This window comes from Callospermophilus lateralis, chromosome 8, assembly GCF_048772815.1.
Source record: "Callospermophilus lateralis isolate mCalLat2 chromosome 8, mCalLat2.hap1, whole genome shotgun sequence".
Lineage (NCBI taxonomy): Eukaryota > Metazoa > Chordata > Mammalia > Rodentia > Sciuridae > Callospermophilus > Callospermophilus lateralis.
In genome coordinates this window covers 138,533,225-138,594,172 of record NC_135312.1, presented here as the reverse complement: position 1 = coordinate 138,594,172, position 60,948 = coordinate 138,533,225, and the positions used below count along the sequence as shown (strand labels likewise).

At 53.3% G+C, this 60,948-nt stretch overlaps 1 protein-coding gene across 2 annotated transcripts; it reads right to left on the bottom strand.

Moving 5' to 3' along the window:
* Positions 1–443: 443 nt before the first annotated feature.
* Ndnf (neuron derived neurotrophic factor) lies at positions 444–46,047 on the bottom strand. 2 transcript variants are annotated; one of them, XM_077110190.1, is made up of 4 exons: positions 45,609–46,047; positions 21,360–21,548; positions 3,468–3,592; positions 444–2,448 (listed from the first exon to the last, which is right to left on the bottom strand). In XM_077110190.1, the coding sequence occupies exons 1-4, from the start codon at positions 45,716–45,718 to the stop codon at positions 1,055–1,057; spliced, it is 1,818 nt and encodes a 605-aa protein (XP_076966305.1). In that variant the 5' UTR covers positions 45,719–46,047; the 3' UTR covers positions 444–1,054. The 2 variants fall into 2 exon arrangements, with proteins under 2 accessions (XP_076966305.1, XP_076966306.1); XM_077110191.1 differs by lacking the exon at positions 45,609–46,047 and having other exon boundaries at positions 21,395–21,537.
* Positions 46,048–60,948: the final 14,901 nt, after the last annotated feature.

Sequence of the window (60,948 nt, the reverse complement as noted above, 5' to 3'; positions counted from 1 at the left end):
CAAAAACCAGAGATAAGGGCAGCAAACCATCCTTGTTATAAAACAGCAGCTTCGCACACACACGTGTTCTGCTCTAAGTCCTAGTTGCTGTTCGCTAAGTCGCATCAGCTAAAGGTCAAATGGATTGTTTTGCTAAGACTCGAGCAGATGGAAGGTGCTGGGGACATCCTGGTCCTGCACTTTGAAATGCGATGTGCTCTGGGTGGTGGGAACGTCTGCGACTGCTCGCCAGGTGACGGGGTTTGGTGCTCCTTTGCCGACTGCCATTCAATGTGGAAACACACACGTTCATAGCTGTTCTAGGGCCAGTGCAACCACAGAGACACAGCATCCCCTTTTGATCATTGAAAAGGGGACGATTTTGATGCCCAAACTACAGAAAGGCTCAGTTTTAGAGTCAGATTAGAAATTGGATACATCAGAGTCACTGCTTGGGAAAAATGGACAGTACATAATCTAATATCTTTAATTTTATGTACATGAATATAATGTGTGTCGACTTTATACATGAGATACATACAGAATTTAAACCTTTTACTCAACAAATAAGAATTTACAATAGTAATATGTAAATTACTAGAGGGCTGTCCACTTAAGACTTAGATTAGATCTGTCCTTTAACAGCAAAAGAATTTAATAGTTAACAATCATAGAAACACTGACATTTAAAACAAGACTTTATAAAATAATTTATGTGTGTGTGTATATATATATATATAGAGATCTCCTAGCGTCTATACAGAGGGATGCCTTTGTGGATGTGTGCAATGAATGGCGTACTCTAGACTTCTAGGTAATAAAATAATTTAGAAGCAGTTCATGCAGTGGACAGAGCTGGGGCGGCAGTTTCTCCCAGGCGGGCTGTGTCTTGGACGTCCAGTGATGTCGGGCTTACACAAGGTGACCTGGGGCCCTGGAGCAGGTCTCTGCTGCTGTGTGGACACCAGCACCCGGCTCTCCTGCCTTGGGTGGCACAAGCACAGGTGACGACTTCTCTTGGCTGTGGGAGCTGTCAATCAACAGGTAAAGTGACTTGGGGTCCCTCCCGCGGGACCTAGCAGAGCTTCCTGGTCTTGACGACTTTACCCTGGTACTTCACGGAGTGCCCGCCGTGTCCGATAACGTAAACGTCCAGCAGGTAGGACCTGCCGGGCCGCAGACCTCCGACGGTCTCTGTGGTCACGGCCTTCTGCAGGTTCTGACTGTGGAAGTACTTGCAGAGGACCTTCTCCGACTTGGGCCTGGCGTCCGGTCCCAGGCACTGGTTCTGCTCTCTCTTCTTCTGGTCTTCGCTGTAGCTGTCGTCCACCTCTTTCCTGTAGATGCAGAACTTGTTCCTCTCCTGCGTGCCCAGCCAGGCCACTGTGGCCGAGGAGCAGGTGCGGAGCCTGTCGAAGGCTTTGATCCGCGTGTCTTCGGGCAGAGCGGGGAAGGACTGCTTGCCGGGCCTTGTGGTCGCCAGGATCTTCAGCACGGAAGCCCCTTTCTTGTTTCCCTTCAGGCGGACGAGGTACTTGGCTTTAGGTTTTCCTCTCAGCTGGAACTGCCGGATGCCCTCCACATTCTGGGACAGAAGCAGCTTCCCGTCTCTTCTCACCTGGACCTGGACAGCGTCCAGGCAAGAGTGGATGAAGAAGGTCACTTTCTGGTGGGAAGAGACAGGCGCAAAGCGGAGAAACTTGGCCCCCTTCCTCTTGACAAACACGTCTGTCACCTTGCCGTCCTTGAGCTCCAGGGTCTTCTGCTTGGCCTCCCCCTTGGTCCTGGCAAAGGTGCCCACATAGGCGGTGCTCATGTTGGTGTTGGTGTTGACCACAAAGACGTCGAAGTAGTGCTGCGTGTCTGGCTTCAGGTCGGAGACGGTGAAGATATTCTTGCTGCCTATGCAGACTTTCTGAATGTCCACCTTGGGCCTGGGGTGCACGGGACGGCCCAATTTGGGAGAAGCCTTTGCCAGGAAGCTGCGTTCTTTGCCCAGGTGGTCAGGAGGAAACCCAAAATGGGCAAAGTCGAAGGGGCTAAAGTCGAGACCAGGTTTGGGGACCATCATGAAGGCATCGTCCGCCCCCAGCTTGGCTTCTGCTGCACAGAGACTCTTGAAATTGTGCTCTTTGTTGATGACCACGCAGTACTGGATGGGCTGATTCAGCAAGGAGGCTGTGGGGCTCGGCTTCCAGGCCAGCGTGACCGTGGTGCGCCCCAGGGAGGTCACGTCCACTCGGGGGTCGTAAGGCAGCTCCGGGTATGGCTGGTCCGACTCTGGGGTTGTGGTGGCGTACACTTTGAAGTGCGTGTCTTTCTCCGTGGAGAGGAGCTCCAGCTGGTACAGACCCGCGGGGGAGCTGGAGGAGGCGAACGACTCCACGGCGTTGCCCTTGTAGGAGAACAGCTCCGTGCCTTCCTCGTGGGTCATCTGCTGCCTCTGCTGCGCAAGGGGCTCGGGGTCACCTGCAAGACAGGAGCAAAGCAGGGGCCACAGGTCACGTGGCCTGTCGGCCCTGGACTGTGCACACGGTTCTCACCTTGCTCTCCACGACAGAGAGCGCACACTCCTCACAGAGCACTGAGACGGTGCAGCAGGTGACACAGGGAGGCCGCCTCTTCACCGCCGGGGTCCACCTCCACGCGTCCTTCTCCTAGTGCCTACGTGCAGTGGGGTGACTGTCTCCTATTTTCTCCAGAGGTTAGTAAATTTCTTCTCATGCACAAATGGATCTAGACGAACCACTAGTTTTGGAATCCTGTTTTCCTCCTTCACCATGATGTCATAAAAAATAACATGGCTGCTTGATTTGTGACCATTAGGAACGACCACCTTATCAAGTCTTTGGCTTGTATGGATTTATTTCTTCAGGACAAAATTAGTCAGGTATAGATTACCTATAATTTTTTGGGTTACCTATGATTTTTAGGTCCCAAGCTTCAAACTTGTTAGAGACAGTTAATCCTGACCATCAGTCAGCTTGCCCAAAGGCCAGTGCACGTGGGTGTGGGCCAGCTCGCTGATCTCACTGTCATCACAGGAGTGGACAACCCAGTTAAGCCAGAAAATCAAGTACCTGTCAGAGCAGCTGAGGCTCAATGTCCAGATGTGTCGGGAGTACCAAAGCCACCTGAGGTGGCCACCCTTCGACAGTGCTGGCACGTGCCAGGGCCTGATGAAGCCTGACAACCAGCACAGGAAGGAACCTTGGCCATCTCACCGCAGACTGAAAGCCAGACGTGTAAAATCTCACACTCCCCAACTCTGTGAAGGACTGCCCAGGGCAGTTAAGTCATGGCATCTGAGGGAGAAACCAAGCCAGGGTAGCTTTCAAAGCCCCCGGGGGTCCTACTGTCCAGGCAGACTGCAGATAGCCACAGGGGCCAGCAGAGCATGCCGGCAGCTTCTCCCGGCTCCTTCCTCCTCTCCCTCCTCTCCCTCTCCGTCTGCAGCTTCTCGGGACCCAGGCTGCCCTGCTGCTCACCTGAGCTCTCCCCGCTGCCGTCCTCGGGCAGCTCCTGCAGTCCCAGCCTCCACTCCAGGGGCGCATCGCAGGGCGTCACCGTGACCGAGAGTGGAGTATTGTCCTCTTCAACCACAAAGAAGTACCTGGGGAAGGGCAGACCAGACGTACCATCAGCAAGTACAGGAGACCTAAGGCAAAGACAGCGAGCCAGAGGAGCCTCAGCTCACCCTCGACTGCGTCTCAGGGGCTTAGCTGGGAGGCCACCAACAAGGGGGTGACACCAAGCCCCAGTGTGGCAGACCTGCCCTGAGACGCTCGCTCCTGGCTCTACTGTCCACACCTCTGTGGACAAGGCACCACATTTCAGAGACAGTTTTGAAAATGAAGGTCCCTGTCTGACAGTGGAAGGACGCACCTCTAGCTTTTCTTGATCACAGAAATTTCCTGTTCAATTGAACACACTGATGATTTTAAACACAATTTTAAAGTCACGAGGCAAAGTCTTCCCCAGAGGGTTGTTTGCAGGCTTTTAAAGGGGAATAAAGATCACAAGTTGCCCAGCTGCAAATGCTGCCTGTCCTGCTGCAGTGAGCCCTAAGGAGCTGCTCCCTGGGTCCAAGTGGGGTTTTCCTCCTGTGCCCGGCGGCGGGGGTGCTGAGGACCTCTCACCTCCCTGCTCTCTCTGCACTCACCGCCCACCTGCTGTCCAACACCTCAGCCCCTCGCCACTGGTTCCCCCTGCCCTCTGGACCCTCACCTCTGCAAGGCGCCAGGCGCTGTCTGCACACCCCGCTGGCTCCCTTGCCTGCCTGACCTCACCCAGACCAGCTTTCCCTCCTGTGTGTTAACAGACGTGACCTGTCCACCTGAACCTGAACCCAAGGAACAGCCACATTCTTACCATGCTCTCTAAGACACTGAGGGAGTGCCAGACCTCAGGCACCCACTCCAGGCCTCAGGCACCCACTCCAGGCCTCAGGCACCCACTCCACACCTCAGGCACCCACTCCACACCTCAGACACCCACTCCACACCTCAGGCACCCACTCCACACCTCAGACACCCACTCCACACCTCAGACACCCACTCCAGACCTCAGACACCCACTCCACACCTCAGGCACCCACTCCAGGCCTCAGACACCCACTCCACACCTCAGGCACCCACTCCACACCTCAGGCACCCACTCCAGACCTCAGACACCCACTCCAGGCCTCAGGCACCCACTCCACACCTCAGACACACACTCCACGCCTCAGACACCCACTCCACACCTCAGACACCCACTCCACACCTCAGACACCCACTCCACACCTCAGACACCCACTCCACACCTCAGACACACACTCCACGCCTCAGACACCCACTCCACGCCTCAGGCACCCACTCCACACCTCAGACACCCACTCCAGGCCTGAGGCACCCAATCCACACCTCAGACACCCACTCCACACCTCAGACACCCACTCCACACCTCATACACCCACTCCACACCTCAGGCACCCACTCCACACCTCAGACACCCACTCCACACCTCAGACACCCACTCCACGCCTCAGACACCCACTCCACACCTAAGGCACCCACTCCACACCTCAGGCACCCACTCCAGACCTCAGACACCCACTCCACACCTCAGACACCCACTCCACACCTCAGACACCCACTCCAGACCTCAGACACCCACACCACACCTCAGACACCCACTCCACACCTCAGACACCCACTCCACACCTCAGGCACCCACTCCAGACCTCAGACACCCACTCGACACCTCAGACACCCACTCCACACCTCAGGCACCCACTCCACACCTCAGACACCCACTCCACACCTCAGACACCCACTCCACAACTCAGACACCCACTCCACACCTCAGACACCCACTCCACACCTCAGACACCCACTCCAGGCCTCAGGCACCCACTCCACACCTCAGACACCCACTCCACACCTCAGACACCCACTCCACACCTCAGACACCCACTCCACACCTCAGACACCCACTCCAGACCTCAGACACCCACTCCAGGCCTCAGACACCCACTCCACACCTCAGACACCCACTCCAGACCTCAGACACCCACTCCACACCTCAGACACCCACTCCACACCTCAGACACCCACTCCACACCTCAGACACCCACTCCACACCTCAGACACCCACTCCACGCCTCAGACACCCACTCCACACCTCAGACACCCACTCCAGGCCTCAGGCACCCACTCCACACCTCAGACACCCACTCCACACCTCAGACACCCACTCCACACCTCAGACACCCACTCCAGGCCTCAGACACCCACTCCACACCTCAGACACCCACTCCACACCTCAGACACCCACTCCACACCTCAGGCACCCACTCCACACCTCAGACACCCACTCCAGGCCTCAGGCACCCACTCCACACCTCAGACACCCACTCCACACCTCAGACACCCACTCCACACCTCAGGCACCCACTCCACACCTCAGACACCCACTCCAGGCCTCAGACACCAACTCCACGCCTCAGACACCCACTCCACACCTCAGACACCCACTCCACACCTCAGACACCCACTCCACACCTCAGACACCCACTCCACACCTCAGGCACCCACTCCACACCTCAGACACCCACTCCAGGCCTCAGGCACCCACTCCACACCTCAGACACCCACTCCACACCTCAGACACCCACTCCAGACCTCAGACACCCACTCCAGACCTCAGACACCCACTCCACACCTCAGACACCCACTCCACACCTCAGACACCCACTCCAGACCTCAGACACCCACTCCAGACCTCAGACACCCACTCCACACCTCAGACACCCACTCCACGCCTCAGGCACCCACTCCACACCTCAGGCACCCACTCCACACCTCAGACACCCACTCCAGGCCTCAGGCACCCACTCCACACCTCAGACACCCACTCCAGACCTCAGACACCCACTCCAGACCTCAGGCACCAACTCCACGCCTCAGACACCCACTCCACACCTCAGACACCCACTCCACACCTCAGACACCCACTCCACACCTCAGGCACCCACTCCACACCTCAGACACCCACTCCAGGCCTCAGGCACCCACTCCACGCCTCAGACACCCACTCCACGCCTCAGACACCCACTCCACACCTCAGGCACCCACTCCACACCTCAGACACCCACTCCACACCTCAGACACCCACTCCACACCTCAGACACCCACTCCACACCTCAGACACCCACTCCACGCCTCAGACACCCACTCCAGGCCTCAGACACCCACTCCAGGCCTCAGACACCCACTCCACACCTCAGGCACCCACTTCACACCTCAGACACCCACTCCACACCTCAGACACCCACTCCACACCTCAGGCACCCACTCCACACCTCAGACACCCACTCCACACCTCAGGCACCCACTCCAGACCTCAGACACCCACTCCACACCTCAGACACCCACTCCAGGCCTCAGGCACCCACTCCAGGCCTCAGGCACCCACTCCACACCTCAGACACCCACTCCACACCTCAGACACCCACTCCACACCTCAGACACCCACTCCACACCTCAGGCACCCACTCCAGACCTCAGACACCCACTCCACACCTCAGACACCCACTCCAGGCCTCAGGCACCCACTCCAGGCCTCAGGCACCCACTCCACACCTCAGGCACCCACTCCAGACCTCAGACACCCACTCCAGACCTCAGGCACCCACTCCACGCCTCAGACACCCACTCCACACCTCAGACACCCACTCCACACCTCAGACACCCACTCCACGCCTCAGACACCCACTCCAGGCCTCAGGCACCCACTCCAGGCCTCAGGCACCCACTCCAGGCCTCAGGCACCCACTCCAGACCTCAGACACCCACTCCAGACCTCAGACACCCACTCCACACCTCAGACACCCACTCCACGCCTCAGACACCCACTCCACACCTCAGGCACCCACTCCAGACCTCAGGCACCCACTCCACGCCTCAGGCACCCACTCCACACCTCAGGCACCCACTCCACGCCTCAGACACCCACTCCAGGCCTCAGACACCCACTCCACACCTCAGACACCCACTCCACACCTCAGACACCCACTCCAGGCCTCAGACACCCACTCCACGCCTCAGACACCCACTCCACGCCTCAGACACCCACTCCACGCCTCAGACACCCACTCCACACCTCAGACACCCACTCCACACCTCAGGCACCCACTCCAGACCTCAGACACCCACTCCACACCTCAGACACCCACTCCAGGCCTCAGGCACCCACTCCAGGCCTCAGGCACCCACTCCACACCTCAGACACCCACTCCACGCCTCAGACACCCACTCCAGGCCTCAGACACCCACTCCACACCTCAGACACCCACTCCACACCTCAGACACCCACTCCACACCTCAGGCACCCACTCCACACCTCAGACACCCACTCCACACCTCAGGCACCCACTCCACGCCTCAGACACCCACTCCACGCCTCAGACACCCACTCCACGCCTCAGACACCCACTCCACACCTCAGACACCCACTCCACACCTCAGGCACCCACTCCACACCTCAGGCACCCACTCCACACCTCAGACACCCACTCCACACCTCAGGCACCCACTCCACACCTCAGACACCCACTCCACACCTCAGGCACCCACTCCACACCTCAGACACCCACTCCACACCTCAGACACCCACTCCACGCCTCAGACACCCACTCCACACCTCAGGCACCCACTCCACACCTCAGGCACCCACTCCACACCTCAGGCACCCACTCCAGACCTCAGGCACCCACTCCAGACCTCAGACACCCACTCCACGCCTCAGACACCCACTCCACGCCTCAGACACCCACTCCACGCCTCAGGCACCCACTCCAGACCTCAGGCACCCACTCCAGACCTCAGACACCCACTCCACACCTCAGGCACCCACTCCACACCTCAGGCACCCACTCCACGCCTCAGACACCCACTCCACACCTCAGACACCCACTCCAGACCTCAGACACCCACTCCAGACCTCAGACACCCACTCCAGACCTCAGACACCCACTCCAGACCTCAGGCACCCACTCCAGACCTCAGGCACCCACTCCACACCTCAGGCACCCACTCCACAACTCAGACACCCACTCCACACCTCAGGCACCCACTCCAGACCTCAGACACCCACTCCACACCTCAGACACCCACTCCACGCCTCAGGCACCCACTCCACACCTCAGGCACCCACTCCAGACCTCAGACACCCACTCCACACCTCAGACACCCACTCCACACCTCAGGCACCCACTCCACGCCTCAGACACCCACTCCACACCTCAGACACCCACTCCAGACCTCAGACACCCACTCCACACCTCAGACACCCACTCCACACCTCAGACACCCACTCCAGGCCTCAGACACCCACTCCACACCTCAGACACCCACTCCAGACCTCAGACACCCACTCCACACCTCAGACACCCACTCCACACCTCAGGCACCCACTCCACGCCTCAGACACCCACTCCACACCTCAGACACCCACTCCAGACCTCAGACACCCACTCCACACCTCAGACACCCACTCCACAACTCAGACACCCACTCCACGCCTCAGACACCCACTCCACACCTCAGACACCCACTCCAGACCTCAGACACCCACTCCACACCTCAGGCACCCACTCCACACCTCAGGCACCCACTCCACGCCTCAGACACCCACTCCACGCCTCAGACACCCACTCCACACCTCAGACACCCACTCCACACCTCAGACACCCACTCCACACCTCAGGCACCCACTCCACGCCTCAGACACCCACTCCACACCTCAGACACCCACTCCAGACCTCAGACACCCACTCCACACCTCAGACACCCACTCCACACCTCAGGCACCCACTCCACGCCTCAGACACCCACTCCACGCCTCAGACACCCACTCCAGACCTCAGACACCCACTCCACACCTCAGACACCCACTCCACACCTCAGGCACCCACTCCACGCCTCAGACACCCACTCCACACCTCAGACACCCACTCCAGACCTCAGACACCCACTCCAGACCTCAGACACCCACTCCACACCTCAGACACCCACTCCACACCTCAGGCACCCACTCCACGCCTCAGACAGCCACTCCACGCCTCAGGCACCCACTCCAGACCTCAGACACCCACTCCACACCTCAGGCACCCACTCCACGCCTCAGACACCCACTCCACGCCTCAGACACCCACTCCAGACCTCAGACACCCACTCCACACCTCAGACACCCACTCCACACCTCAGGCACCCACTCCACGCCTCAGACACCCACTCCACACCTCAGGCACCCACTCCAGACCTCAGACACCCACTCCACACCTCAGACACCCACTCCACACCTCAGGCACCCACTCCACGCCTCAGACACCCACTCCACACCTCAGACACCCACTCCAGACCTCAGACACCCACTCCACACCTCAGACACCCACTCCACAACTCAGACACCCACTCCACACCTCAGGCACCCACTCCAGACCTCAGACACCCACTCCACACCTCAGACACCCACTCCACAACTCAGACACCCACTCCACACCTCAGGCACCCACTCCAGACCTCAGACACCCACTCCAGACCTCAGACACCCACTCCAGACCTCAGACACCCACTCCACACCTCAGACACCCACTCCACACCTCAGGCACCCACTCCACGCCTCAGGCACCCACTCCAGGCCTCAGGCACCCACTCCACGCCTCAGACACCCACTCCACGCCTCAGACACCAACTCCACGCCTCAGACACCAACTCCACGCCTCAGACACCCACTCCACACCTCAGACACCCACTCCACACCTCAGGCACCCACTCCACACCTCAGGCACCCACTCCACGCCTCAGACACCCACTCCACACCTCAGACACCCACTCCACACCTCAGACACCCACTCCACGCCTCAGGCACCCACTCCACGCCTCAGACACCCACTCCACACCTCAGACACCCACTCCACGCCTCAGACACCCACTCCAGGCCTCAGACACCCACTCCACACCTCAGACACCCACTCCAGGCCTCAGACACCCACTCCACACCTCAGACACCAACTCCACGCCTCAGACACCCACTCCACACCTCAGACACCCACTCCACACCTCAGGCACCCACTCCACACCTCAGGCACCCACTCCACGCCTCAGGCACCAACTCCACGCCTCAGACACCCACTCCACACCTCAGACACCCACTCCACACCTCAGACACCCACTCCAGGCCTCAGGCACCCACTCCACACCTCAGGCACCCACTCCACGCCTCAGGCACCAACTCCACGCCTCAGGCACCAACTCCACGCCTCAGACACCCACTCCACACCTCAGACACCCACTCCACACCTCAGACACCCACTCCACACCTCAGGCACCAACTCCACGCCTCAGACACCCACTCCACACCTCAGACACCCACTCCACACCTCAGACACCCACTCCACACCTCAGGCACCCACTCCAGGCCTCAGGCACCCACTCCACACCTCAGACACCCACTCCACACCTCAGGCACCCACTCCACGCCTCAGACACCCACTCCACACCTCAGACACCCACTCCAGGCCTCAGGCACCCACTCCAGGCCTCAGACACCCACTCCACACCTCAGACACCCACTCCACACCTCAGACACCCACTCCACACCTCAGACACCCACTCCACACCTCAGGCACCCACTCCACACCTCAGGCACCCACTCCACGCCTCAGACACCCACTCCACACCTCAGGCACCCACTCCACGCCTCAGGCACCCACTCCAGGCCTCAGGCACCCACTCCAGGCCTCAGACACCCACTCCACACCTCAGACACCCACTCCACACCTCAGACACCCACTCCACACCTCAGACACCCACTCCACGCCTCAGACACCAACTCCACGCCTCAGACACCCACTCCACACCTCAGACACCCACTCCACACCTCAGGCACCCACTCCACGCCTCAGACACCCACTCCACACCTCAGACACCCACTCCACACCTCAGACACCCACTCCACACCTCAGGCACCCACTCCACGCCTCAGACACCCACTCCACACCTCAGACACCCACTCCACGCCTCAGACACCCACTCCAGGCCTCAGACACCCACTCCACACCTCAGACACCCACTCCAGGCCTCAGACACCCACTCCACACCTCAGACACCAACTCCACGCCTCAGACACCCACTCCACACCTCAGACACCCACTCCACACCTCAGGCACCCACTCCACACCTCAGGCACCCACTCCACGCCTCAGGCACCAACTCCACGCCTCAGACACCCACTCCACACCTCAGACACCCACTCCACACCTCAGACACCCACTCCACACCTCAGACACCCACTCCAGGCCTCAGGCACCCACTCCACGCCTCAGGCACCCACTCCACGCCTCAGGCACCAACTCCACGCCTCAGGCACCAACTCCACGCCTCAGACACCCACTCCACACCTCAGACACCCACTCCACACCTCAGACACCCACTCCACACCTCAGACACCCACTCCACACCTCAGGCACCAACTCCACGCCTCAGACACCCACTCCACACCTCAGACACCCACTCCACACCTCAGACACCCACTCCACACCTCAGGCACCCACTCCAGGCCTCAGGCACCCACTCCACACCTCAGACACCCACTCCACACCTCAGGCACCCACTCCACGCCTCAGACACCCACTCCACACCTCAGACACCCACTCCAGGCCTCAGGCACCCACTCCAGGCCTCAGACACCCACTCCACACCTCAGACACCCACTCCACACCTCAGACACCCACTCCACACCTCAGACACCCACTCCACACCTCAGACACCCACTCCACACCTCAGGCACCCACTCCACACCTCAGACACCCACTCCACACCTCAGACACCCACTCCACACCTCAGGCACCCACTCCACGCCTCAGACACCCACTCCACACCTCAGACACCCACTCCACACCTCAGGCACCCACTCCAGGCCTCAGACACCCACTCCACACCTCAGACACCCACTCCACACCTCAGACACCCACTCCACACCTCAGACACCCACTCCACACCTCAGACACCCTCTCCAGGCCTCAGACACCCACTCCACACCTCAGACACCCACTCCACACCTCAGGCACCCACTCCACACCTCAGGCACCCACTCCACGCCTCAGGCACCCACTCCAGGCCTCAGGCACCCACTCCAGGCCTCAGACACCCACTCCACACCTCAGACACCCACTCCACACCTCAGACACCCACTCCACACCTCAGACACCCACTCCACACCTCAGACACCCACTCCACACCTCAGGCACCCACTCCACGCCTCAGACACCCACTCCACACCTCAGACACCCACTCCACACCTCAGGCACCCACTCCAGGCCTCAGACACCCACTCCACACCTCAGACACCCACTCCACACCTCAGACACCCACTCCACACCTCAGACACCCACTAGAGGCCTCAGACACCCACTCCACACCTCAGACACCCACTCCACACCTCAGGCACCCACTCCACACCTCAGGCACCCACTCCAGGCCTCAGGCACCCACTCCAGGCCTCAGGCACCCACTCCACGCCTCAGACACCCACTCCACACCTCAGACACCCACTCCACACCTCAGACACCCACTCCACACCTCAGACACCCACTCCACACCTCAGACACCCACTCCACACCTCAGGCACCCACTCCACACCTCAGACACCCACTCCACGCCTCAGACACCCACTCCACGCCTCAGACACCCACTCCAGGCCTCAGACACCCACTCCACACCTCAGGCACCCACTCCACGCCTCAGGCACCCACTCCACGCCTCAGGCACCCACTCCAGGCCTCAGGCACCCACTCCAGGCCTCAGGCACCCACTCCACACCTCAGACACCCACTCCACACCTCAGACACCCACTCCACACCTCAGACACCCACTCCACACCTCAGGCACCCACTCCACACCTCAGACACCCACTCCACACCTCAGACACCCACTCCACACCTCAGACACCCACTCCACACCTCAGACACCCACTCCAGGCCTCAGGCACCAACTCCACGCCTCAGACACCCACTCCACACCTCAGACACCCACTCCACAACTCAGACACCCACTCCACACCTCAGACACCCACTCCACACCTCAGACACCCACTCCACACCTCAGACACCCACTCCACACCTCAGGCACCCACTCCACGCCTCAGACACCCACTCCACGCCTCAGACACCCACTCCAGACCTCAGACACCCACTCCACACCTCAGACACCCACTCCACACCTCAGGCACCCACTCCACGCCTCAGACACCCACTCCACACCTCAGACACCCACTCCACAACTCAGACACCCACTCCACACCTCAGACACCCACTCCACACCTCAGACACCCACTCCAGACCTCAGACACCCACTCCACACCTCAGACACCCACTCCACACCTCAGGCACCCACTCCACGCCTCAGACACCCACTCCACGCCTCAGACACCCACTCCAGACCTCAGACACCCACTCCACACCTCAGACACCCACTCCACACCTCAGGCACCCACTCCACGCCTCAGACACCCACTCCACACCTCAGACACCCACTCCAGACCTCAGACACCCACTCCACACCTCAGACACCCACTCCACACCTCAGGCACCCACTCCACGCCTCAGACACCCACTCCACACCTCAGACACCCACTCCAGACCTCAGACACCCACTCCACACCTCAGACACCCACTCCACACCTCAGGCACCCACTCCACGCCTCAGACACCCACTCCACACCTCAGGCACCCACTCCAGACCTCAGACACCCACTCCACACCTCAGACACCCACTCCACACCTCAGGCACCCACTCCACGCCTCAGACACCCACTCCACACCTCAGACACCCACTCCAGACCTCAGACACCCACTCCACACCTCAGACACCCACTCCACACCTCAGGCACCCACTCCACGCCTCAGGCACCCACTCCACACCTCAGGCACCCACTCCAGACCTCAGACACCCACTCCAGACCTCAGACACCCACTCCACACCTCAGGCACCCACTCCACGCCTCAGGCACCCACTCCACACCTCAGACACCCACTCCAGACCTCAGACACCCACTCCACACCTCAGACACCCACTCCACACCTCAGACACCCACTCCACACCTCAGGCACCCACTCCAGACCTCAGACACCCACTCCAGACCTCAGACACCCACTCCACAACTCAGACACCCACTCCACACCTCAGGCACCCACTCCAGACCTCAGGCACCCACTCCAGACCTCAGACACCCACTCCAGACCTCAGACACCCACTCCACACCTCAGACACCCACTCCACACCTCAGGCACCCACTCCACGCCTCAGGCACCCACTCCAGGCCTCAGGCACCCACTCCACGCCTCAGACACCCACTCCACGCCTCAGACACCAACTCCACGCCTCAGACACCAACTCCACGCCTCAGACACCCACTCCACACCTCAGACACCCACTCCACACCTCAGGCACCCACTCCACACCTCAGGCACCCACTCCACGCCTCAGACACCCACTCCACACCTCAGACACCCACTCCACACCTCAGACACCCACTCCACACCTCAGGCACCCACTCCACGCCTCAGACACCCACTCCACGCCTCAGACACCCACTCCACGCCTCAGACACCCACTCCAGGCCTCAGACACCCACTCCACACCTCAGACACCCACTCCAGGCCTCAGACACCCACTCCACGCCTCAGACACCAACTCCACGCCTCAGACACCCACTCCACACCTCAGACACCCACTCCACACCTCAGGCACCCACTCCACACCTCAGGCACCCACTCCACACCTCAGGCACCCACTCCACGCCTCAGACACCCACTCCACACCTCAGACACCCACTCCAGGCCTCAGGCACCCACTCCACGCCTCAGACACCCACTCCACACCTCAGACACCCACTCCACACCTCAGACACCCACTCCACACCTCAGACACCCACTCCACACCTCAGACACCCACTCCACACCTCAGGCACCCACTCCACACCTCAGACACCCACTCCACACCTCAGGCACCCACTCCACGCCTCAGGCACCCACTCCAGGCCTCAGGCACCCACTCCACGCCTCAGACACCCACTCCACGCCTCAGACACCCACTCCACGCCTCAGACACCAACTCCACGCCTCAGACACCCACTCCACACCTCAGACACCCACTCCACACCTCAGGCACCCACTCCACACCTCAGGCACCCACTCCACGCCTCAGACACCCACTCCACACCTCAGACACCCACTCCACACCTCAGACACCCACTCCACACCTCAGGCACCCACTCCAGGCCTCAGACACCCACTCCACACCTCAGACACCCACTCCAGGCCTCAGACACCCACTCCACACCTCAGACACCCACTCCACGCCTCAGACACCCACTCCAGGCCTCAGACACCCACTCCACACCTCAGACACCCACTCCAGGCCTCAGACACCCACTCCACACCTCAGACACCAACTCCACGCCTCAGACACCCACTCCACACCTCAGACACCCACTCCACGCCTCAGGCACCCACTCCACACCTCAGGCACCCACTCCACGCCTCAGGCACCAACTCCACGCCTCAGACACCCACTCCACACCTCAGACACCCACTCCACACCTCAGACACCCACTCCAGGCCTCAGGCACCCACTCCACACCTCAGGCACCCACTCCACGCCTCAGGCACCAACTCCACGCCTCAGGCACCAACTCCACGCCTCAGACACCCACTCCACACCTCAGACACCCACTCCACACCTCAGACACCCACTCCACACCTCAGGCACCCACTCCAGGCCTCAGGCACCCACTCCACACCTCAGACACCCACTCCACACCTCAGGCACCCACTCCACGCCTCAGACACCCACTCCACACCTCAGACACCCACTCCACACCTCAGACACCCACTCCAGGCCTCAGGCACCCACTCCACACCTCAGGCACCCACTCCACGCCTCAGGCACCAACTCCACGCCTCAGGCACCAACTCCACGCCTCAGACACCCACTCCACACCTCAGACACCCACTCCACACCTCAGACACCCACTCCACACCTCAGGCACCCACTCCAGGCCTCAGGCACCCACTCCACACCTCAGACACCCACTCCACACCTCAGGCACCCACTCCACGCCTCAGACACCCACTCCACACCTCAGACACCCACTCCACACCTCAGACACCCACTCCACACCTCAGACACCCACTCCACGCCTCAGACACCCACTCCACACCTCAGACACCAACTCCACACCTCAGGCACCCACTCCACACCTCAGACACCCACTCCACACCTCAGACACCCACTCCACACCTCAGACACCCACTCCACACCTCAGACACCCACTCCACACCTCAGACACCCACTCCACGCCTCAGGCACCCACTCCACACCTCAGACACCCACTCCACACCTCAGACACCCACTCCACGCCTCAGGCACCCACTCCACACCTCAGACACCCACTCCACACCTCAGGCACCCACTCCACACCTCAGGCACCCACTCCACACCTCAGACACCCACTCCACACCTCAGACACCCACTCCACACCTCAGGCACCAACTCCACGCCTCAGACACCCACTCCACACCTCAGACACCCACTCCACACCTCAGACACCCACTCCACACCTCAGGCACCCACTCCAGGCCTCAGGCACCCACTCCACACCTCAGACACCCACTCCACACCTCAGGCACCCACTCCACGCCTCAGACACCCACTCCACACCTCAGACACCCACTCCAGGCCTCAGGCACCCACTCCAGGCCTCAGACACCCACTCCACACCTCAGACACCCACTCCACACCTCAGACACCCACTCCACACCTCAGACACCCACTCCACACCTCAGGCACCCACTCCACACCTCAGACACCCACTCCACACCTCAGGCACCCACTCCACACCTCAGACACCCACTCCACACCTCAGACACCTACTCCACACCTCAGACACCCACTCCACACCTCAGGCACCCACTCCACGCCTCAGACACCCACTCCACACCTCAGACACCCACTCCACACCTCAGGCACCCACTCCAGGCCTCAGACACCCACTCCACACCTCAGACACCCACTCCACACCTCAGACACCCACTCCACACCTCAGACACCCACTCCACACCTCAGACACCCACTCCACGCCTCAGACACCCACTCCACACCTCAGACACCCACTCCACACCTCAGGCACCCACTCCACACCTCAGGCACCCACTCCACACCTCAGGCACCCACTCCAGGCCTCAGGCACCCACTCCAGGCCTCAGACACCCACTCCACACCTCAGACACCCACTCCACACCTCAGACACCCACTCCACACCTCAGACACCCACTCCACACCTCAGGCACCCACTCCACGCCTCAGACACCCACTCCACACCTCAGGCACCCACTCCACACCTCAGGCACCCACTCCACGCCTCAGACACCCACTCCACACCTCAGACACCCACTCCACACCTCAGACACCCACTCCACACCTCAGACACCCACTCCAGGCCTCAGACACCCACTCCACGCCTCAGACACCCACTCCACGCCTCAGACACCCACTCCACACCTCAGACACCCACTCCACACCTCAGACACCCACTCCACACCTCAGACACCCACTCCACACCTCAGACACCCACTCCACACCTCAGACACCCACTCCACACCTCAGGCACCCACTCCACACCTCAGACACCCACTCCACACCTCAGACACCCACTCCACGCCTCAGACACCCACTCCAGGCCTCAGACACCCACTCCACACCTCAGACACCCACTCCACGCCTCAGGCACCCACTCCAGGCCTCAGGCACCCACTCCAGGCCTCAGGCACCCACTCCACACCTCAGACACCCACTCCACACCTCAGACACCCACTCCACACCTCAGACACCCACTCCACACCTCAGACACCCACTCCACACCTCAGACACCCACTCCACACCTCAGGCACCCACTCCACACCTCAGACACCCACTCCACACCTCAGACACCCACTCCACACCTCAGACACCCACTCCACACCTCAGGCACCCACTCCACGCCTCAGACACCCACTCCACACCTCAGACACCCACTCCACAACTCAGACACCCACTCCACACCTCAGACACCCACTCCACACCTCAGACACCCACTCCACACCTCAGACACCCACTCCACACCTCAGACACCCACTCCAGGCCTCAGGCACCCACTCCACACCTCAGGCACCCACTCCACGCCTCAGGCACCCACTCCAGGCCTCAGGCACCCACTCCAGGCCTCAGGCACCCACTCCAGGCCTCAGGCACCCACTCCAGACCCTGGTTCTCTCCCAAGGTCAGCTTCCCCTGCCGTCCCCCCGTCTGCATAAAGGAGGAGTCCAACCAGCTGCCTGTCAGGACAGAGGCAGGGATGCCTCCTGACCGCCTTCCTCCCTCCATGTAGGATGGATCAGCAGACACTTCAGGCTCCACTTCTCAAACAGACCCAGAATCTGACGCCTTGATTCACTGTGTGGCCACCCGGCCAAGTCTCCAGGTCCCTTGCCTGAGCCTGCAATGGCCTCCTGACGGCCTCCTGACCCTAGCAACCCTGTGGACCTTCCCTCCCTCCAGGAGCAAGGTCACCAAAGCCTGTGGACGGCCCCACCCGGCCTGAGACCCCCGCGAGCGGCTTGTTTCCCTCAGAGCATGAGGCCCTGAGCGGCAAGGTCTCCTCGCTCTGCCTTTGCCCCAGCTCCTCACTGTCCTTGCACACGCGGATTCCTGCCTTGGGCCTCTTGGGTGACGCTCCTCCAGGGTTGAGGCTCTTCCTCCCGGGGCCGGCCTCACCTGCAGACCCCCTGCCGCGAGGCCTTACCCATGTCTCCTGGAGACCATCTCTTCCCTGGCTGTTCTGTCCTCCACCCACACAGGGTCAGGCTCCCCACGGACCCAGGTGTCCTGCACTTGGTTCTCTGGGCACCTGCTGCAATTTGTGAGGACACCCTTTCCCAGAGGCCCACTGAGACTACACTTCCCAGCAGTTAGCAGACCTCTGCCGGCTCAGGGCCTGGAAGGGCATTTCCCAGTGAGGGCTGATGAGTGACCTGGCCAGAGAACCCTAGCACCGTCTGCACCTCAGCAGTCCAGCTTGAGGACGCACCCCTGGAACCCTTCTCTCTAGGTACAGGGTTGAGTAAAAGTGAATTTTCCCCTCACTGGCCAGAGAGGAATTTGGAGCTAGAGGGTGGGGTGGGCAAAGGGAAAACAAACAAACTGAAGACCCTATAAAAGCAAAACAGCTAGTTGTAAAACAGCCGACAACCAGCCAGAGAGAACAGCTAGATGATGGACCTGCTGACACGCCGGGAGTTTCACGGACCACTCCCCTCTCTGAAAGGAAGGGTCAGCAGTCTTGATTTTAAGCTCAGCCCACTTTTTGCAGAGCAGACTTTTGATCCTTCACCCAGGCTGCACGGAGGGCACCAACCACATACACGCAGCTGCGTCTTTCTATTTTACAAAGAAGCAGATACAGCCAAGTAATTTTTCTGGCATTATGCAAGGAGAAGTACCCAAACCTTCCCGCTGTGAGTGGATTCCATTAACCATGGGGCACTGGTGCCAGAGCAGAGTACATGGGACAAATTCACCCCAACCTTCCGTCCTCCTGCTCCCTCTCGTCACCACAGGGAAACCGATCCCCTGCTCTCCCTCCCAGTGACCACCACAGGACAGGGCTCTCAGCAGAGGGGCTGCCTCCGAACTAAAAGGACCACCGCTGCGCCTCGTCCTGCGTGATCTCTGGAAAGGGATCACTGTGGAACCAGACAGTTTTGTCTCTTGGAATGCCAGGCGAGGTGTCACAGCGTCAAAGGAGAAACTGGTTTTGAAATGTAATTACCCCAAGGTGAACTATGAAGGGGCTGGAGAATGGCAAAGTGAGCAACTATAGATCAAGTCAGTGTTTCCTGTTAACGTGACCAGGGTTAACTAAGAAGCTGAGTCAAGCTGACCCCACTTCTGCCCAGACACCTACCCTGCTGCCACACCCCCCACTCCTGCAAGAGCCCACTCACCCAGAGGCGGACCACACCTCCTGTACGCCGACCACAGAGCTCCCTTTCCGAGTACAGGGCCGCCAGCTCCCGGAGCCTGTGGCAAAGCACTTGCTCCCCCGCCCCTCGCCGTGTGGCTTTAAAGCTTGCTCTCCACCTGAGCCCACCCCGATGCGTAACCTAGACTCTGACTTATAAACTTGCAGTTCAGAGGAGGTCTGCTGCCGTTCTCTCTGCGCAGAGAGAACACTGTCCGATTTCCTGACTATGAACTGTTGGTGCTGAGCCTTGGGCGTGTTTGCAGTGATTGAGGCTGTGGCACTTCCCTAACAATTGGTCTATTACATAGTATCTATTTGATGTGTGCACACACATCTGTAAATTCTTAGGGTTGAAATATTTAAAACTATCATGTGAGCCCAATTTATTGATGATGTTGGACTAAAGGTAATGAATAGTATTAATTTTTAATCACTATTTGATTTCTTTCTCTCAAAATTGGATCATATTTGGTAAACAACCATAATCCTTGTAAACCTCAATGCAAACCCTTGAAGAAACATATATATTCAATGAACTGCATTTTAATCCAACAGTCCTGCAAATGAGAACATAATCCTCCTGGAGCGTGAAATAGTGCCAAGGTTCCTCTTCCACCCAAAGGAGGCCTTGGTCAGCAAAGACCAGCGGTCTCCCTCAGCCCACCTTGGCCACCCTTCATTCTCATGGGAGCAACCATCCGGGCTGGATCTGCAAGGCACTTCCCTAGGGAGGAGGCCCCAGGAGCTCACGGACAGAGCTGCGGCAGGCAGGGTACCTTTTAGGTGTGTCTCTGAAGAGATAGCTGCTGACCTCGGCTCCATCTGGAATGACTGGTGAACCGTGGAAGAACGCCTTGTCTCGGATCTGCATCTGGAAAAGCCCTTCATCTCGAGTGGGCAGCTTCTGGGCCCTGGAGCCAAGAGGCAGCAGCAGCCACAGCACAGTCCAGCCGAGCAGCACCATCCTGGCAACAGAGAGGCCGCGGTGTTAGTTCTGCAGGCAGCCTCCCCCGACGCCCTCCTGCAGCGAGCACAGAGGTGGCCCTGAGCCACATGTGGGTGTCTCAGACCCCCAATAGGCACACACGCTCTGGAAGCATCTGCCCTATGCTTTTCCCAGCTATTTCATAATGTTGAGAATGAATTCACCAAAATTTCAGATGCTCCAAGGAATTTCAGACACTTGACGCATTAACTTCCCACTTCAATTATGGCAGAAACCTGGGCGGTCATGACAGGTGGCCACAGTCTACGCGTGACGCTCCGACTAGGGCGGTCATTCAGGGTCAGCCCTTGCAGCTGACACAAAGCTACAGAGGTGAGTTGGACTTCGCCTCAGCAGTCAAGTTATAACTTGTTGATGTGGTTGAACTCTTATTTTCAACATAAGTCACAGAGACCTGTCAAAAGCCAGAAAATTACTACACAGATTATTTTATTCTTCCTTAAAGTTTGAAGCTGGGTGTGGGGACGTATACCTGTAGTCCCAGCAACTCAGGACGCTGAGACAGGAGGATTTCAAATTCAAAGCCAGCCTCAGCAACTTAGCAAGTCCCTAAGCAACTCAATGAGACCTTGTCTCTAAATAAAAATTCAAAACAGGGCTGGGGATGTGGCTCAGTGGTTAAGTGCCCCTGGTACTGCCCACACAAAAGAAACCGTGAGCTGGGTGCAGTGGCACGTGCCTGTAATCCCAGTGACTTGGGAAGCTGAGGCAGAAGGACCTCAGCAAGTTAGGGAGACCCTGTCTCAAGACCAAAAAAAAAAAAAAAAAACAAACAGAAACACTGGGGATGTGGAAAAGTGGTAAAGCACCCTGGACTCAATCCCTGTACAAAACCCTTGACTGAGGATTCTGTACAGTCTTCTGCTTATTCCATGACTGGATTTTCATATCAGAACTTGTCAGAGATTAGGACGTCCAACTCCCTCACAGGTAATCTGTGCAAAACCACAAGGCTAGTTATCGATGATGCCCACGCGTATAGGCCACCAGAGTCTCCCACGCCACAGGCGCTTGTAAAGCCCCACCACGTTAGAAATCAGCTTGGCTTCCACTCACAGGGCAGCCGGGCCTTCGAGGCCTGACATCTTCAGGAGGACTTTCACCGAGTTACCCCTCAGCAGTGCTCCCCGACGCCCACCAGGTCTCCAGCACCGCAGGCCGTCTACTGCTGAGCAGGGGTGCTGCACCACTGTCTCCCCACCTCGCCCCCCGGCTGGGGGGCTGTCAGGAGCCCCAACCAGGTCAGTTCTCTCCAGGTGCCTGCACAGGGCTTTGTGCCCCTGAGGAGCTGCTACGTCAGGAACGGTTTCCTTACCACTCTGACTTAGAGCACATCAGGGAATTCGATCATTAGAGAAACGTGGTATTTCTACACTTCAGTAATTTAAATATGAAAAATTCTAATGCAAATAAATATTTGCAGCAATTTGAGAGGAGGTGAATGCCAGTTTTATTTTAAATAGACGCTATTTTAGATACAACTAATTAACCTCTACTTAACACATCATTTGACTCTAATTTTGCCTTTCTTTGAATGCTATCAAAAACAGATTCAGACAACTTAAAATATTTTTGAAAGGATGCATCTGTCTTTAAGATGAGAATGTGAAAAGTTGGGCACAGTGGTGCACACTTGTGATTCCAGTTTCTAGAGAGGATGAGGCAGGAGGATCACAAGTTTGAGGCCAGCCTCAGCAACTTAGCAAGACCCTGACTCAAAATAGAAAATTCCAAAGGGCCGGGGCCGAGGCTCAGTGGTGGACAAGAGATCCCCGAACTCCACAGAGGACCGGAGCTGCTGAGACTGAGCACGACCCTTCCTGCCAGGCCCCCAGAAATGGCCTCTCCCTTGGGTACTCAGGGCAGGTGGAAGTGGGAGCTCCTGGTGTCTATAGCCATCAGCAAGGGTCCCGTCCACAAGAGGTGGCCACGCTCAGCTGAGCACTCTAAGCAGAGGATGTGATGGGCTGAGCTGGGTGGGTCTCTGCTCACCACCTCTCTGCCCCTTCAGCTCCCATCTGTACCCTTAATCACATGTTCGGTGTTAGCACAATAAAATCACTTCTCTGTGTCGCACCATGCCCACAACACGCCTCCTGACTGCAGAGGAGGACAATTAAAAAAAAAAGTCTCTTTGGAAACAGTTAGGAGTGGTAGCCTTCTGTGCTCCGGGGACTGTGGAGTGGATGGGTCAGGGCAGCCCCTGCCCTGGCCACTCCAGGACAGCCGTCCTCAAGGGGCTCCACTCTGTCCACATGGCTGTCCACTGCAGGACTGCCAGCTAAGGGGACCAGTGCCCCAGGAACTCACTTGGTGCAGAACCCGAGGAATGCCAGCCACAGAGGCCCGGTTCCTCACGGCCCTCTGGAGAGCTTCCCCTCATTACATCAGCCAGTTGCCGGGGATGGATGGTGAGATGATGTGAATGTCACTGTGCACACACCGCCGCCAGGCACCCTCTGACTGCTCCCGTGGCGTGCACCCAATGCCCTCCAAGACCCTCTGAGGTGGGCACGGCTATTTTTCTTATTTTAACATGGGAAAGCAGCATAGGCAGGTAGCGGCCCATAGTAAACACTAGAGGTGAAAATATGAACTACTCATCGTAAGTGACTTTGAAAGCACAATCTGCACAATCTCCACGCAGCTGCTTAGCACTGAATGCTACTGAGCAATTCTGGATGACGGGAGATGCAGAGCAGGGCCCCCAGCCCCATCCCCCATGAGGCTCTGCTCCTGTGCATCCCAGGCACTTCTCAAAGGTGTTTGTAAGGTCGACTCCTCTTTACTGAAATGCTTAGAACTAGGCATGTTTTAGATTTGGGGTTTATTTTTATTTTGGAGTTTGGATATTTGCACATACATAATGACGTATCTTGGGTATGGACCCTATCCTAAACCCGAGATTTATGCTTCCTATACACCTTATGTGTGTGGTCTGAAGGTAATATCATACAATATTTTAAATGATTTTGTGAGCGAGATGAAGTTTTATAGTGTGGAATTTTCCACTGTGGCTCATTGGTGCTCAGAAGGTCTGCATCTGGGGGCCTTTCAACCTTCAGATCTCCTGGGAACCTTAGCAGAGTGGTTAAGCTGTCAGATCTAAGGGTGGGCGTGGCTGCAAGCCACCCTGAAAGTTGAAGAGAAGGAGTAAGTTCCGGGTTCTGGTGCCTGGGTCCAGCCTCCCCCACCAAAAGCACACCCTCCATTCCTCAAGAAACTAGGGATGGAACCACCACAGGGCCCAGCTGTCCCACTCCTTGGTATTTATCCAGAAAAAACCAGTCAGCATTCTACAGCAACACAGCCACCTCATGTCCACAGCAGCCAGACTGTGGAACCAGCCAGGTGCCATCAGTGGATGGGTGGATTAAGAAGAAATTGTGGTGCAGACACGTAACAGGGAAAGAACGGAATTACGGCATGGGAATGGAGAATCTCACGCTAAGTGAAACGCAGAGGTCAAGTGTTTCTCCCACATGCAGAAGCTAGAGCAAAATAAAGGACAGGAGGAAGGAGAGGGCCCTATAGAGGGAAGACCAGTAATGCAGAAGAATGAGGTGAGTGGCAGGGGGAGGGAGGGTCAGGAGGCAAGGCAGAACTAGCTCTTCAAAAACCATGTGGCATGAATACATAAATACACCAGGGAATCTCACCTTTATGCATAACTAAAAAGAACCAGTCAAACATAAATAGAAGAGCATCAGGAAGTCTAGCAGAGTGGAGGGGGGAGAGATGGGGAGATGGGGGAGGGGAGACGGGGAGGGGAGGGAATGGGGAGGGGGAGGTGAAGAGGGGGGAGTTGGGGGTGGGAGGAGGTGGGGAAGGGAGGAGATAGGGGAGGGAGGAGATGGGGGAGGGGAGGAGATGGGGAGGGGGAGGTGAAGAGGGAGGAGATGGGGTGGGAGGAGGTGGGGAAGGGAGGAGATAGGGGAGGGAGGAGATGAGGGAGGGAGGGGATGAGGGAGGAAGGGGATGAGGGATGGGGGAGATGGGGGAGGGGAGACGGGGGAGGGGGAGGTGAAGAGGGAGGAGATGGGGTGGGAGGAGGTGGGGAAGGGAGGAGATAGGGGAGGGAGGAGATGGGGGAGGGGAGGAGATGGGGGAGGGGGAGGTGAAGAGGGAGGAGATGGGGTGGGAGGAGGTGGGGAAGGGAGGAGATAGGGGAGGGAGGAGATGAGGGAGGGAGGGGATGAGGGAGGGAGGGGATGAGGGATGGGGGAGATGGGGGAGGGGAGACGGGGGAGGGGGAGGTGAAGAGGGAGGAGATGGGGTGGGAGGAGGTGGGGAAGGGAGGAGATAGGGGCGGGAGGAGATGGGGGAGGGGAGGAGATGGGGGAGGGGGAGGTGAAGAGGGAGGAGATGGGGTGGGAGGAGGTGGGGAAGGGAGGAGATAGGGGAGGGAGGAGATGGGGGAGGGGAGGAGATGGGGAGGGGGAGGTGAAGAGGGAGGAGATGGGGTGGGAGGAGGTGGGGAAGGGAGGAGATAGGGGAGGGAGGAGATGAGGGAGGGAGGGGATGAGGGAGGGAGGGGATGAGGGATGGGGGAGATGGGGGAGGGGAGACGGGGGAGGGGGAGGTGAAGAGGGAGGAGATGGGGTGGGAGGAGGTGGGGAAGGGAGGAGATAGGGGCGGGAGGAGATGGGGGAGGGGAGGAGATGGGGGAGGGGGAGGTGAAGAGGGAGGAGATGGGGTGGGAGGAGGTGGGGAAGGGAGGAGATAGGGGAGGGAGGAGATGAGGGAGGGAGGGGATGAGGGAGGGAGGGGATGAGGGATGGGGGAGATGGGGGAGGGGAGACGGGGGAGGGGGAGGTGAAGAGGGAGGAGATGGGGTGGGAGGAGGTGGGGAAGGGAGGAGATAGGGGCGGGAGGAGATGGGGGAGGGGAGGAGATGGGGGAGGGGGAGGTGAAGAGGGAGGAGATGGGGTGGGAGGAGGTGGGGAAGGGAGGAGATAGGGGCGGGAGGAGATGGGGGAGGGAGGGGATGAGGGATGGGGGAGATGGGGAAGGGGAGGGAGGGAGTGTGCATGCTTGAGTTTGCCTGGATGAACCCAGCAACTGTGTATGACTATAAGGTTCCAATTAAACAAAAAAAAATATATATATATATATATTCTCTAAACTAAAATTCCATCGGGTCACACTTTTTGTTTCTGAAACCATCTTAATTAAAGGACAATACAGGCAAAATAGATATTTTTCTGAAAAGTGTTCAGGATTAAGCAGGACCTTGAAACACAAGAATTCAATTTTACCACATTGCAGTTTTCAAAATGTCATCTAATAACATTCAACTGTTGAGGAAAACAAATTCAACCATTAGGGAACTTCAATCATTTGTTCAACTCCATCAGTATACAGGCAGGATCTTTTTATAAGAAAATGCGTTTAAAATAAGCTCCAAACACAACTAACCAAAAATCACTTTGCAGACACACTGTGTATATTTTTGTAACTTGTATTCACTGTACAAAATGGAAGCTTTACTCAGAGATTGTTTAAATGGTGGTTTTAAGACTTTATAGATTTTTGTTCCCTGCCAATAAAATGTTCTCTCTCAGACATTCAGTTTAAGAATCGGTCACTTTACATAAACAACTTATCCTTCCTAAGAGCCAGCCTGGTTTAGCAGGTCCATGTGAACAGACTTCTAAGATCACACAGGTGCCCTCTAATGGCATAACTTGGCCTCTGGTTTCTTTTTATTACTTGTAGGTATCCGGCGGAGCTCAGCTAGAATGCAAGTTTAAATTAAATAACATTAACCAGAATTTCACTGTCGGCGTGATTCTTTTTCCAAGGCCATCTGGTGGATAATGCAGGAAACGTCTCCGTACAGCAGGAAACCTTCTGTCTGTCCACTACCCAGGCTGCAGCTCAGACAGAAGCAGAGGGAGGGTGGCGCCGGGCACTGATTCAGCTTGGCTGCAGGGTCACTCAGCCCAGAACGCCCGTGCCGTCAGCCAAGGCTGAGAAGACCGGCTTCGCGCTGGCCTGGAAGGTTCTGTGGACCATGCTACAGAGGCCACCTAGAATTCTGACATTGTCTATGCTGTCAAAGCTCGTCACACCTGCCACACACCTCAGGTGCTACCAAAGCTGAAGAGAGAAAAGACGCATCCTAATGATCTGATGTACCTCCACCTTTGAAAAATAAATTATGTGAGATGATTCCTCTTTGGAATGCCACCATGTCCCCAGTTAAAAGGAGAAATTGTTTCTGAAATAAGGTATCCCCAAATTAGCCATGCATTCTATGAGAGAGGGAGGGGGAGAGGGTTTGTGTGCTGCAAAGTGAATGTCTTCCAGCAGATTTAGCAGTAAGGTTCATGTGCATGCACACACACACACACACACACACACACACTCACACACTCACACGCAATGCACTCACACATACACACATCGTTCAGGTCAGACTCTCCAGAGACATCATGAGTGTGACCAGCTGATGTGGGAGTAAAGACAAGGAGCAGTGTCGAGGGTGAGAAGGGGTGTCACCGCGCTCTTTGGGGAGCAGCAAGAGGTGGACGCCCCAGGGATCTGCAGAAGGGCTTTCTTTTTAAAGCTTAAGGAGCAGGTGATGGGATTTCTCCTCCCCCTTCTTTGCCTTCTCTGCTGGACTCCTCAGAGTCTGACTGTAGGGAGGACCTGGAGGACCTTAAAGAAGATGATAGTGGACAGATGTTTGGGTCTGCAGGGCACAGGGACGGAGCAAACAGTGGTTAATGAAACTTACAAATAACTCAGAGAGCTTGGGCTTCAATGTGAACTTCTCCAGCCATGGAACCTTCATGCAGTTAAAATAAGTGGCAAAACTGACCTGGCACACCCCTTTCTCACCAACCTGCGGAAATGCTTGTGAACTGTCAAATAGTCACGTGGTAAACAAAAGGAAAACTTAAAGGCACCAGAGTAACTCACCACTGTTATCAACCAAGCATCCAGGACCACTCCCTCTACTGCCACAAAAACACTATATACTTAAAAGCAAGAAACTTGCTCCAGGGTGTGCAGCTGCAAAATTTATCTGTAATTACACAGGTCAAGTAGTCAATTTGCCAATCTTGATTAAACCTCTGATTTCCTTAGTGAACACCAAATATTTATTACATGAAACTGAACTTGTAAACAGTGAATAAGTATAAATGGCTGGATAATTTCTAGTACTTTAAAAACATATTCAATGGACCTAAACACAAAAGTTCATTGAAAATCTTAAAGTAAGGGAATTGCAAACCACTAATACACCTGCTTAATATTTATATTCTGCTGTTTAGTGATACCACCTGACCAGTGCAGGAGACTTGCGAATATGGTAAGTAAACTGCTCCAAGGCTCTGTGAACGGAGAGGAAGGCCAGGCTTTTCTCAGAGCCGTGGGCTCCACAGAGCAGCGGCCAAGTCTCCGCACACATGGGAGTGGGTAAAAGCAATTCCCTCCCCTCTCTAATACTGACATCAAGGCCCTGCCAGTCCCTTGCAGACACAGCAGACCTGTTAAAGATGTTCTCAAGTGTGCACTGACACTGCATGTTAGAAAGGACAGATTCACGAGTATGATCGTGGTCCACCAAGTAGCCAATGAGAAAAACGACACACGGAGATTCCCTTAAGACTACCAGGGCCCCCGATGGCACCCAGGCCACAGTCTTGAAATAAATGTACATGGCCAAAAAGAAGGAGGGGCATTCTGAATTACTTGCAGCAAATGCATCTGGAATAAATGAAATCTAATGTTTAATTACAGACAGTGGAAAGTGCATGATTATAACTTAGGATAATTTCAAGGAATGGTCTGCCACAGAGATTTCTGTCATTTTCTTTTCCTCTTTAAATGCAAATGTTTAGTCTTTTTCACTTCTATTTTTAAACTTGAGAGTCTTTGTTTTTGGTTGAATCAAGCAGGCCTCATCGGATAATAAATCTGAAGCATTTCATCTTGCTGTAAAGAACCGATGCAGCCTTGGTCGGAGGAAGACCCCAGCCTGCAGTGACCCAGGAGCAGGGTCCTTGCCCTGCGGCAGAGACGGCTACCCTTTGCCAGCCTGGGTGTGGTGCCCCTTACAGCAGCAATGGTGTCCCAGAGGCTGTTGTGTTCTGTTGTCTTTGCAAACAATGAGAATGTTGACTGCAGTTAGCTGGTTGGTGGAAAAAAACCTAAAAATGTCCTTTGCAATGGTTGAAATGTGAGGGAGGGAAACAGACTGTGACCTGACGTCGTCTCCACGCTTGGGGAGAGGACTCCAGCAGGGGACAAGAGGTTCCTGGATGGCCCCAGGCACCGGCTCTGGCACCCACCAAGTGGGCCCCCAACTCCCAGCACCAGGCACGGGCCCTGTGCTCTGAAGCGGTCCACATGCTGGCTGTGCTGATGGCTCGGCAGGAAGAGATCCAGGGCTCGTCTCTCTGTGATCTCTGGGTGAGTGACCGCCACACACAGGCCCACTGCGGCACCTCCAACCTTCTCAAGCTCTCCCCTGAACGACTGCTGACTCTCATTCCAAAAGGATATTAAATTAATACAGAGAAGCAACATACAATCAGAACGTGCCAAGGGTGCGCCAAGGGTGCAGAGTCTGCACCCTGTCACGCACGCCGTCCTGTGGTGCCCGGCCCACCGAGGGGCCAGCTGAGGCACTCTAACTTTAAAACATGGCCCAGCCGGCAGATGAGAGCTCCTTGAAAGAGGATCCTATTTTAAAGTGAGTGACCTGGGTTCCCACCAGCACTGCTGCCAACGAAGAGCCACGAACCGCGGAAACGGCCAGGAGAGGCGGATCCACGTACCTGGGGAGGAAGTCCCAGAGCCAGAGTGCGCATCCTGCTCGGCCTCCTCCTGCCAAAGGCCTCAGCGCACCAGGGTGAGGTGGGGGAGCGGGAGACCCTGCAGGAGCCACCCCCAGGAGCACCCGGCCCCGAGGGAGGGGCCCTGTGGGGCTCCGTTCTTGCTTTTGCTTGGCGACCCCTGTTTCCTGGTGACCTGCCGCGTTCCCCACAGTGGCTCACAACCTGCACACCCTGTTCTCCACTGAACCAAGAGGGACGCGGAGCTGCCGGGAGCATTTACAACCCTCTTGGCCGTCAAAGGCTCAGTCCCGTGATATACGGCACCCTAAAATTCTGAATTTTTTAAAATAGCTATTTCAGTCAAGAAGTGAAGTAGATACTCTGTAGATTCTGTAGAATGCCAAAGAGCTAAAGTCCAGAGAACAAGGAAGTCACCAGCACCAACTTGTCAGCCGCCAGGCCAACACTGCAAACTGAGCCCAAAAGAACTGTCCCAGGGACAAATGGTCTACGCACGTCCAGCCAGGACGTCAGCACGTCGCGCGTTGTTAGTTGACGTCTGTGTACTGTCCCCTGGCTGCACGCCAGGCCTCCCCAGGGCACGGCGTGAAGTGTGTGTTCAGGAGAGTCACAGCCAACACACAGACAGCACCACAGTGGGAAAGAGGACCGCCTGCTACCCCCGCTGTGCAGAAGTCACCGCCAGCCGAAGCAGTGACTTCAGAGGGGACACTTCCAGGTTGGGTGGAGGAAATGACACTTATGAGGAAGTGCAGCAACCGTCAGTGGGAGGAGCCTCCTGGACAGCAGGTCGCCAGAGTGGGATTCCCTTCTCTTTATGAAGCCCTTGGAGCCGGGGAGGACCTTGAGCTCATCCACGCTGTCTGTCTGTCCGGTAGGAAATGGATGTCAAAGTCGTCACAGAGGGAAGACACCTCATCTTCCTGAAAGCAGAGCCATGGGACAAAGGGACTCAGTCACCCTCGGCAGAGGGAGGCCACCAGCCTCCGCAGAGGAGTGGAGAGTGACAGAGTCGGACGTGACACCGCGTCAGCCACGGGCACCGCACATGTTTAAAGGACCAAGCAGGAGCGAGAACAGAGGGGAGAACAGAGGGAGAGGGACCTCACCCGGCAGAACTGGCATCAGGTGACGTGTGGGCAGCTGCCTGTCCAGCCCACCCTTTATCAAGAGAGGTGTCCGCCCAGAGCGGGAGGAGCGAGGCGCTCTCCTGACTGGCCGAGGAGCAGAGGAGAAGGGCTGGGCAGAGGGCAGCCCAGAGAGACCCTGCCTCAAAACCCAAACCACAGAGGGCTGGGCCGCAGCTCGATCCCCAGTCCTCAGTCCTGCACACACAGGAAAGTGCACCCCCATCCGCACGTCTCCACCTAGGTATTCCCACACCTGTCTGCACAGACGTGGAGACGTCTTCCCAGAGACGCTCAGTACTGAGGAACCTCCTCACACACACACACACACACACGTGCACTCACACTATCACACACAATCTCTGATACACACTCACACATGTGCACACACACATTCTCACATACACACACCCTCACACACAGTCATATATACACATGTGCACACTCACATACACACTCACATACATTCTCACATACACACACGTGCACATTCACACACATGTGTACATACACATTCTCTTACACACATACACACACAACACACATTCTCTCCCTCACACACGCACACACATACACACACACACATGCACACACAGTAGCTTCTTTGACTCTTACCCCAAGTGAAGGTGGGCGTCCCGTTTGAGGCACGAGTCTCGAGTGTGTTCTAGCTCTGGAAAGTGGTGCTCTGTGGGGACCGAGCAGGAAGCGGAGTAAGGCAGACACAGAAGTCATGGAGGGAAATTTGATGAGAAAGTCAAATGATTGGAATATGTGGCTGGATCTCTTTAAAGTACATCCAAACAGATGGCTAAGTAAACCCACAAGCCACACCTGTCACGTGCCCTGTGACAAGGCCACTAGACACGGTTCAGTTCCCAGCAGAGGGACAGCCACGGGCCACAGGAGGTGACTGAGAGGCAGAGGGAGAAAGGCAGGGGCTCAGAGGACAAGAGGGCAGAAAGGTCCACTGCCATCTCCCTGCAGGTGTGACAAGTGATTGGCAGGCCAGGGGTGGACGCGGCTCTAGGAACAGTGCTCCTCATGGGGACAGCCAGTGACCTCTCCTTACGTGGTGATGACAGAGCAAGTGTTCCCGGAGAGGATGGCCAATGGCCGTAGGACACAGTGCTGACGCCACGGGGCTGAGGTCAGTAGCAGCCAGGTCAGATCTGGAGGCGGCACAGGCACTGTGGCGGGACAGCTCTAAGAGAACCCAGCTCTCCACCGCCCATCACAGCGCACCTGGCTCCGGTTTCCACCTGTCTCAGGAGACACCTTGAGAGAGGAAAGGCTTCCCCTTCCCCTGGCCACCACCCACGCACGGTGTCGGCTCCTTCCTGTTCACGGTACCCCTGCTTCGTGCAGGCCTGGTCTGGGTTCTGCTCCTCCGTCTGCTGAACACATGGCCGTATCTTCCACTAACTTTGACCAAATAAACCTTTTATGATCTGTGACAATACACTGACGGTCCTCAGCAGGGCCTTTCCAAGGGCATCAGGTGGCCTGCAGGGCTCAGCAAGATGAGAAGGGACTTCCAACCAGCGAGGACACAGAGGGAGGCAGGGAGGACAGACCTCGGCCACCAGGCCTCACACCTGGGACTCTGCGGCACCCGTCAGTCACCAAGGAGGCCCCAGGGCCAGAGGACAGCCCTGGCTCACGGCGGCTCGGGCATCTCACCAGGAGAAGAACAAGTGGCCACAGCCAAGCCCAGGAGGACACCAGCTGCTCTCAGGCCCATGATCAGATGAAAGACGATTAGAGGCCACTGGCCCTTTAGCTCGTCCCAGAGGCCAGCAGGGCATTAGAGCGAAGGAGGTGGAGGTGGTGCTTAAGGGCTAATCTGACAAGATGCCACCCTGAAGGGAGGGCAGTGTTCCCGCAGAGCAAGGGACTGCCTGACTCTCTGCAGGAGACTGCGGAACAGCTAGGAACCTAGGAACCGCGGGAGACTCTCCTAGGATGCCGGCAGCGTGGTGTTTACTTAGATGGTCTCTTATCTGGGGCTGTGTGTGCACTGTCAGGAAGTCAACGCCTGTTTATTAAGTGCCTACTGCAAATCCCCCAGGAACCCAGAGGCCAAGGAGGCAGAATCCCTCCTCTAGGAAGCCAGACTTTGTTGCTCATGGGCTCGTCTTAGCTCACCTGATCTTTATATTTCTTCTTGTCCCTGTGGGGAAAAAATCCATCTGGCTGGGGGCTGGTTCAGTGGTGGTTGTGTGCCTAGAGGAACAAGGCCCTGGGCTTAGTCCTAGCACCCCCATTCCTTCCTCCAGTAGAAGATCTTTAGGGCAGGACTGTGGGTGGAGCAGGGGCCATACTGAGGCTGAAATGTGGCAGAAGTTCCCCCCAGGGCAGCTGGAGTCCGACTGAGTGGAAATCAGCATGTGAGCTTGGCTTGGTGGCACACATCTGTAATCCCAGCCTCAGGAGGCTGAGGCTGGAGGATCTCGAGTTCAAAGCCTCAGCAACTTAGCATGACTCTGTCTCAAATAAATAAATAAATAAAATAAAATGAAACAGGCTGGGGATGTGGCTCAGTAGTAAAGTGCCCTTGGGTTCAATCTCTGGTACCAAAAAGAAAGAAAGAAAGAAAATCAGTGCCCCTACGCCCCCTGCTGGGGTGCAGTCCCTCCATTACTAGACCAGGGTCTCCTTGTGCTGTGACATCTTATCAATCCTGCCAATCCTCTGCTCTCCTCCAGCCCAGTGCCAACACCTCAAGTCATCCTAGCTGCCCCCGGTCACTCCAGCCTCTCCCCTCCGTCCTTGGTCTGTGTCACTGACCCTGCGGCCTGAGTCACAACCACCCGTTTCACTCTTCTGCTCAAAGTAGGTCAGTGGCCTCCCACCCCCTCCGGGGGAGTCCAGGGCAGGCGGGGTCCCCCCACCCACCTGCCACCTGGTGTCCCGGCATCCTCACACTCTGCTTCTGCTCCCAGCCAGGCCCTTCCATGACGGCAGCTCCTGCCTGTGAGACCCGCGTCTGCACGGACAGGGGACCCAGCTGCACGCAGTCCACAGACCGTCTTCTAACTGTGCACGTGACGTCCCCAAGGTGAAGTGGGTGCCACCCGTGCCTGGGCAGTCGCAGGGCTGACCGCCAGCCCTAGAGCCACGAGGGAGGCTCCCAGTGTCCTGGGGGCTTGTACCATCGGATGAAACTGAAAACACCACACGGACCCCCACCACTCTCAGGGAGCCAGCTCACCGAGTGACCACGGAGGTGGATACAAAGCCAGGTATAGATGTTTGGAACAATTTTAGAACTGCTGAGCTTACGGAAGGTCACAGTGTGGAACTATGTCCTACCGTCGTGGGTGGACCTCAGGGGCAGGCATGGGCATAGCCGCCCTGGGAGGATGGAGCACACGCAGGAGGGGCTGCCTCTCCTGTGTAAGACACACCCACGTCTGGCTGCAGCAGCGCAGGCCTGCGGCCAGCCTAACCCCTGGAGGGGACCTTCTGGTGTGGCCACCATACATTCTGCCTAAGCAGAGGAATGGCCTAGACCAGTCTTCCCAGTCCTTCCTGTGCCCACATGCGCCCAGATTTCCCATAGGAAGCGGACCCAGGCTCAGGGGGTCTGGGGGGTTCTGGGACAGGTTCTGCCAAGGCAAAGCTCATACTTTGAGTAGCCCAGTTGTAGACGTCTTTCCTGGTCCCGTGAGGACGCATTTTATTTTTGAACTCCCAAAATATCAACAGGCAACAGCAACTTAAGGTGACTATCACCAAGATTAAGACATAATCCCTGATGGAAAGTGAGAAGAACCTGAGTAGTTATCACGGCCAAACCCTGAATCCTTAGTTCTAGAATTAAAAGGGTGGGGGGATGCATGTATGCAATTGTCTTTTTTTGTGGGAAAAACAAGGAATGAAGAGTCGCTGTCTTTACATGTGATTGTCCAGGGCCCTCCCCCCCTGCCCTCACCCTGGAAACAAAGGCAGGGGAGGCTCTGGAAAGAGGAGACCCTGGTTCTGACGGCCCAAGAGGACCCAGTACACAGCTAAGGTGAGCTCCCTGAGCGATGTGGTGCTGGGGGCACCCAGGCCTTGATGGCTGGGTGAGTGCTGCCCACTGAGCTCCACGGACCCTTCCTAAAGCTTCATTTTCTCCATGAGGGTAAGCTGCTCAGGCCTCCTGCCTCAGCCTCCCCGAGCTGGATTACACAGGGCCACCACACCAGCTGTGACCTTTTTCTTTCTCCCCCTCGCTCTCTCCTAGCTCCAGTATCTGAGGTAAGTCCCCCCACATCTTGGTTTCCCATCAATTCGGGACTGATTTTTTTTTTTAACCAACATCTGAATTTAATTTGGTTCTCGTTTTTTTTTTTTTCTTTTACACTTTTCTGTCCTTCACTATCATGCGATTGCTACTTTCATTTATCCAAGTTCGAGGAGTTTAAAAGCTGCCAAAGCAAAAGAAGAAAATATCCCTGACTCGGGGTAAGAAGACTCGCATGGACAGGCCCACGGTGGTCTGAGCCAGGTTGGCTTTTGTACCTGGAGTCCCTCATCTCTCACTGTTCCCTTGTCGGCAAAGCGGAGACAACTGTTCTCGGACTGTTAGGAGACTAACTGAAATAGAGGACATGAATGTGCTTTTAAAAGAAGTCTTCTATTCACCTACAGAGAGTGTGGCCAGTTTCTCAAACTAGTTGCAAAGTCCTTCCCAACAGCAGGTCACCTTCTGAGCTGCTTTCTTTAGACAGAGGAGGAGAAGGAGTTTGTGCATCTGACCATCCTCCGTATCTGAGGACATCCACAAGCTTAATAAACAAAGCTGGATTAACACAGCTCACAGTGGATGTGCTGCGGCTTCCCAGGCTGGACGCACGAGAGGATTTGAGAGGCACGTGTTTGGATTAGAGAGCTGTGGATCAGGACCGGTTCCCGGAATGTTCTGCATTATTATTTCTGGATTAAGAGATGATTTTTTTTTAAAGGACACTTTCAGAGGGCAGACGATGCAAACAGACCCCACAGTCATTTTTAAGGAAGACATTATATCAAAGTATGATGAAATGATACAGGAATATAAGCCTTCAACAACTAGGGAGACGGCAAACCATTGCTTTGGGGACACATCAGGAGAAGGCTGCAGCAGGCAGCTCGCAGGGCCGGAGGAAAGGGGGTCATCAGGCTGCCCCCCCGTTGTCCCTGCCTCGAAAGTGTGGACACACTTTAAATGTGGAGATCTTCACGGAATGCGATCGGAGCTCAGGGCTGCCGTGTTCACATGGGTGTGTATAAACGCCTTCAGAGCCAGAGCGTCTTCTTTCCTGTTATAAAGGCTTTTATAGAATATCTATAGCATTCTTTCATCTGTCTGCAATTGCTCTCATCAGTTCATTGAAAGGTACAATCCCTTCCAATATTGTTGAAATCATCTATTTAAAAAGTCCTAAAACTGAACCTAACTTCAGCTCTTACCCCTTACGACTGCCACTCAGCCAGTGGAGTAGCGGAACAGCTAGTGAACCACCAGTAAGCCCTGCCGGAGCCACCGTGACCCGCCAGCAAGCTCCACCAATGTCAGAGGGATCCTGCCGCGTGTTGACTGCTGCCACCTGGCACAAAAGCAGTGTTTCCATATCGTGGATCGTGAGTCTCAAATAAATTTATAGCCCATTTTTCTAATCCAAATTTTTCTTATTATGCTCTGCTTACTAAAGAAAATGTGTTTTCTTGTTTCCTTCTCCAGATAACTTGTCTCCTAGGTATCTCAGAGCATTTAACACCCTGACGTCATGGCTGGTGGTCAGACCGACTGAAGGCTGAAGAAGGCCAGGGGATCCGCCTGGAGAGGTAATTTCATGGCGATAAGTAGACTCAATGCAGAAAACGGATAACGTCCTTTGCCTTTCACGATGCTGCATAACTTGTGTGATGGCAGTGGCGAAGTCGGGGGGCTAGGGAGGTCTACCCGGGAGCCTGCTGTGATCAGGGGCTGACACCCACTTCACCATCAGCGATGTCCCCGTCAAGTGAGCCTTTCCAGAAGGACAGATGTGGAGCATTACTACCTGTTTATCAAGGCCAGTCCTGTCTGTCCTTTAGAACCAGAGGGGTTTTTATTCTGAAATGTGTTCATATTCTACCTTAAATAATAATTTAAAAGTGAAAGGGTTTAACCAGCTTCCTTAAAACACTTACTAATAAATTACTACCCAAAACAAACAAGCAAACGTGGAGTGCATGGCATACCCTGGGGATGAGCTTGTGGACTCAGGCTACATAAAAGGCATTTTTGAATCATTAAGTCGTGAGAAACTCTAAGCAAATCATGTCCATGCAAATTAATGTGGCATTCATCTCACCCTGAAATCGGTGGACATTTCTGTCAATTTTGCTTCTGAAGCCAGAGAGTTACCACTTTGTTTAAAGTTTCTGTGTGTTTAGGTTGTCTCTTCACTGAGACTGGGCCTCAGATTTCTCGTGAGCAGGAGCATATGACGTCACGTCACAGGCTGCTAAAGTGACAGATGTGGAAACACATTAGCGAGAACCGTGAGCTACAGGACCAGGGTGCTGTGTCAACGCGCACTGTCATCCACACCATGAAATCAAGCACAAGAAACAACCTCAGCTTCAGCAAACGACTGGTGTTACTGAAAAAACAGTGACATTCCAAAGAATATTTTTAAAATGTAATAATATACATGAAAAAAGTTGGAGAGCATTATTCAAAACTTTCAGAATACTGACATTTTCAGAATTTCAGAACATAATGGGTTCGACATCTATTGATGACAGAAGAACTATGAAATGCTTGAGAATAACTGGTTTATTTAGGGGGCATTTAAATATTTTTTAAAATCTTATTTTCTTTTATTTATCTTAATTCTTCCTTAAAAATTTATCCTAGGTCTTTTTTTTTTTTTTCCTTTTTAAAAGCTGCTCTTGGTGCACTGACTGTAAACAGCAGTGAGTTCATTGTTGCATATTCAAACATGCACACAGTAGGCAGTATAATTTGGTCATTCACTTGGGGGCTTTCTCAGCTTCCTGTTCCCCGCTTTCCCAGACCTCTCATTCTGTAGAGGGTGTCTGCACTGCGTGGTCTCCAATCCTCTGAGCACTGTAACAGTGGGAAGGCACCTCCATGTTCAACTCAGTGCTCTGGACTGAGAGTCCTGGTCCACCGTGGGCAAGGAGGCGCCCTTCACATCTTCCCCTAGTAACACCCAGGGGTGGTGTGATGATGTCACGGCTTTGCCTTGCCTTTTCACTTTGTAGAGGCGGTCACCTCTGCCAGGTTCTGTTGGTCACTGACCCTCTGACGTGTGAGTCCCAGAGCGTTGGTTAATCTGTCCACTAGCTAAGATTCACAACTCACATCTTCATCCACAGAGGAGTGACCTGAACACCAGCACCTAAGGTGGCACCGTGCACCAAAGTCCTGTGGAAAGGCAGCCCTCTCGGGGCCTCTGGTGACATCTTCAGAAGCTGTGAGATGGGCGGGATTCACGCAGGGGGAAGCCAGCACATGGTCTGAAGTCGTATCCAGCATCTTTCATCTTACTTGAACGTCGAGTTTTTAAATGAAGTCGTCTCCGGGCCTACACTTGCCGAGATAATCTCCAATGGCCTAATTCCTGGACATCGAAATTCTATGCCTGAATTCACACCAAGGCATAATGAGAACAGTTTACAGAATCTGTGGGGCCCAGGGCAAAACTCCCTGCTCCCAAATAAGATTCTCAAGATGGCAACAGCAGCAAATTCAGCCGAGTGCAATTCTAAGTGTGACCAGTGAAGCAGGCCCTGGGGTAACTTGTACTGAAATACGAGACAGAGTTTCCAAAGAGAAATGGAAGAGGTAGGCTGTTCAGAAGAGGCAAGCCCGAAGAAGCTCAATTAAATATCATTTCTCCCTAAAATTTGTCTTTTTTTTTTTTTTAAAGAGTGAGAGAGAGAGTGAGAAAGAGGGAGCGAGAGAGAGAATTTTAATATTTATTTTTTAGTATTTGGCGGACACAACATCTTTGTCTGTATGTGGTGCTGAGGATCGAACCCGGGCCGCATGCATGCCAGGCAAGCGCGCTACCACTTGAGCCACATCTCCAGCCCTAAAATTTGTCTTAAGGTAGCCTCGTTTCCACCGGTTTTATCCAGCTACTAAACGCCTTGGTAAGAGGTTAACTGATGTCAGCTTACTGTTCCCCATTGAAAGGTATTTTCTAGTTACAGGAGACTCTGAAAATAAAATTACATTAATAATTAAGAGATTGTGTTTTAGTCTCCTGAGAACACCTGGGACGGGTGGCTTTCCTGTAGGTGACACACCTGTCACCTACTATGAAGCATTCTGCCATTGCGATTGTTACAGATTACATTTTTATCTCCCGTTTAAGAGGTGGTTTTATTTTTCAACAATAAAGCAATTTTTTTTTCAAACTTTCAACATCACCAGTGGATCTTGCATGTCAGAGACCCAGGCAGGCAGAGACCAGCCACTTGGGCCTTACCCAGTGGGACGGGCATTGCACCAGCACTGCTGTCCCCATGTGTCTGTCTCCACTGTGGCCACACATGCCTCTTCAGTTACGGGATCCAGTTCTGAATGATGTGGATCTGCAGCTTTTGATGATACTGGTAAGTTTGAGCGAGTGCTGTGATGTAACAGGAAGTCGTGGCGCAGACACGCGGACACACTCAGGTCTCCTTGCGGAACACGGGGACACACATTAGTGTATCCCTACCCATGAACATGTCTTCACTGTGTCTTTAAATGCATTTTAAATAAGATTATGCGAATGGGCCAAGGACATTTATGTTTGAGTGACATATTTTTGGGGGCATGACTGACAGTCTGATTAGAGGTCATGTCATTCATTGCTGGGGTAAAATGCACACCGTCCCCCAAGGCAATCTCAGTGTTTATTTTGCACATGCCTTGACCTCAGGAGGCACGGAGGCCATCCCCAAAGCGTGCATGCTGTGGGGTTGGTGTCACAGTGGTGTACGTGACATACGATCATGGGCAGGCCAAGGCCATCTCACGCCGGCAGCATCCAAGCAGAAGGGCTGCTCCTGAACAAACCGGGTCCTTCTTAAACACAGTGCTTCCAAGTCAGTCCCTGTGCTGTCTTTGGTGTGTGCTAACTGTCGGAAGACCGTGTCCACAGTCTGGGCATAAAACAGACTTGTTCATGGTTCCTGTGTTATGATTCTAAAAGTCACCATGACTTAAAAACCACTGCACAGGTCTTTCTGAGGTCAGATCTATCTACTTCAGAGTGTCAACCTTCAGTATCACTTTACCTACATCTGTGTAGGCAAGGGTGTTGCCTCAGAGGACACTAGACAGGAGCGTGGCTTTTAACTGCTGATAGAACTCACACTGATTGGAGTCCCCGTCTGGGCTGCATCTTTAGGCCATGGAGTGTGCATTCTCCCAGCACACAGCTGCGAGAGAGTGTTGTTGTAATGACTTCCTCTTAGAAGAAACCCAAATGTGTACCGTCTCCATGCACTTCAGCCGTCACCAGCATGTGGTGTGAACTGAAATCCTCCCAGTCAGAAATGTGCATGCTTCTAACTCAGTTTCTGTAACCTGGTTGTTATGTTTAAATGCCTCTACACTGCAGGGCGGTGCCCCGAAGTTCCACTCAAATTAGTTTACTTCTAATAGTGCATAATATATTCTTATAGAGTTCCTTCCAAACTCATTAGAACCTTGTTTTATAAAATGAATTATTTTCTCATAACTCTAAAAAGGCAGCAAGTTATTTCAGAGGAAGAATTACAAGACACATTTGACATTTATCCAATTATGCTACTTTAGCCACAGATTTGTTTTTTAAAGAAAAGATTCAATCCAGAGTTTTCACAAGTGAGGCCAGAATACTTCAGAGAAATAGATGAAACATTAAATCAGCATCATGTTCAAAGTTTCTAAATGAAAATATCGATAAACAAAAGCCAAGAGCTATTTACCAGCTTACTAAAACAAATCTGCTTCGGAAGGATCAGGAAGTTACTTAAGGACAGTGACATGTGAACTAGGAACAGTTCCCATAGCTTTCCCATGAACGGGAGGCTTGTAGAATTCCCAGAGAAGTTTAGATCAAATCGAGCTTAGTGAGTTCTTTAAACAACTGGCACTATATCAGGACCCAGCACCCAGCTGTTCTGTGGTCAGGTCTATCTCTTCAGCCCACAGGGTAAATCTAAGGAAATGTATTGCTGTATTGCTAGTTTACTTTTATTCACATTCTTTACCCTTAATTTTTTGAATGCAAAATAACTTTTAGAAAAATCTTGACTGAATTTATATTACTACATATATTTCATATTTTCTAAGTACTTCAAAGAACTAAAATTCATGGATTTTTGGTTTTCAGTTTTTAGTAAAACACAAAAGGAAGAGGGAAGGTATGCATCTTTGGGTTTTGTATTCAGGAAGTGAGTACCCAAGAATATACCTGCTTTCAACACTGGCTCGGGCCCTGTGGGCTCTGGAACAGCAAATTCCAGGACTCATGAATCTGCACACATTTGAACACACACAGAGCACACTGAAATGGGGTGATTTTCCCAAAAAAATATAATGGGATTTATGGTCAACTACGTGACACAAAGGATCTCAGCAGTCTTGTGTTTCAGGTCCCACTCTGTGATTATCTGCTTAACAACAGAAGTGAAGTCTTCTCTCTTCTTCCTTGGTGGAAAGCGACATCCAAGTACAACTGCACACACCCTCGCGTGGTTTCATTTTCCATTTGTAATATAGAGCAAAAATAAAGCGGAATGTGCCCTGCTTTGCTGCATAAATACAGCATATTCTTGAAGGTAGTATTTAAATACTGGAGGAGTTGGATTTTGAAATCAGTTTTCAAAGCAACAATTTGTTACGGTTTACTCTGTAACTATTCAAAGGTGCTGTGGTTTCTACTACATGGTTGGGGACCAACAGGGTAAGGATAAGTTATGTTCCTCACAACAATCATTCCAAAATAAACACTTCAAGGTTTTAGAAATTATTTCAAGGTCAAATGAGCAAGCTGAATAAAGCTTGAGCGGACTGCATGTTCTGCCTGCCTGCGGCTTGACACAGAAGGTCCAGCCACGCATCTTCTTCCTGGTGACTAGCGGGTGGCCAGGTTCCTTACTCAACCAGCTGTCCCTGCTGGCGCAGGGCTCTCCAAGGCAAGACAGACAGAGAGACAGGGAGCAGGAAGGTTGGGGACACAGGGCTTGGTCACTGGAATCAACCGCCCCATCTGGGAGACTAAGGAAGGGAGACTGAGCCCTCCTCCAGCGGCTCCTGTGCTGTGGTTCAGGCACACCACCCCATCCCCAGCAACCATCCAGCACACCCAGATGGAAAAGACCTTTCTTCTAATAAGGGTGGCAACAAGACTATTGTGCTGTTTTTTAAATTCTGCTCTCTGAGTAGGCTGAATAGCACCAACCCCGCAGCAATAAGGCCACTTGTATTTACTCCAGTTCTGTCTCTCTCCTTCATCTCAAACAATTAGTTAAAGTTCTAAAACACATTTTCCCTTCCTATGCAGGGTCTGGTGGAAGAATTCAAGTGAGAAAACTTAGATCTGAACTGCCAGGCTCAGGATGCCACTGACTACGTCTCTCCACGGTCATCTGAAGACTGACCCACAGCTCGAGTTCTGACGCAGACCCTGGCAGGGTCTGGACAAGCTGGTGATGTGGTCTTTCCTCTTTAACGTTCGTGCTTTACCAGAGAGTGCTAATAAGACCCAGGGCAAACCCCCAAGGGTGGGGGCTTCCCTCCTTCATTGGAGGGTATTTTTCAATTATATATTTTGTTACGTCTTCAGAGATAAAAGCTGTATCTGCAAGTGATTAAAAGATGTTTTATATTCGTGGTTTCATTTCTGCTGAAACGAATGCGTAATTTAAACCACACATAATTCATAGCAATTTAGGCCCATTACAGAGCTATAGCTTCTTTTTTATGATAGTTACTAATTAAAACAGAGCGTAATGCCACTCGGAGCCTCAGCCTTTGACATACATGTTTAATGAATAAAACATCCTGACACAAACATGAAAACAATAACGGGACAAGGCTGCAAGCTGTTATGCTTCAGTGTGTGGAAAAGATTAAGGACGTTCACGGAGCTCGGCACTGTGCAGAGAAGGAGCCCGGAATGTCTTTCTTTAAAGGAAGAAGCAAGAGGTTTTTGAGAGAAATTTGAAATAGTACTAATCTCTAACTTCTGGGCCCCTCATTCCCAGTTGTCCCCCTCCCCCAACTAGGAATTCAAACTCATAAGCATCACTTTTAGAGAACAATGATGGGATATTTTAATGTAATCCTGAATATAGGTTTAGATTGAAAATGGGAATTGGGACCATAATTAATTATGTTGAGAATTTTTTTTTTTAAACTTTCAGAAGGCAGAGGAAGGTAAATGACATTTCATAAGACTGCAACCTTCTAAAAGTTCACGGATTGAAACTTTGGTAAATGACAGTATCTTTTTGGGGTTTGATGAATCCCATATGCAGAGTGAGTGTGAGGAATTAATTCCGTTTGGTGTTTTCACTTTCTGAAACCACGGTAATAAGAGACTGACATAAAATCAAACCAAGTGTAAACACAGTCCTTAGCTAGGGTTATGGCCTTATTATCGCTCTTAATAAACATAATTAATAATAATAAATACCGGCCGCCCTCAGCACCCTGCTCCACACGATCGAGCCCCTCCCCTCCATCCATCACTTCTTTCAGGATAATAAAACAATTCAGCCCACCAAGCCCTCCGCACCGCTCCCTCGGGAGAGATGTTTTATCTCCACCTCTAGGAGCCAGGGAGGACTTCTCTTGTTTGAAGGGGGCGGAGAAGAGCGGGTCTTATTTACTTCCATTGACGACTCCCCTGGTTCTCACGGGCGCCCAGACGGGGAGGAGGAGGAGGGAGGAGGAGGTGGGAGATTCCCTCCTCCCAAAAGAAAAAGGGTTCAGGAAGCGAGGCAAGGAGGAGGGCGGGGAGAGTGGCAGTGTTCGGTGAGATCAGCAAGACAAATGAAAAAATAAATTCTCCACTGTGATCCGGTGGGGCCCAAAGATGAGAGGTAAACAGCTTTACCAACCCAAGTTGCTAAAAAGAACTCCAAGAAACAAAACCAGACATTTGCTCAGGTTCATTTCCCGCTCAAGGTCTAGCTTTCTGGGAGCCGGACATCCCGGAGCAGGAGATGGACAGCGCCCCGAAGGGGGCCGGAGGGGAACGCGACCCCGGCGCGCGCCAGCCCAGCGCCCCGCGGAGGTGCCCGAGGACTCCCTGGTCTCGGCGGCCGGGCGCAGCCGCCACGGGACCCCGAGGGGCTCTCGCCTCGCTCTGGGCGGCGTGCAGACAACTCGCACCCCAAATCCAGCAGTTGCGAAGTACCCCCAAAGCCTTCCGGCTGGGTCCGCGGCGAAGCTCAGCACCGAGAAAAGCAGGCGCAGGCCGGGGCGAACCCCACTCGCGCACAGACGGGGCGAGGGCGCGACGCCGGTGGCCGGGCGGGCGGGCGTCCCCTCAGTGGCGCTCTGCTCTGAGTCACAGGACAGCCAAGCCCGGCCGCCCCGCTCGCCAGCCACGCAGAGGACACACGCCGAGCCGAGCGGGGTCCCCGGGAAGGCCGAGCGGGAGCGCCTCGCGCTGCGGGACCCTTCGCTCCTCGCCCCCCGCGCGGGCGCCCCCAGACCCGGGTCCGGCTGACTTTCTCTGGCGGCCGACAACTGGCGTGAGTCCTGCGAGGGAGGCGACAGCCTGCCCCGCAGGAGGGCAGAGCGTCCAGGCCGAGCCAGGATGGGGGCCCTGCGGCTTCCCGGACTCCACCGTGCGCTCTCCCTCCACCTCCTAACCCTACGCGGCCGCCCGCCACGAAACCAGGAGAACCGAGTACGACCTGCTGCACGCCCCGCGTGCCCGCTACCCTTCTGGGTCAGGCGCCCCCGGGACCTCGCTGGGCCCTCCTAGCTTGGGGCGCGCGCCTCCCCCTCGGACCCCGGCTGACCCAGGGGTGAACGCCGTTGTGCCGTACTGGGGTGGCGGGCTAAGGCGTGCGGAGTCGGGGTTGCCCTCCTTTCGCATTTACCTTAAAGAAGTCGGTTTGCTTTTCCAGTGGGGAAGAGAAAAGGTCCCACCCAGAGGTGCGGCCCACGGAACGGTCCGCGTCCCGGCTCCGGCCAAGACGCTCAGCGCCATACCCAGGAACCGAGGGGACGGGAGGGCAGGGCGGAAGCAGATGAGAGGAAAATCAGCCGGCCGCAGTGTCCCAACTTTGCGGCCAGCGCCGCTAACTTCAAACGCTGGCGAAAGGCAAGCAGCGCGCGGCCGCCAAAGTTGCCGCGAAGTGGAGCAGGAGCGGCGCGGGCCGGGGACCCGGCAGAGCCGGGCAGCGGCTAAAGGGCGCGGAGCGTGCGGGCCGGGTGCGGGAGGATGCCGCGGCGCGGGCGGGTCTGCGGGCGGCCGCTGGCCCTGGGCGCCCGGCGCACGGCGAGGGGAAGAACGCGGCCGGTGCCCAGCTCCGCGCTCCGCTCTCTGGGGCTCGAGCGGGGATTGTGTGTGCACTCCGGAGTGTCACTGCTCAAGCCAGAGCCTCCCCGCCTCCCGCCCGGCTGCCCGCCCGCCCCCTCCCTGCTCTGCCCGCCGCCTCCCCCTCCGTCCCCCTCTCCCTCCCTCCCGCTGCGCGCCAGCGTGCGCGCGCGCGCGCACACACACACACACACACACACGCACGCGCGCGCGCACACACACACATACACACACACACACACACACACACACACACACGAGCGCTCTCTCTCTCTCTCTCTCTCTCTCTCTCTCTCTCTCTCTCTCTCTCTCTCTCTCTCTCTCTCTCTCTTTCCCTCTCTCTCCCACACAACCCGCCCAGCGACCCAGCGCTCTCACTGGAGGCTCGCGGGCGGCTTGGGGGACACTTTGCTGCCCTTGCCTCCTCTCCACCCGGGGGAGTAGAGGGAGGCCTCCCAGACCCTAGCGAAGCTGCACAATCCAGCAGGATGTGCGCGCGGGACCCTCCCAATCAGGGAGACCGGGTGCACAATAGAGGGGAGCTCTGGGGTTGGCTTGGAGGCGGGGTGGGGAAGCGGGTTGAATCCAGAAGGTCGGAGGTTGGACGGAGGCGGAACGCGAGTGTGCAAACTGTGCATTCGTGGCCCAGTTTCCACCGAAAGGCTGCCGACCGCAGCGGGCTCGGGACCGCTTCCCCCTCGGCGCAGACCAGCCTCCTCCGGTGGAAACGCAGCAGCTGTTTTAACAATTGAAAAGCAGCCCTACAGGACCAGAGAGCAGTGTGTGAAGCCATTAAGGCTGACTAGGTAATTAGGATTAGAAGTTACCTAATTAGCAACCTGGCCAGAGCCTTGGAAAGACGTGGGGGGCGGGGGGGTGTGTACCCAGTGATTCAGTGAACTCATTTTGGCAGTTGTGAGTCTAGTTTCTAGCAGACCTGATATATATATTTTTTAAACTGCAGTTTGGGGCGTATTAAGTTTTAAGAATATACTGTTTATTAAAATATAGTGTCTATATTGAAAGCATGAAAAACACCTTCCCTCTCCTCATTTTGTTAGTAAAATGAAGATAAATAAGATGGAAATCAACCTCACTGAGATCACACTACTTATTAACTATGATCTTTTTGTTAAGTACCTTTAAATGCCTGGTCACAGGACAGTCCAATTCAGCTGCTAAAGTTTCATGGCTACTACATGAGAATACTGCCATATGTAGATTTATGAAACTGTATAGTGCCACAAAATAGTTTTAAAGACTAAAAGGGACATTTGAGATCACAACAAGCTTATCTTTTGCACATGAGGTGGGTAAAAGCAGCCCTGGATCTCCCCTCACATCTGTAGAAGTGACCTCTTGAGGCATGACCCGGAGCAGGTCATCCATTCCTTCATTAACAAACATTAAATTTCTCTATGTACCAGGTAGGTCTCAAGTGCTGAGATTTACAGGTAAGACATGGTGTCCACCTTTAAAGAACTCACACCAAAGTGGGGAGACAGGCATAAATGAAAGTGTGATTAGCACCATGATACATCTTTGTTCAGGGTCCTGGAAGAGGATGCAGGCAATTCCCTGCCTAAGGTGCTCTGGTAGAGGTGGTAGGGTTTTGGCATAGAGCTCTGGAGCAGCCAGAGAAGAATTCCAAGCAAAAGATGGGGAGGGGTGGAGCCTTCCAGGGAGAAACAAGTCAGAGGGTAGGGAGGGTCAGAGTGCTAGGCGTGTCCTGGGAACTGAGAGAAGCTAGGTAGGAGTGCACTGCAGGTGAGGGGAGAGGCCAGACCACCGCAGGCTTGGTGGCCCTGAGAGCCAGCACTTCTCTGAAGGTGTTGGATGTTTGGGCAAGGTTTGGGCAAGGACAGATCTTCAGGTTTTAAAGTGTTATCTTTATATTGTTTATGTTGATACTCATTTTATATTTGTCTTTATGTTTATATTGATATGTTTTAGGACATTTACTCTGATACCCCGGTGGAAGAAAGATGGGAGAGGAAAAAGGTCTGAAGGAAGCAGAAGTGCCACCTGGGGGCTGGGACGTTCCAGAGATGTTTAGGAAGTGGGAGTGCAGTTCGGGGGCTGGTGCTCACGGCCCTGGAGGGGGTGCAGGGAGGGGGCGTGCAGGCGACTCCATTTTCTGGCTGGGCAGGAGGCAGGCGATGGTGCAGGTACCAGGAGAACGCTCCACAGAAGGCAGACCTGGGAGCAGGGTGGGCAGCTCTGGGGTGCCCCTGTGATGTCTGCAGGTGGTTCTGGGGTTGGCAGCCAGAGGGGGGTTCCTGGAGAGAGGGCCCAAGAGGGAAGGGACCTCAGGAGGCCTCAGCAGGCAAGTGCTCGCACAGTCAGGGAGAGGAGGAAGGCAGGCAGGGGGGACCAGGGGATGGGCACAGACACTGGGCACCTGAGGGGGAGGAGGGCTGTGGAAGACAGGGTGAAGGCCAGAGTGGGCAGTGCTAACACGGCGGGGAGCCTGGCCTGGTGGCCCTAGTTCATGTGGGCGGGGTGTGAAGGAGCCATGGTAAGGCAGAGGCCTGGGGTCCTGGGGACAGAGGCTGTGAGCTCACAGACCTCACAGTCTGGCCCTGAGGGGAGAGGCGTGCAAGGAGAGCACTGAAGCGCTGTGGACACCCCCTAGTGGCTTCTCTTGAGTCACCTGGTCTGGTTACCTGGTGCCTAGGGAGGAGCAGTGGAGAGGGAGGCCCAAAGGCCAAAGCAGGGTGGAGCTGGTGGAGTTCTCAGAGGTCAGTTCTCTCCTCAGGGCAGCAGGGCCTCAGTTCACCCGTGAGGGTCACAGTGTTGCTAGAGTTCAAATAAACCAGTGACTGTGGATTGCCACCAGGAAGAAGCTGTGGCCTATGGCTCTGAATCACTGTCCTTAACTCAGCTCATGAACTGCAGACCTGCGTCTATGGACAGGTCTTGGAAGAGCTCCGTAAAGGGGACATTCACGAGAATTCCTAAAACAAAACAAAACAAAATGTCCGTGATTTCAAATCAGGATTTGCATGTATCAATGTACCCTGTTTTTTTAAAAAAATGGGTCACTGATGAACCAGTGGCATTGACTATTTAAAACATGTGTCCTCGGGGTATTTAAAGGGGCATCAGACAGCACTTGGATATTTAGCCAGACAGACTTATAATCCTAGAGTCTGACAATTATTTGCCATAGGACAAAACTTCTCTGAGCATCGGGTTTTTAAAATAAAAATGGAACCAACTATAACGGACTTACAGATTTTGTAGCATTGGATAACAGAACTATGCAAGTGCGGGGCACGTTCTGCTTATATGGGAACTTGCTTTTAAACTAGGAGAGGCACAGATATTCACTCAATAGGAAGAGCCAGTCCACAGTGATTAAAAGGTTAAGAATGCGATCTTGGGCTCTTTAGGAGGCCTTCCGTGCCAGCCTGCAGCCAGCAGGCCTCCCGTGTGGTCCACAGACCCCGGGGCTCTCAGAGCTGGCTTTCCTGGGAGGTCTGCAAGGCCAGAGCTGTTTTTGACTGAATTCTGAGACATTAGCTAGCCTTTAAAAAGATGCTGTGTTGACATTTGCACTAATGGTACAAATGGGAAAGCGGCCGGCACCTTGGCTAGATCAAGCAGTGGCACCAGGCTGTCCTCATTGTTGTTTTATTCTTTACTGCCACAAGTGTCAGGTCCACTTAGGAATGTCTTTGATGAAGCAATAAAAATCATTTGATTAAATTTCAGCCCTCGCCTGTGACTTTTGAACGTTCTCTGTGTGGGCATACAGAGCTGTCCTTACGTGCCAGGGTGCGCAGCGTAGTCCTGAACCCAGTCCTGGGGCAGCCAGATGGGGGCTGGGCTGGCTGCTGGCCTCATGATCGTGCCCGTTACTTGAGACACAGCTGACTACTGAGCTTCTTCAGGCTCTACATTGGCAGATTTCCTTTTTTTCCTAAATGAATGGAATTAGCCTGTGCTGGGAGCCATCAGCCAAGTAGGTATGACAAATTCCTTGCCAGCTTACTCCCATGCTGTCTAGTGGAAGGACTTCTGAAAGGTGACCTTGCTCAAGGACCAGGGCAGGATCCGTGTTTAGGGTGTTCCCCCTTTAGAATAGGGCAGTTTAGCATAATAGGAGAGTAGGGTGTTTCCCCTTTAGAATAGGGCAGTTTAGTATAATAGGAGATTAGGGTGTTCCTCTTTTGGAATAGGGCGTATCCTGCTGCTGAGTTCCTCTTGAGTGCTTAGGGGTCAAACAGTATATTTTGGGAGACAGAAGCCCATGCGGAGTGGATTTGGGAGAGAGTGGATTAGGGCAGAGTGGAGATTTGGGAAGAGACCGTGGATTCCCCCAGAACGTGTTTGTAGACGGCCGGTGTGAGTTCGGGAATAAAGAATTGCTGTTTGAATCTACAAGCTGTGTGGAGACTCGTGATTTGTGCCCAGCCGAGAGACTGCGGCAAGCCTGTGTTTTCAAGGTAAACCACCTGCAATATGTATTTTCAGGAAAAACAATTGTAAGCAGAATTTAGAGAACTTGTATTTGCCACCAAGCTTCCCAATACGGTCTTCTCTCCTAAAGTCTGATCATTCCACTTAATGTGGTTTTAGACATTGTACAGAAAAAGTATTACCATTTGAAAGATTTGCATGACAAGGCAAAACAGCATCTTCAAATGATTAGTAATACGTGGCGTCAATCAAAAATCCATTCAAAGGGCAAAATAGACCAACAGATCTCAGCATAGCACAGTAAGAAAAGCTGACGAGGAGGTTTCGTATGCCCCATTGCCGTCACACAGTTTGAGAAACGGCCACTTGTTGAGTTTTGGTGTAACACTGAAGAGTAATATCCAGAATTGTTTGGAAAAGTTGCTAAAATGCCTCTTCATTTTTCAACTGTATATCTGTTCAAAACCAGGATTTCCTTGTTTACTTCAAACAAAACAACAGAGAGCAGCGGATTGAGTACAGAAATGGCAGGAGAGCAGCTTCGGTCTGTGAAGCCGGACATTGAGGAGGGTTACAGAAATGAAAAACAGGCCACTTTTCTCCCTCAACTGATTTCTTTGTAAAATTTATTTTTTAGAGGATGATGCTATTTCTGTTAACATGTAGTTGGTTAGTGGAGTTGCTTTGGAGTGATTGATAAATATTTTAAAGATTTCTATTGTAATTAAAAATAGATTGGGTTATGATAGAAGTAATCTACACAGACAGAAACTCCTTGGACCCTCATTGTTTTACGACACTCTAAGTGGCCCTGAGCACCACTCTGCTATGCAACGGGACCAGCCCTGGATCCAGACCGAGAGACACCCAGGCTGGTCTCCCCGTGGACACCACGCTCACCTCGGTCATACCGTGTTGTACTCTTCTCGTTTCACCCAAGCACAAGTAGGCCCTTCTGCCCTCGAACCCAACTCCGTAGGGTGTTAGAGTGGACAGTCTCCAGGACTGGAACCCACGCTGCACACCCTGGGACTCTGATGAGACTCGGTCTTGCCCCCGCTGGCCCGGGGCACCCTTCCGTCCATTCAGCCTCCATCTCTCCCCTCACCACTCTCTGCATGGAAGGACTGTCACCCAAGTCCCCAAGTGCTTCTCTAAGGTCCCTTTGAAATGAAGGACTGTCTTGCCCTGGGTGACTCTTGCTCACATAGCCATGTAACGATGAAGTGTGGTCTTGGTGACGTCCACTCTCCCAAGGGCACCTGTGGCTTAATCAGTGCTTGCTGAGCACCTGTTACGTGCCAGGCACAGTGCTGACTGCTGAGGATAAAAGAATTACTGAGACCCTGCTTTGAGGGGCCTGCTGTCCAGCGGAGGGTGAGGCAGTTACCATGTCATACGGGGAGATGGGAAGAACTGAGGGAGTAGTGCATCAGGGAAGGTAGAAGAAGACAGTGACCTTGAGACCCAGGCACAGCCCGGTGGAAAAGCACTTGCCTAACACGTACGAGGCCCTGGGTTCCATCCCCGCACTGAAAAACAAATAAGTGAAAAATAAAGTAACAGGTGAGTAGCAATGGGAAGGCAGGTCTGCTGTCTTGGGTTCAAGACCGGGAAGAAGGAGTAGGTGGGTGTTGGAGGGAGAAGGAGTCCCTGCACCCGACATCTCAGTCCTAGAGAATCAACCACAGCTGCGGAAACCTGCCTGGTTGTCAGCGTAGCTAGATCCACATATTTCCCTCATATTTTAGTTTGTTTGAGGGGTAGAATGGTTTTAAAACCATTGTAGTATATTAAACACCTTTAAATCAGAATTACCACTATCTTATGAAAGAATCAATGCATTAAAAAGAAAAGATTGAGACACTTGTTAAAACCCTCAAGCATAATTTGCCCAGGAGAGCACACAGCACAGCAGTGGGAGGCTCCATGGCTCCTGCCCTGGGCTCACGCACAGACACCAGATGCTGGTGGCCCTGGGAGCGCTGAGGACTGCAGACAGTGACTCATTGACCATGGGAGAGGGGAGAGGGGAGAATGGGTGGGGAAGCAGGAGGCCATCCAAGCCACAGAATGTCCTCAGGAGGATGCAGAGGGGAACCCCGGGTGTGCTTAGGAGGCCTTGGGTGAGTGAGTGGCCGGGGTGCGCTGTGCGTGGCATTCACAGAGGAAGGTCCTGGGTGTGTAGGCTGGGCAGGTCAGAGGCGCCCAATGGAAGTGAGCAAACCTCAGCAGAAGAGCAGTAAACACCCTGGCCACGCTTGGGAAGGACACAGGTGGATAGTGAAGGAGGCATTCTTTTGATTATGGTTAATGATTCCTCTAACAGAAAATCCCTGTTTGTTTCACCTCAAAGATGCTCTCTGCCCACTCACCCCATTTCCTGGGCAGTTTTATTAATTGGTGCATTATGCTTTATCAATCACGTGGTGAAAAAACCCAGTGTCTTTTGAATATCAATCCAGAGTGCATTTCCTGAGCGCCTCCTTCGTCCTGGAACCCACTGATGACGTTGGAGTCAGCCTGCGGTAGCCCACCATGGTCCTCTGTTCCTGCCGGCACTCTGTCCATCATGCCACAGTGACGGACAGCACAGGCCTGAGCCAGCCACAGTGGAGGACACTGGTGCTGCGTGCACATAAAATTGAGATGAGAGCGATCCTGAGACAGTCTAGAGTATAAAGAGGGCTGAAAGAAACGGACGGAGATGTGTCCCTAGAGATGGCTGGGAGTGGCAGAGCCTGTGACAAACACAAGCCTGCAATTTGGGTCTGTTGGGTGACTGCCTTGTTCCCTACATCCCAGGCTGCGTGCATAGCTGAAGAAGACAGCGCTTTCACGCGAGCAGTGTGGCCCACGTTCCTCTAGTTGGGTGCCAGTGACATCATGCTGCCCAAGGCCACACTGACACAAAGCCTGGTTATTTCTTAATGTTGAATCTGAACAGACTCAGATGTGGGGGAAAGAGGCTTCCTAGCCAGAAGTCTTGGGCATGGTTTCCCACACAGCCACTTCATAACTCTGGGCTGTGTGAACTTGGGAAGTTATTTATTCTCTTAGGATCTTCTTCCTCCTCTGTAAATATGGGAGTTACAAAGTTTCCCTGGCAGGGTTACGGTCAGGATTGAACACTTTTGAGCATGTATAGCACCTGTTCTATAATAAGCATGAAATAATTGCCACTTCTTATTCCTGGATTCATTTTTCCCCAAAATGCACAAGACATCTGCCTTTACCTAATCAGAAGACCGTTTGCAAAGGAAAAAAAAAGCAAACAGAGTCATCCAGATCTGCTCCTTATATGGCCCATATGACTGATTGATTGATGTCATTTTGACTAAATGCACCCAATCTAATAATATTCCTTGTAAAGTTTGGTCTAATTTATTCATTAAATATCCTGCAAAAGAAAGACCTGGCTATCTGCATTTCATAGATTAAGAATCTGGGGCACGTGATTCTGTGCACACACACCTTGAACCCACCAAGCCTCCTTTAACTGTAATTCCTTAACCTCAGAGCTGGGGACTTCAGAAGGTGTGTCCAGGTGACTTGGTGGTTTCTTATCACTCTTGTTACCGAGTGACCCCTACCAGCCAGCTGCTGTGGCTGCCCACAGCCCCTGAGAGCCAGGATCCCCTCCAGAGCTGGGGCTCTGACAGGTCCTTCTTCTTACAGGGCAGTGCCCTCCCTTCCTCTTCTGCAGGTGTTCAAAGTGGTTCCTCATGAAAATGGAGGACGAATAAACTAAATAAATGATAAGCCTAGGCTACACATCTCCACACTCATTTTTAACTCCTTCCTGGTAGGTTGGCATATAAAAACTTTCTTTTTAAGAAAATCAGACTTTTCTTTAATAGGATAGCATTATTTTAAATTTATGTTCAGCTTTCCAATGTGTGTTGTCAGACTCAAATATATCAAATTCCTTATTGGATTAAACCAATTAACATTGGATTTTGTCACATTTCAAATACCACATCTAGGAAAGAAATGTGTTAATATTTAATTCATTGTGCCAAGTCAGATTCTATTATTAGATAAAATATGAATTGCTACCCCATAAAATTCAAAATCTGCATGTGGAACATAACGAGAAACAGGGGTTTGTTCTCATTGTCAAAGTGTAACTTCCCAATTCTCATTATGCTCTTTTGAACAAAAAAAAAATCACCTTATTTCAGGTCAGTTAAAAGAATAGAGCCATTTTTTTCTGAAAAATAAATTATAATTTAATAATTTGGGGAAGACAGTTTCCATACCAAGTCTTATGTGATTCTGAAACTTTGCTGTTACAAAGGGAATTTTGGTTTTCTGTAAGGTAAGCTTGGATTTATCAAGTCTAACTCTTCTTCATCCTTCCAGTTTAATTATTTTATGTAATTTTCTCTCCAAACATGTAACCAAATATAAATATAATTTATCTATCAATAGCTCTCTACATTTCTAAAGCAATACATCTCTATTAATGAAATAATCTTGGCAGTCTGTCACTTAAAATCTCCAAATATGAATTAGTCAAAATCTGAGGGAATTCCTGTTTTGAAGAAACAGCAAATTTAGAGGTTGGCTTTTTTTTTTTTTTTTTTATTAATTAGAAGAAGAGAATAATATAATGATAAGTCAAACAGGTTTTATAGTAAGGACATTTGAAACACTAAACTCAAACTCATTTGTAATCTGCCCAAACCTAGGAAAGCAATTTTGTTTTTGAGAATAGTTTTGAAGACTTAATCTGCACAGTAGATCCCACTCCGACTGTGAGGAACGTGTAACCTGAGGTGATCTTCACCAGTCAGCTGTGGAGCAGGGGTCTTGTCATTCATGGTGAGTAGGAATGTCCTTCAGATCCAGCAGAGCTCAGTGCAGATGCTGGGGGCGGAACCCCACTATCAGATCCCACCTGTGCTTGGGAATCAGCGGGTGGGTGTAGCCCTTCTTTCAGCTCCACTCGGAGGTGGCTTACTCCTAGCCATCCGCCTGGGCCCCTGGACCTTGTGGCCCTCCCGTTGACCCCCGACTTCAGCAGGGACCTCAGGGCCCTCCCGTTGCCCCCCCACTTCAGGACCTCCTGCGGGGAAGAGGCAGGGAAAGGAAGGAAAGGCAACAGGTGATTAAAGGAGAGAGAGCAGGTGAGCCAGGCAGGGGGGTGGTTAGGCCAAGGACAGTCCTGGAGAGCAGGATCCGGTCGGGGTAAGGGCTGAGGGAGGCAGAGGACAGGGGCAGAGCCGGGAGGAAAGCTGGACCTTGCCCCACCCCAGAGGTGGTGTCAGGAAGGGGCCTGCAATGCAGGAAGTGCCACTGGGGGACACTGGGGGCGTCAGCTGGGGGACAGAGCAGGGCACAGAGCTGAGGAAGGTGGCACCAGGAGGCCAGTGTCTGTGCAGGGAGAGAGCACAGCAGAGCAGTGGCTCATGACACAGCCTGATCTTCTACGTGGAGGGACGTCCCTAGGCCTGCAGGCGGTGGAGCCATGGCCAGTGTGTGACAGGACCTGGGAGGGGCAGGACCAGGAGGGAGCAGAGCCTGGTAGCCCCACACAGCCTGTGGGAGGTGAGCCTGTCACTTCTGTGAGATAAGAGCAGGGAGGATGGGAGTTTCCTCTGAGGGAGGAACTGCAAGGGATCGGTGGTCATCTTTGATCTACCACAGCTGGCGTGAGCACATGCTTAGTGACGACCGTCATCGGCAGGAACCTCAGGGCCCTGGTTTTTCAACCTGCTGGGGATTGGGCCCAGGGCCTTGTCTATGCTGGGCAAGTGCTTGGCCACGGAGGAAGGAAAGGGCGGTGCGCACGATGACTCTAGCTCTCTTTTCTGTCTTGCTGCCAGTTCTCTCTGGGAGCCTGCAGTATGCACGCACACTCCCGTGAATCCACGGTTGCCAGTCCACAGCTCATTTCTTACCTTACCCGTTCACGTAACCAGAAGGCCACTCTTACAGTATGAACTGGAAGAACCAAATGAAAGCCAACTTGATTTATTTTACCTAAGGGAAACACAGTCTTGTTTTTGTACAGGGTCTCTCCATGGGCTAGTGGCTAATTGAAGCATCTCAGCAGGGGAACCTTCAGTTCACTTAGAGGAGTAACTCCACTTCAGAGTGGAGGTGGAAGACGGGCTTACACCCACCTTGCTGATTCCCAACAACAGGTGGAATCTGATAGTGTGGCATGGAGCACTCTAGTGTGCTATTGCTACCTCCAAAGAAGGGAAGAGATGCTTGTGCACACTCCATTGGCAGATATCTAAGAAGCAGTGGAAAGTCAGGTCCTGAAACCCTGAGGGGTTCTCACCCTTTACCTCCACAGGAGAGTTTGGGGTAGTTTGTTTGTTCAAATTCTCAGCCTGTATGAGATTCTGCTATGAATTTCAATTCCACTTGGCCCAACGTTGAGCTAATTCACTCCTCTTGAACCCGCTCTCCCTGCCGGTCTGTGGCTGCTTTGCCAGCTGCTCCCGAGGGCTAGCATGGCGCTGGAGGAGGAGGCTGGGCCCAGGGCAGGCTCCTTCCTGGGCCCTTCCTGGGAGCCCAGCTCCAGCTGTGCTTCCTGTGCCCGGCTGCCTCCCTGTGGCTGTAGTTGCTCACTACAGTGACCATGTTTGCACAAGTGGCAGTTGACTCCTTAGAACCAGCCTGGCCTCAGCCCCTGGCCACAGCAGCACAACTTGGGGTGCCCTGCTCTCAGCAGTGGGGTCTCTGATGCAGCTTCTGACAGCAACACTCCTCAGTGGAGCCTCACCCTTGAAACCAGGCACCTAACCTGCAGAGCCCTCCCTGCCCCTGAGTCCAGTGCCGCCTGGCCACCATACTGGTGCACTCTCCCCTTGACCCCCGCCCCGCCCCGCCCTGCAGTCCCTTTTGGCTGTTCCCTGTGGCTCTGTGGTTCTTGGACACCTGGCTACGTTAAGTTAAATTCTCTGTCTAGATAACAGATAAGGCTTCTGTCCTTGATTGAACTCTGATATCTATTGTTTCCTATATGAAATAAATTCAAGTTTTTTAGATTGGCTTCTTTCCGATTGAAGACATCTTGTTAATAGAGCAAAGAAAGATTCTACCAAACATTTAAAGGAGAATTAATGCCAAATCTCCTCAAAGTCTTCCTAACAACTTTATTATCTCAATATATCGAGGGAGGACACTCTCAAAGTCATTTTACCAACATTACCCTGTTACCAGAGCCAGACCAGGCACCACAACAAAAGAAAACCACAGGCTAACACTCCTGATGGACACAGAGGTAGAGAGCGTCAACAGACACTAGCAAAGCAAATTCAACCGCACACTTAACGGTATATACATCACGATCAAGAGGGACTTGTCCCTGGGATGCAAGAGTATGCATATCCATAATATGATACACCACATTAACAATGGAATATAAAAGTCATACATCAGCTGAATAGATGCTGAAAAAGTATTTGACCAAATGCAACATCATTTCATGAAAAAAACTTTCAACAAGTAGATTATAGAAGGAATGTACTTCAGAATGACAGAGTCATATATGACAAACCCATAGTAATATTATGTGCAATTTTTAAAAGCTGAAAGATTTCTCTCTAGGAACGGAAACAATACAAGAATGCTTATTCTCACAGCTTCTATTTAATAGAATGCTGAAAGTCTTTGCCAGAGCAATTAGACTGGAAAAATCAATACATCCCATCTAAATCAAAAAGGAAGCTGCTTAATTGTCTTTGTCTATAGATGACTTGAATATGTAGTGATATCTTTGGATGTATACACACATCCAAAGATATCACTAAAAATCTGTTAGAACTAAGAAACAAATTCATTCCAGTTTCAAGATACAAAATTAACAATAAAAATCAGTAGGATTTCTACACTCTAGTAAAAAGTATCCAAAAATGAGAGAAACTCATTTACAAAAGCTACTTAGGAATAATTTAATTAAGATAGTTAAAGTTCCGTACACTGAAAACTGTAAAACATCGATGAAAGAAATTGATAAATGGAAAGATAGCCCATGTTCATCGATTAGAAGAATTCATATTGTTATAAAATGCCCATATTACCAAAAATGACTTATAGATTCAATGTGATCCCTATTTAAAAATTCAATAACATTTTTGACAGAAGTAGAAAAAGCAATTCTAATTCCAAAATATCCTAAATAACTAAAGTAATTTTAAGCGAAACGAATAAAGCTGGAGGTATCACACTACCTGATTTCAAAATATACAACACAATTATGTTAATCAAAACAGTATCATATGGCATTAAAATACAAAGATAAATCAGAGTGGAGAGGCTAAAACCAATTAATCAGTTAAGATCACTTGATCTTCACTAAAAATGCTAAGTTTACATGATAGGGGAAGGATCACATCTTGGATGCATAGTATTGGGAAAACCTGAATATCCATGGAAGAATGAGATCAGACTGCCATTTCACACCATGTGTAAAAAATGAGCTAAAATGAATTAAAAATTAAAACGTAAGTCCTAAAACCATAAAACTACTAGAAAAGCACATAGGGAAATTTTTTTTTACATAGGTCTGGCCAGTGATTTTTTTTTATATAGCCACCCCCCCCCCAAAGAAAAAGCACAGGCAACAAAAGCAAGTGTACAAATGTACACAGTGGAACTGCATCAAATAACAGTTCACAGCCAGAGAGAGAACCAACGGGGGGCGGGAGACAGCACGGGGCACGGAGAAAACATTTGCAAAGGACCTGAAGACATTTCTCAAAGGAAGACTTACAAATGGCCTAAGATAAGTGACCAACATCCTTAGTCATCAGAGAAATGCAAATCAAAAAAAACGAGACATCGCCTTACGTTGTTAAAACGGCTAGTATGAAGAAAAGAAAGATTGCAACTGTTGGCAGGGTGTGGAGCACAGAAAACCCAGTACCATATTGGAGGGAATGTGAGTTAATGCAGCTATTGTGGAAAACAATATGGAAGTTTCTAGAAAGAATAAAAATAGAACTGCAGCCCTCCCAGGCTGCCTGAAGGACTGAACCAGGTCATCAACCTAGGTGTCCATCAGCAGGTGAATGAGGAAGAACAACACACACACACACACACACACACACACACCCTGAAATACTGCTCATCCAGAAGAAGTGAATCCAGGTGACCCTGGAGAACAGTGCACTAAGTGAGATATGTCAGGCACAGAAAGAGAAGTCCTGATGACTTCACGTATATGGAATCTAAAAAATTGGAACTCATCGAATAAAAGAGTAGGATGGCTGTCAGCAGGGGCTGGGGTCGGGGGGCAAGGAGGGGATTGAAGGAGTTGTTGAAGGGTGCAAAGCTCCAGCAGGAGAGGATGGATGGGTTCTGGGGGACGGCGGCCCCTCATGTTGACAATGGTAAGCAATGAGGTGTTGTTCACTGCAGAACCACTAGGAGGTTGGGCCTGAAGTCCTCACCACAAATCATGCACGTGTGAGGTGAGCAGTGCATCATTCAGTTCCATTTGGGGGTTGTGCAATGCATGCACATGTTCAGACTTCATGCAAATATGTGCAATTAATACCCCAATCAAGCTGGGAGGAGGCCTGAGTAGAAAGTAACACAATGATGAAGGAGTAATATGAAGTTAATCTTTATCTATCTCAGTGTGGTCTTAGAAGTTCAGGGTTTATCTACGGAAGGTTCCAAAGAATGCAATGTCAGAAATGTGTCCAGGCTCGCACTACTTGCCTGAGGTGCTTTCAGCTGGAGAGACTCTCACTTCAGATTCACCCACTGAACATACAGGCAGGCTTCAGGGACAGTCTGGATGAGCTCTGTAATACTGACGGTCAGATCTGAGAATGCAGGAGGTAGTGACCAGCATGCACATCAACCAGCAGAGATTAAGATGGTTTAAAGTACACACTTTTCCAAGCAAATATAGAAGAAAATCCAAATGCATTATATTATATGCAACTAAGTTGAGCAAGAGCATGGAGGAGAAAAAAAATGAAATGATGGCTTCCAGTGGATTGCAGCTTTAGTTGCAATATATGCAGACAGGGCCTGGGAAGTTGCTGTGGTTTGGAGCACAAAGCCCTTGATCCCTGGGGGACCTTGAGCTGGGAGTGATGGCTCTTCCAGACCTGGAACGGAATTCTTCCCCATGACTGTGGGGCTCTGGCGTGCAATGGTAAGGGTGCCACTGTGGGTGCCTGCCTGGTACTGCAGCTTCAGAGGCGTTAAGTGGAGCCTGAGCTGGAGGGAGGTGGGCAGCTGCAAAGGTTTTTAAAAGTGAAATAATAACTTGCTCATAATTAAAAGATCTGTGGGAGGACTTGATGGCATCTGTGGTCCCCAGGCAAGGGATCTGAGTGGCGGGGACAGGCACAGAAGAAACTTGCTTTTTGGGGTGTATCTCTTTGCAATTGTTGGAATTTATATAAAGTTAATATATAACCTACTAAAAGCAAGAATGCTCCAGTGGACACATGGTGAACAGGAGAGCCACCTTCCTAAACACGGAGACACACGCT

Coding starts and splice junctions, on each gene's coding strand:
- Ndnf (XM_077110190.1), bottom strand. CDS start 45,718: ATGGCGCTGAGCGTCTTGGCCGGAGCCGGGACGCGGACCGTTCCGTGG. Junction 3,593..21,359: donor TTCAGAGACACACCTAAAAG/GTACCCTGCCTG, acceptor GCCCTTCCCCAG/GTACTTCTTTGTGGTTGAAG. Junction 2,449..3,467: donor CGGCAGCGGGGAGAGCTCAG/GTGAGCAGCAGG, acceptor CCTGTCTTGCAG/GTGACCCCGAGCCCCTTGCG.